The sequence below is a fragment of the Streptopelia decaocto genome, assembly GCF_964273445.1.
Source record: "Streptopelia decaocto genome assembly, chromosome: 1".
NCBI lineage: Eukaryota > Metazoa > Chordata > Aves > Columbiformes > Columbidae > Streptopelia > Streptopelia decaocto.
This window is the reverse complement of record NC_138663.1, coordinates 114409171-114465971: the sequence shown is the minus strand read 5'-3', so window position 1 is coordinate 114465971 and position 56801 is coordinate 114409171. Positions and strand designations below refer to the sequence as shown.

General features: G+C 45.0%; 2 protein-coding genes across 3 annotated transcripts; both read right to left on the bottom strand.

The window, feature by feature from the left end:
• Window positions 1-1633: 1633 nt before the first annotated feature.
• Window positions 1634-9512, bottom strand: NYX (nyctalopin). 2 transcript variants are annotated; one of them, XM_082046540.1, is made up of 2 exons: window positions 4886-9512; window positions 1634-3770 (listed from the first exon to the last, which is right to left on the bottom strand). In XM_082046540.1, exon 1 carries the CDS (start codon window positions 6690-6692, stop codon window positions 5268-5270), a length of 1425 nt encoding a protein of 474 aa, XP_081902666.1. In that variant the 5' UTR covers window positions 6693-9512; the 3' UTR covers window positions 1634-3770; window positions 4886-5267. The 2 variants fall into 2 exon arrangements, with proteins under 2 accessions (XP_081902666.1, XP_081902665.1); XM_082046539.1 differs by having other exon boundaries at window positions 1955-1976; window positions 2100-9512.
• A 27575-nt stretch (window positions 9513-37087) lies between these two features.
• Window positions 37088-55689, bottom strand: DDX3X (DEAD-box helicase 3 X-linked). Its single transcript, XM_082046598.1, has 17 exons — window positions 55515-55689; window positions 52867-52924; window positions 51753-51803; window positions 46537-46660; window positions 45205-45345; window positions 45021-45120; window positions 44303-44438; window positions 43782-43867; window positions 43066-43164; window positions 42830-42990; window positions 42486-42630; window positions 42228-42372; window positions 41726-41907; window positions 41518-41635; window positions 40918-41074; window positions 39969-40096; window positions 37088-39616 (listed from the first exon to the last, which is right to left on the bottom strand). Exons 1-17 carry the CDS (start codon window positions 55557-55559, stop codon window positions 39534-39536), a joined length of 1959 nt encoding a protein of 652 aa, XP_081902724.1. The 5' UTR covers window positions 55560-55689; the 3' UTR covers window positions 37088-39533.
• Window positions 55690-56801: the final 1112 nt, after the last annotated feature.

The following is a 56801-nucleotide window of genomic DNA, read 5'->3' as shown; positions in this document are numbered from 1 at the left end:
TATGACCCCCAGGAATGCAACACGGGGGCAGAATTCTGAGACCAAAAGATAGTATCTAAAATCAAGTCATTTATTTTTTCCTATTTACTTTAACCACTTCTCCTTTCTAATTTAATAGCTATGGTCGGAGAGTGCCGAATAGAGTTGCACCAATGAGGTGAGGAGCACTGTGTTAACAGGTACCACATGTTAAAACAAGTTGCCTTGTCCCAGGACCTCAGATGCTTCGGTCTAGGAACACCAGCTCTCTGAATGAACTTCAGTCAGGAGGTACATCCTAACACCAGGCAATTCATGAACCTCCCTCCACACCGTTTTAAGTAAACACCCAGCACCACAGGCTGAGGGCCGGACTGAAGAGTGCCTGTATCACCCTCCCAGATGAGGCTTTGCTGAAAATGTTCATAATTAGTCCAAACAGACACCAGTTTGGCAGAGGTTTTAGCCATTTTCCATGTCTTCTGGATTACAGGCAATCAATACAATCAAAACCAACCAACCAGTCAAAAAAAAAAAAAAAAAAAAAAAAATTTGAAGGTTTCCTACCAGCTCCTACCACAGCTGCTGCCTGATGTGGGATAGGGGTACAGAGTCTGTGCCAGGCAATGATTTGTGACCTAGGACCCTACTGAAAAATATAATGGGTGAGAGCTAGAACAATGTCCTCCCCTATGCATGGAATCACACCACTTCAACTGAAGGCCGTCCATATGAATACCAATGAGATGCTCACCCCATCGCTGTTGGGCCATTAGGGGTTTGCCTTCACCAGTGCAAGAAGAGCAAGGTGATGGAGGATGGAGTGCAACTGCATCATGGAGCTTTCATGCCTGTGTGCTCCTATGGGAGTAGCATCAGGGTGCATGGCAAGTGATATGGCCCTGAGCAGTGATGAAGCACTCCTTGTACTTGCAATTTCTCCCTTCTGCTGCCCTCTTGCCCCAGGGCAGCCTCAGGCCCTGCAGCACTGCACCCTCCTGGAGCTGCTTTAGGAGCACCTCAGCTCATGACACAGTGACATGGACATCCCGAATCCGGTGTAAGTTGAGACCGGCATCTCAGCTGGGCTTGACCTGCAGAGTTGTGACATCTTTGGAGGTGTCTCAGTCACAAAATATCATTGATTTGTGACGTGACTCTGAGCCATGGACTTGTAACAAACAGCAGCAGGTTTACCAGCTGAAACACGGTTGTGGAGAAGAAGTCTAGTCCAAGAAAACAAAAAGACAAACTTCTCATACAAAAGGCAAATGCCTAATTGAACTTGGTTTCTATTAAAGAGATTCAAAGCAAAAGAAAAAAAAAAAACCACATAGTTATGAGTTGGCATCATCTGTGTAATCAGTGAACCAAGCCCTTTGCTAAGACCTTAGAAACAACGGTTGTGGAAGAATGAACTAGTCTAATCCAAGCTTTCATGGCACTAGAAGTCCCGTCTGGGCTTTTGAGCAGCCATACATCGCTGTCCTTACCAGAAGGCTGCTGCTCTTCCAGGTAAGCTTGTCTTTAGCACATGCTTAAGACAATGCCCAAGCTAAGCAGAGAGTTACACGGAAAGAACGACAGACCGTTGTCCCAAAACCAGGGTTCTTTCTCCCTGATGTGCACACAAATGAGCCAAATTTAGCACACAGAGAAGAAATATCGTTTATTACAGAGCTGTACAAGTTTGGATGCTGGAACAAAGCCAGCATACCAGAAAGAAAAGTAACAGCCATTATACACAAAACCTGATCCCTACTCAGGGCAGTCCTGAAGAGCCAGTTGGTTACACATTCGCATATTGGTTACATAATCATTTCAGCATATAATGAGCGATGTTCCGCTAAAGGACGCTTTATCCAACAGTCTCGAGAGTCAACTAATTGTGCAGGCTCCAGAATGTCTTCACTGCAAGGTCAGTAATCTCTCTAGTTTCTGATCAGTTGTTTTGCAAGTCGCTCTTATCTTTGTTAGAGGAGCAGACTGACCTAAAACTAAGAGGATTTACACATCTTTAGTCAGCAACTGCCAACAGGATTCATTCTTTCAAGTGGTGATGACTAAAACAGAGGAGAGAGGAGCAAAGTCAGACCAATGCACAGACTCACAGCTCTCACCTGCCAGGTGCTCTATACCGCTGGAAATGCACATTGCTGATCTCCTGGCTGAGCGCTAAGAGCAGGATCTCGGAGCAGGAGACCACGAGGTCTGTCCCCGTTACTGCAGGGAAGCTGGAGGCCCATTACGTGCAGCACAATGCCAGCCACAGCTCTTTAGAGCAGCACAGGGAAAGTCTTCTGGGGCAAGCAGTTAGTTTGACTATAAGAGACATTTAAATCATCGATCCCCAAGGTCACTGGCCCTGTTGTCACACAGTCAAGTATGATATACAGTCTCCTTCTCCATCACCTGACAGCTCAATCTCTGCTAAAACCTGCATTTTAAGATGCTTCACATTCAGATCTGCCATTCTTGCAGATAAAACAGAGGCATCTCTGAAGCACTAATTAACTTGAAAGCCATACTCAACAACTGAACAGTAAGATGATCTTCAGCTTTAATGTATTTCAGCACAGAAAATGAAAATGTGGGTTAGAAAAACAATTCACTCATGAGGCATCCATACTTACAGGAAGTGAAATACAACCATTTGTGCCCAATGTCCTACCATCTGTGTCGAGCCTATCGATAAACCTCTCCTGACAGGAAGAAATACTGCTCCTGTAAACGCATCCTTAACATAATATGCCTCTACAGCATTGGGCTAGACGAGGTTTGAAAAACAGCCTTTTATAACACACAGATGAATTTAGCACTTAAGAAGATTAATGGATTCGTAAATAGCCGGGGAATCCAAAGTCATTGAATTTAGTTCACGGAACAGGTCAAATAGGCATTTATCAAACCATCTGGCATCTTTCTTCCCTGGGGAAAAATGTGGTCGAGCTACGGAGAGCTGAGGAGCAATCACAACATGGAGAGTTTGCTTTTTCCTGTACTCAGCTTTCCTCTAGAAATTGCTGGTGCTAATTAGAAAGTAGTTGATCTTCCTGGACAGGGTGCTGCAGACCAAAGCAGACTGCCCCAAGGCATGTCTCTTGACACCGCCGGGGATGCCACCTTTTTGCTGCTAAAATATGCAGGCAAAAAAGCATCTTCCCTGTTTCACACAGCAGCTGCTCAGGTAGCTCAGGAGCACAGAGTCATTTTGCACATGGGCTGATATTGGTTTTCTCCAGAGCTGGTCACCCTACAGGCTATGGGACCGCCTGTGGGGTTGTTCACAGATGTTCTATTGTTTAAGTGATGGTGGAGGCCAAGGGCATTAACTCTTGCTCACATCTGGGCTGCTCCAGACAGTGTGAACAGACCCAACCCAAGGTACCTTTGCTGAAGTGTTGAGCCCTTTTGGAAAAAGGTTATTTATTTCCCCAGTTCTCCCAGGAAATCACACATGTAAGACGGCACAGGAGCTGCTAAGACAAGGTCTTGTGCATTAATTTGTACATTACCCACCATTTTTCAGCTGCTCTGTGCCCAAAGTCCATCTTCAGCTGGCCTGTCCTTTGTGTATGTTTTTGATTGCTCACCGATGTGTGACTGGAGGAGGGGGCAGAGGCAGGGACAGCTGCTCTCAGCTGTTTTTAGCCAATGTGTTGTCCATACGGAATCCCCATCTTAGCAAAGCATGAGCCAGAGGGGCTCCCCCTCTGCTGCTGCTGCTGCTCCTGCTCCAGAACCTGAGGAGACCCAGCTGAGGCAGAGGTGTGGTTCATGTTTGTGTTGAACTGCTCATGAAAAAGCAAGGGTTGGGGAAAAAGAAATGGTTTAGGTAAATGTTTGAGAGGGGTTTTTTAAATTAATTTCCATTTTTATTCCTATTTCATCACATTTTAGCAGTAATACAGGATTGCATATGTTGTATGATTTCATATGAACAGGTACATCATAGTACCATAAGCCACGTATAATGATTTAATATAGTTAAATTATCGCAGAAATGAATTTCTATATAGTCGCTTATTTTTTAAAGCATTGTTACTTAACACAAATGTAAGCACGGTCACGTTCTAGGTTAAAATATCTGGTCTTTATGCTGCAATAATTAGCTTGCCATTTGCTCTAGCCTATAAAAAGGACATTCATATGCACACATTTGAGTAGCCTACAAAAAACCCATCAGAGTAATTCAAGGTTCTCAAAAAAAATATGGGTTTTGAGAAGTTAGTTTATTTCTGTGAGGAAAATATCAAATTATTTTATTAATGTGCTCTGATGATACATAAAACATGATAATTCTTTCTGGTTATATTAGCAGCTTTCATTGGAGATTCCAAAGATAAAACATGTAAGATACCGTATAAAGGAAAATGATGCAATAGTTGCTTAGTAGAGCGTAAGATGACATGCTACGTGGTACGCATTAGTGGTGGAAATATAAAACATTTAGTAGGGCCTGGTTGCATTTGTCATCACCATGTTCTGCCCCTGCTGTCATGCCATGAAATAATCTACAAATAAAAACAATATCTTCCTTGAAACAGTATATTCATTGAAAATACAAACACATTGAAATGACACTAATAAGTAAGCTCTTAAGTTTCAGTAGCTTTGTCTCAGGGAAGAATGTTTCGACAAACACGGATCCATCTGGTTCTCCTGCATCTGTGCCAGGATGGCAGGGGGAGAAAGGATCGAAACCTGTCTGTAGTCATGGCCAAAACATTGTCCCCAACCCAGACCCATCTGGGGCAGGTGCCTTCCCCGGGTGCTGCTCTCCTGTCCACAAGGTCTAGAGCCGCATCTCTGGATGATGCCCAGGACAGACCTGCTCCCCACACACCCACTGTGGGTGTGGGTGTCTGTCAGGGTATGAAGAGTGGGTCTGGTTTTGCTGCCTCACCTTGCTCTCATAAATTCAATGGTTGGTTCAACTGGAGTTGGCCCGTCCGCACAGATCCCTCTTCCCCTCACTCCCAGCAAAGGACATCACGTCTCTAAGAGAAACTCAACCCGACGGCTTTTCCTTCATTGCTCATCTTCCACACAACTCTGGGAAGTGTCTGGAAGCTCTGCCACACCTCAAGGCAGATTTCTCACCTGGAGTGGTGAACCAGATCCCACCAGCTCCCAGCTAAATCTGGAGTCAGATCCAACCAACCTGCCCAGGAGAATTTGGAGCCAAGTAAGTATCCAATGCCCGCAACATGAACTTTTCCCTAATGACCAGGAAGGTACAGGGACTAAATGCGCAAGCAGGACCCATGCTCCAGGCAGCCTTCAGACTATTTAACTTGCAAAACAATCACTGTGAAAAGTGCTGGGAGGTAAAAAGAGGAGGCAGCTTCAATACTGTCTTCCCCCACCCCAGAAGAAACCTCATCAGTCAGTCCATCCGGCTGTGTGGTGTTACTGAAGACTTCAGTGGTGTTTGCCACCTCTTCGGGAAGGCCCATCTGGAGCAAGAGTTTAGTAATAAGGCTGTTGAACTTGCTTTCTGTGGTAGACCAAGGCTCCTCACTTGGAGTTGGGCCTTCAGACGTGAAATTTAGCTCCACTGGGTCAAGACAGTAACCTTCTGGTGATCTCTCATAGAGCACATCTATGAGGTCAATCCCAGCTACTGAGGAGGGGGAGGCACAGGGGATATCCCTGACGAGCCTGTAATTCTCCATCCACTCCTTCAGCCACTCGATGCGGCAGTCGCACTCCCAGGGGTTGCGGAAGAGGTACAGCCGCCCCAAGAAATACACGGGCTGGAAAACAGAAAAGGGCAGGGTCGTGAGGTTGTTGCTGTTCAAGTGCAACGCGACCAGGCTGGTGAGGTTTTCAAAAGCCCCTTCCTCAATGTAGTTGATCCTGTTGCGGTCCAGGTAGAGGACCTCCAGCTCCCCTAGGTCCCTGAACCACGTGTTGGAAATGTTTCTGAGGAAATTTCCTCCCAGGTTGAGCATCTTCAGGCACCTCAGGCCATCAAAGGAGTTTTCTGGAAGCTCGCTGATCAAATTGTCATTCAGGTACAGGTACTCCATCTTCTGGCAGCCCTGAAAAGCTCGTTCATGAATGACGTTTATCCTGTTGTCCTGCAGATTCAGGTATTTCAGCTTGGTCAGGCCCTGCAAGGAGTTATAGGCTACCGCTTCAATCCTGTTTCTCTCCAGGTAAACATGGGTCAGGTTCTCCATGCCCCTGATGGCACCTGGGATCCTCCGGAAGTTGTTCTGGAAGCAGAAGAGCTCCTGCAGAGCATGCAGCTCGATGAAGATCCTGTCTGGGATGTTGAAAAGGTTGCAGTCTGCTAGGTCCAGCTTGACCAGCCGTCTGAGAGCCGTGAAAGTCCGTGTGTGGAGATACCGAATGTACTCATTGTGGGCCATCTTCAGCTCCACCAAACTAGGCAGACCCTTGAAAGCCCCTGGGGTGATGAAGGAAATATTGTTGTGGTTGAGTGACAGGGATTTGAGGGAAGGCAAGGTCCCAAAGGCTCTCTCAGAGAGGAACTTGATGCTGTTTTTGTCCAGGTTGATAGAGGAGGCTTCACAAGGGAACTGGCTAGGGATCTGCCCCAGACCGGCACGATCGCAGAGGACGGAGCAGCTCCGCTCCTGGGTGCACACACAGTTGGCAGGGCAGGACCGCACGCAGGCCCACACCGTGTGGACATGGGGGACCCAAAGGAGCACTGTCAGGAAAGAACACCCCCTCCCCATGGAGGCATGGGAGGAGAGAATCAGGATGCATTGTTAGCAAATACATTAGCCACAACAGGAAAAAGAGATTATGCTGTCTTTGCCTCCCTTATAGCCAGGCTAATTGTCCCTGGCTACCTGAACACCAGTGCTGACTGGGGAGGTGTCGTGAAAGATTCCTAAAAAATCTTGTGCTAGGATTTTTAAACCCTCCAAGAAGGTATCTATATAATATAATCTAGAATGTCATCTCTGATTAATTTCTTTCCCCAACAGGCGGAGTCACCTAGACTAGAGTATTGCTCAGTGTCTCTGTGACTGGTCTCTCTGAAAGCTGATGGGGACACGGTTTGGCCGGGGAGCAAGCAGAGATGCTTGGAAGCCCAGCAGCTGTGGATGGGCTGCAGTATTTTTGCGGGGAAGGGCAGTGTATGCTGGTCCAGCAGTGGGCAGGGGAGATCAGTTAATTCCCTGGGACATATTGAATCTGTTCTTTTTGCTTCCTTCTTTTCTTTGTTCATTTAACCTAATGTTTCGCTACTAGAGCATGAGCTGGTGCAAGGGGACCTATCAGCTGCTAAGGATGCAGTACAGTGCTTCAAAACATGTTCCCACTGTGTTTTGGTAGAACAGCATGAGGAAAAACAAATTAAGGGATATGGTTCAACTGCTTTTTTCGTTATCTCATTGTAAATGAGATACTTTGCACCTTCAGCACAATTTTTACTGTTTTGCCCATTCTCAGGACAGTCACCATAGTGCCTTATGCTTGATGGGAGCAGCCACTCTGTCCTTTTATTAAGCTGACATGGGAGGTGTGTGATTATTGTGGTTTCTTTTCAAGTTAGTCCCATGCAGGTGGATGTATAACAAGGAAGATAAGGAGAAAGTTCTTGCGGAGAAATCAGAGAAGAATGAAAGGGAGATATCAGCCTCCAGAGACAGGCATTTTTGGGGGGGAAAAAACATCCAGTCAACAAGCCATCTGCAAAATAAACTCATTAGAGAGGAAGAACTGAAGGCAGATCTCATTGTGCAATTGCTGTCACAGGCACATCCCACCTGCCACTCAACAAAATGAGCAGCCGCACCAACAACCTCTCCACGTAGTCACTAGCAGGAAACACTGGGATTGCTACTGACTGTTTTTTCTGCTGCAGTTTATTGACTCGCACACAAGCATCATCCTTTTATATCGTTTTATAACGAGGCATGAGACACCAACAGCTTTGCCAACAGTCACCTTTCTTAGAGCATTGCTGGAACCATGTGGTTGCTGCTCTGTGCATGTCGAGTCTCAAGGGCCAAGGAACAGACTTTTCCCCACACTCCTGCTGACCATCTGGAGACAGAAGCTCCCAGCAGCTGGGCTGCCTCTCCCCACCAGTTTGCAGCACAGCAACTGCCCACTGCAGCTGCATTCCCGATGGACATTTTTATTGACAGACTTGTGAGATGACATGCCAGCAGGTGTCAAGCTTTTGTTTTTGCAGCATCTAAGGTTTTAATGTACAGACCAAATGACAAGTCGAACTGAAATTGCTCTGCCCTTTCTCTGTCTTTTTTAAAGGCAACATGCGCGGTACTGTAAGTACTGTATTGAGTTCACGCTGCCTGTGCCTTATTCAAGCACAAGACTTGCAAAACCAGTTGCTGGGCAGGTCTCCATTGACAGAACATCAACCCATGAGCTGCCCAGCCTGGCTCTGTTCGACCCAATCTGGTCATTCTGTGTAGAAGATGGATTTAGGTATTTGGAGGGAGCACCTCAGAGGACTTTAACTGTAGCCTCTTTATTGAAATTCAGGTCCCACCAAACCTGGCCACATTATTGTGATTAGAGAATTAGCAAAGCGGCAGCACTTCAAGGATAAATGATGGTGAACGACTCTGAGAGGTGAAAAGGATTTAGACAGATTGTCTTTTTGTTTGTTTGTATGTTGTCCTTTTTCCTGAGCCCTTAGCCCACGGCTAAAGGAAAGTCCCCTATGATCGGGGCCTCTGGTAGACAACAGGTGAGAAGTTTAAGGACAACAGGGGCAACAACCTGCCGGCCTCAGTTTGCTCTTTGTTCATGCAGGATGCTCGGGGACTGCCTGGTTTGCTACCCTTTGCACAAGTTCACACTACTGCTTGCGAACAGGGGCATATGTTGTTTTTGTTACACAGTTACATAAACTGAGGGCCAGACAGATTAAGGATTTGCCAGTTCCCAAATGTCTGATGGCAGGTGGCTGTCTAGAAATGATGGATGCAGTTGTTGCTGCTGGAACGAGAGCCTTGCATAGGCTCATGGTGACATCCAGAAGAGCATATATGCACAGGTTGTCCTATACATGGGACTGTCCCAAGCAAGTTCAATGTTTCGTTACAGCTGCCCCAACCTCAGTCCCATCTCTGGCCTTCAGAGTAGACCTCCCTCAGCATGTGTACACTGTCTGCAGCGTAGGAATGAGCAGGCTGATAACCAAATCCCCTCCTTCCCCTCCCTGCTTGTTCTCTAATCACTTGATAAAGGAAATGTCTGTACCCAAGACATATCCAGCCTGTTCTCCTTATTCTCAAAGGTTTTTTAGTGCCAAATCTGGGTCTTTTGCTAGTGGCATTTCACAGCACACTTCCAAGATCTCTATTCATGAGTGTATCTCTTTGCATTGAGCAGTACATAGAAAGCAAACACTTGAGGACCATCCAACTAGCAAACAAACCCCTGACATTAGGAGCTCAGAGGAACCCCCTCAGCCACCACAATCTTTGTGGCGTCTTCTCTTTCTCTTGCAAAGGAAATTGACCAAAATCCTTCATCGGAACCCCACCAAACCCTCAGAACTGCTGCTCAGAGCACAGATCAGATCTCCTCTGTTGGTCAGCTCTCCTCTGACCAATATAATACAAAACATTCCCACTTCCCCTTCCTTGCTCCTTGCCCTTGCCCAAAAAGAATGTTCTTTTTGCTTTTAACGCTGTGGCAGCAGAGGCAGCAGACAGGGCAGCAACTGGAAGGTGCCTCCAGCTCGTTGACACAGAGGGTGCTCCAGTGAGGTGTGTGTTAAAGGGTGAAATACAGCAGTAAGGTCAGAAAAAATTCTGAGATTAAGGAATAAACAAAATTCCACCCAGGGATGATCTCTTTTGCTCTTTTAAATACTATGGTTATTCAGTATTTGAAAGGAAGAGTGAGAGACCAAAAACATGTTTGCAGAGCTTTTGGAAGGGTAAAAAGACAATCATGGCAATAATTGAATATTTAACCTACACTTTTCCAAACGATCTGTCTAATGCACTACTGGGTAATGCAGAGTAAGAGCATACTCACCATTTAAAATGATGGCAAACATTACCTTGAATATTCACTAGTGGCATTTCAGGTCTGGCAAGCAAACTTGAGGGATCTAAAAGCACACAGGAAGAGCAGAGACTGGTTTCATCCTCTGTCATTTCCCTGCATCATTTTCCCAAAATAAGCTCTATGTTCAGAAAGGAGGAAGGAAAAAGTTCTTCTCCCACACACTTTCAAACTGAAGAAGTTCCCAGCACCTTCCTAATGAGCGTCTTTCTTCCACCACTGACCTTCTCAGGGAATCTTGCAGCTTTCTGCTACTCCTTTTCATGAGCTCATCTACATCCTTCCCACCAGCTGCACCAAGGACACGTTTCCATCATCTGAGGTGAGAAAAGATCACCAACAGCAAGAGACTGGCCATCTCCCCAAGATATAGGTGCTGGTGTAGAGGAGCGTAACCAGCTTAGTGTCAAACAGTCAAAACTAAAATTCCCAACAGAAATCACCTAGATGCATTGCTTACCCAGCCGGGCAGTGGCTGTGTCCTCCCTCCTGCTCCTGAGGCTGCCATTAGCCATACGAGTCAGTTTCTGAAAAATTGGCATTTTTTCTCGCAAGCTATCATTTAATGGCAGGAAAATCCTCTGTATCAGAGCAGGATTAGCGGAGATGGAAGAATGTGTTTGCCCTCTAAAGCTCCCAGAGCAAAACAGGGATTGCAGACAAACCAAGCTGATGCTTTCTCCCCTCTGCCAAGCTACTCTCCCCCCAGCATTAAAAAAAAAGTAATAATACAGTCCAGAATTGGACCACTGCCATTCAAACAGCATTGCTGAATGTCATTATTCTACTCCTCCTTATGTAATGGCAGAGGAGGTGGGAGTGAAGGGTGCAGCCTAAATGGGATTATATTTTGGGGCAAGCACAGGTTTATGGTTTCTGTTTGTTGAGCTCTCCAGACTCAGCTTGGGACTTTCTCCCCCCATGCACATTTTCCCAACAGCACAAGGAGAAGGGTCAACAAACACAGGGAGCTTACATGGTGTGTATGACCTTGATAAGAACGAATTCTGCCCTGCCTGTGAGTGTGTTTTGCTTGAGATGCTGCAGTTGGTGCGTGGAAATCATAAGGACAGGTTCTGTATGTGGCGATGTTTTTTTGCATTCAGGATGTGAACTGGTTTTTAAAGCCTTTTCTGACAGAATGATGATGCCTTCTTTGGAGAATGGGGGCTGAATAAGTGAGTTATCTCAGCCTCCCATGCCTTAGGTAATTGCATTCACCATGTCAGAGGGAAAAAATAGCACTACTCTTTATTTCTATGTGTATTATTCTTTTTTTTTTTTTTTTTTCAGGAAATGGAATACGTGATGAATTTATGCTTGATACAGCAAGAAAGATTCAGCTGGGAACTAGCCTGCTACTGCTTGGGTCTTCCTGAAAACTGCAGCACCCAGCTACATCGCATTTATTTTGTTTTGGCTTTCCTTCAGTCTTAAGGCATCTGGCTGGCACTTCAGGAAATTTGTGTCTGTCCGAAGAGCATGTAAGCAGGCTGGTGCTGGGGGACAGGCTGGAGGGAAGGGAGTGACCCATATACCACTGATTTTATCTGAAGGATACCTTTTCCCACCAGCTTGCTGTACCAGCCCCCCAGCTTTGCACTGCTGTGCTTTGCACCACACTGCTTTGCACAGAGGAGAAAAGAGATTTGCAAAGCCACACACAGGGGTGTTGTGGCCTCTGTCACGCAGCTGAGGCTGCTGGAGACCTTGTGGGAACAGAAGTGGCGCTGTCTGGGTGCTCACCAGTACTGGGGCAGCTGGCGTTTCCACCAAAGATCCCGGAACACCTGGAAATCACAACCTGTCTGATCGCAGAAAGCAGATAACTGCCCTTTTGGCCATAAAGAAAACTGGCAGGGAGGAGGAGGGGGAAGCACTGTTCCCATCTGCATTTTCCCCAACATTTACCGGAGTCCTAAAGGTGACACCAGAAAGGTTGTCTCTCCCCTGATGCACACATGATGTAGATGAGGGGTGGAAGCAGTGGGCAATGACGGGATGTGGGACACTCGGACAATTTGGCGTGGCATCAGTTGACAGCTCCCAAGGGACCAGACCTGCTGCTTGGTTTGCACAGCAACACTGAATCTGCTGACCAGAAACAAGCAGGGGCTGATCTGCACCAAGGCACCAGGTTTCTGTGGAAATTCTGGGGCTCTCCTGTGCCTCACTGCTCTTCTTCCAGGTGCACAGTAAGAGACCAGTGGGGATGGGACATGAAGGACCACTGAGCCCCAGAAAGTGCTTATGTGATCTGCAGAGCCACCTCCCCGAGAAGGGCAGCTCGAGGGACCTGGCAAAACACATCCCTTTAAGGAGGACCCTGGGAGACTCCTCTATGTACAACGGTGGGTGGGGACTGGTAGGCTGGGGACTGGGGGAGGCTTGTTAAACTGGGAGCTGTATGTACCTCAGCAGTCACTTTCGGGGGTGAGGGGAGGGTGGCTGTAGGTGCCTGTTGCAAAACAGCAGCTGTGGTGTCATGGGCGATGCTGCTGAAGCGGGCTGCAGCAGAAGCGGGAGGAAGGCTGGCCGGGAACACCTCAGAGAGCTGCTGCAACAGGCAGCCCTGCCATAGCCCAGCATAGACATGATTAGCTCCCACAGGAGCTTCTGACAGCAGCTCTGCCCTCAGTGTCCCACATACAGACCTCTGTGGGTGTGGCTGGCCTGGTGATATAGAGCCCAGCCCTGCTCTGGCCTTTTCTGCTGCGTCTGGAAATAAGAACGGATGAAACAGACCATGTCCTGCCCCAGTATGAGCCCACCTCCCACCCACAGCCTCGCCAGCCACCCTGCACTGGCACACCTGGAGCTCCTCCCTGGCCAGCAGCAGCGGCTCCAAGGCTCGCAGCTGTATATTCCTGGGCTTCGCTTATGGGCAGGAGCCTTGTGCACCTCCAGACCACAGCACAGTGAAGACATGAACATCTCAGCATATGCACGGGGGGTGAGCTGGGGGTGGGAAACACACTGAGGTCACCATTTCTAGGAAAGTCTCCTGCTGCTGGCAGCCAGCTGCTCGGGGAGCATCAACCTGCAAGCAGCTTCAGCAGAGCACCACAGGAGCATGAAGCCCACTATCTCCTGTGAACTTTGGCTGGCTTTTGCAACTCCTAATTTATTTCCTGATAACCCTAGGTCCTGAAAGGGCATGGCAGTGTGAGAAAGAGGCCAGGTGAGGAGGAGCTTCTAGTCTTCTTAGTTAGAAAAACTTAGAGGGTACATAAAGGAGACCAGCACTGATTCTTAAAATAAACAAACTTAGTCTTTAAAACGACACCTCAGCATTTTCCAGAGCATGACTCACGGGTGGTTAATGCTGAGGGGTGAGCACACTGCAGATGCTCAGTTCTGGGAAGCTGCTGTGGCTGCTGGGCTGGAAGTTAACTCGGAAGCTACAGATCTTGCTGCTGTGGCTCTGCACTGGTAATTTTTTTGCCACTGAGGGCTCTTACTCATGACCTGTCCTGCCCTTTTTTATCTTTGGGAAATCAGAGAAGCCAGAGGTCAACATAGCAGTGTAGTCAAGCCTAGAAAGCAGCAGAGCTAAGATGCCACTGAAAAAACAAATATATAAATATATATGTAAATTATATTTTATATATAAATACATATGTGATCTTCCATTAAAAGAATTTAGCCCTGACTGGAGGACCCTGCTCTGCTTTGGTGCTATGTTTCTTGAGCTGGCAGCAAGGACAAGCCCACCGTGCAGGGCAGACCTGTGCAGACTCGATGCAAGATTGCTTCTTCATGGCCAGGGGCATTTCGTGTGATGGTGGGTTAAGGATCTGATTGTAGCTCCTATGTGTGATACAGACTGATATGATTTTAAATGATCACTAGGGGCCACTTCTTGTAGTGGTTCTAGCTTCAGGTTAAAATATTCCCATATTTTCAAAGGGTGGCTAAAAACAGCTGGTGGGCATCATCTCACCTAGCTGCAGATGAGAGGTCTCATCTCACCCACTACAACCGCCTACCTGTGGACACCAATCACAGGCCTCAGCAGGGCCCATTGTCACTGACGGAGGATGACAGCCAGCCAAGGACATGCAGCTTTGTGGACACCTCCATGCCATTAGACACCAGCGCTGGGATAGGTGGATTCCAAGCATCGCACATCCAGATGCTTCCAGCCAAGTGCTGCTGTCCTTAGAGCAGTGAAGAGGCAGAGCTGCTTGCCTGACTCCAACAGCTGAACATCTTCACTCTCCTGTTTTTTTCATCTCTAAGAGCCACTTTCGTTCGTGGGACCAGTGCAGGGGGTTGAGGTCCCTGTGCCACAGAGAGCCTGAGCGCCTCTGCCTGCCCCGGGGTTTTGGTTTCCTGAGGTTCTGTAATAGCAGCCACAGCTCAGCGCATACTTCCCCTCTTCTCACAGCAGCAGCTGCGCTGCACATCTGAGCCTTCCCTGCGCACGTAATCGCTGCTGGGGTGACCTTTGAAGTAGCTGCCTCAGCGTTTCTCGCCAGGGCTCCTTTTTTTGTCTCTGTCCCGTGAGACCCAGGCTGCATGTAGAATGGTCACCCAGCTGGCCACCCTGCTGCACGCACAGCTCCAGACAGTGTAGGTCTGGGACAGGGAGAAGCTGTCCTCTGTGGCAGGGACTGCTGTACTGCCAGCAGACAGGACGCACCAGCATATGCAACTTCAGCACAGCCTGCACCACCACCAGAAACAGTGCTTGGGTCACAAGCAGTGTTGCTGCTCACAGGAGACACAGCAGCAGCTGAGAAGCCCACCAAGTCTTCAAAAGCGAAGAGTAAAAAGCCTTTCCCTTACTCAGAAGAGAGGACAGCTTTTCTTCTGCAGGTGGGGGTTTCATTTTTGTCTGGACTGAGGCCCTCAGGCTTTGCTCAGGCATTAAGGTCCAGGGCCATGAGGGCACCTGTAGGTGTTATATGGAGAGTTTCTCCCAGGGCGTCCCCCCACCCTGCCCACGGGGCCAGGGGTCCCATGTCATCCCAGCCCAGGGCCATCAGTCCCTACCCAGCTGGGGTGGTGCAGGTTGCATGTTGTCACTGGCCTCCTGCCCCATGTTCCAGCCCCCTCGCAGCCTGCCCAGCCCCCTCAGGCTGCAGTGCCGTGATCTCGTTGGGCTGCCTTCTGTTGGTCCCACCCCTGAGGGAGAAGATTGATACCACCTCAAGAAATCCCTTGGGAGGGAGAGTTACTGTGCTGTCCCACTTAATGTTCTCCCCTTGTATCCTCAGCAAGGAGGGTTGCCATCAGCAACACTGCCTGCAAGCTGTCCAAATGGCTCCTGCCCTTCAAAAATAAACCCATCTCACCCCAAAGACAAATTTTGGCCCCTAATTCCCCTCAGCAGCCTCTGACGAGTGTCCAGGTGTGTTCCTCTGGGTGTCCATAAAACTGTCCAAGCCTTGACCAGCTTCCCTGGCACGACACAGCAGGCCGAAGAACAGCCCATCACCTGGTTTTACATTCACCATGCTGGCCTGGGTTTGTGTGTGACACGTGGTAGCCCCGTAGCCACTTCACACCAGCGGCAGCTGCCACCCTGGCCCATGTCCCCACGGCGGTGCAGGCACACTGCCCAGCAGCGCGCTGCCATTGCAGAGCTGATATAGGTGAGAACCACATTTTTTTTTCGCTGCTGGGTTGGTCTGAGCAGGGATGCTTTGCCCAGCCCAACCTGTTGCACAGCCGTATGTGTGCTTAGGTAGAGATGCTGTATCTACAGTCCTTCTCCAAGGACTCCTCAACAGCCTGTCCCCTATCCCTTGACTTTACACGAGCTCTGAAGCATCTCACCCCATCCGTATGCCATAAGCTCTCAGAAAAACCTGGGCACTGCCAGAAAAACAGATTTTCCTGCTGAAGCCTGGGCCCCAGTGCAGGCACAGCCCTCAGCAGACACCTACCCAGGGTCTGAGAGCATGGGCAGTGGCTAGGCACATCGTGGTGCCCAGACCCAGCCCAAGGGTGAAGCATCCCAGCAGCTGCCTCACAGCAGGGCTCAGTGGGCTGCTTACAGCAGTAACTCTGGGGGGACTCTACACCATCTGGTCTGTGGCAGGTGGAAGCAGGGACAAGACAAGGCAACCAGCAGCAGCACTTGGCAAGAAATGGCCACCAAAAAGCCACTTAACCGCAGGGAGGGTAAGGAAGCAAAGCCAATGGAGCAGCAGAAAGAGCAGATAGTCAAGGTGGGCACCAGATCTGAAGCCCCAGCCCTGTTACTGCACCATGGCCAAGCCCTTCAGAAGGAGTGGAGGCCCAGGAGCCCACAGCTGCAGCAGGAACCTCTTCAGAAAGGAAACAGCACACTCTAGGGTAGGGAGACAGAAGCAGATGCAATGCACAGCAAACCACAGGCTATTGTATTTGCCTGTCAGGCCAAACCTCTGTGGATAGCCCCATCAGACATCACACAGACTCCATACAAAGGGGACAAGGGGCCTGGGGGATAGACTGTAGCTCCATCAAGGTCAAATCATCCCACTGCCTGGTGAGGGCAGGACAGAGAGCCTCTCCAACACTGGCTTTTACTGGCTCATGGGGTCTCTCCTGGCCCATCCTGAAGATGTGGTGTGCTGGTTTGACTGAAAGTGAATTAATTTCCTTCATGCAGTTAGAAATCTTTCCTTTTTATAGTCATTGTTTAGATTCAGGTTGAAAACAAGAAGATAACACCCTGGGACAGAGTTAATGTTTTTAATTGCTCAGGTCTGAGAGCCAAGGCTTCTGAGCTCTGCCCACAGGTGTGAGGCAGCGAGGAAGGGGGGCACATAGATGGGGCAGAGCTTGACTGACATCCAGACTGATCAGTAAGAGTATTCCGTGCCATTAGTGTCATGCTTCATATTTAAGGAGAGTCAGGATCATCTGGCTAGCTCTTTGTCAGAGCCAGGACAGAGACCTGTTCTGGGGAATTCTGTTCAGGAATGTCTTTATTTCAGCCTTTTGCCATCCTGCTGTTTGCAGAGGCCTCTGGGCCTTTCTGCCTTTTCCTTTCCTCTCTTCTCTCTCTGGGATCAGCTGTTCGGGACCAGGTGCTGCTGCTTGGGACTGACTGCTTGATGTGGACAGAGTTCATGAGGAATTGCATTCAGTATCTTTTATTTTATATTCCATTTTCCATTTTATACCTATTATTAGTGGTATGTTAGTGTTATTTTGTTATTTTATTAAACCGTGTTTATCTCAATCCAAGTTTCTCCCTTCCCTTATGATTCTCTTCCCTATTCAGGCAAGTGAGTGAGCAGCTATCATGCTTATATTGCTAGCTCAGGTTAAACCATGACATCTGGTTTCAGGTCTCACTCGTGCTAATCAAACAGTAACATTTCCAGCAAGAAAGGAGCAGCACAGGCTGCTCTGCAGCAAGGGGCTGGGCACTCACCTGAGAAGCAAGTTCTCACTTTCTGTTGCAATACAAGTGTATGGATGCAATGCTGAAAAACAACATCATTGGGGTTACCAGTTGACTCCCCACAATATCCCCAGAAGCGTTTGGGCTCATGTCACTTTTTCTAGCACTATGGGAGCTGCTCTGCCCCAGCCCTTTGGCATCGGCAGGGTCTTTTCTATCCTGTGTAATAAAAAGAGAGCTGCTTGTCTCCACCTTAAGTCCTCGCGCTGTGCTTTCCGCAGACTGCTGCCCAAGGCAGTGACTACTTGCAGTTCCTTGTTATCTAATGGGAAAGCTGCGCAGTACACACACAAAGGCAAGGATGCATCGCACTGAGCTCCACTTAATTTCCCCTTAGTGTCTAGTGAGGTCATTAATCTTAATAAAGCTGCCTCCACAGCCACGTATGGGCAATGCACAATGAACTTAAAACACAGCACTGCAAACACCTTTAGAAACAGTCTTTCTGCACTAAACACACAACAGCCAGTATGTTATCCGAGCCAACAGCCCTCCCAGGCCTTGCCAGAAGGTTTATTTACCTCCTGGTGATTCATCTCTTTCACATCCATGATAGGATCAGTGCCACCTTTTCCCCACTGTATAGTGTCAACATTCAGGGCAGGTTCATCGCTTACCTGTCTCTACTTAACTCGGGCACCTCTGTCAGGAGCCTACTCCGTAGCCAGGTCAGGTACTGGGGAGAATGAGCCAGAAGCCCTGGGGCTCTTGAATCGAGGGATCTGGGGGGCTATAACAGTGCTGCAATGTGATTTTTTTTCTCTACCTGTCATGGCACTTTCCCTTGCCTAACCATTCTGAACGTCAAGTAACAAGGAGCACTCCATCATGCCAAGCAGCTGTAATTACCTGGTAATAGATCTAAAAGGATAATTCTGTTGTCTGTCAAAGACATCGGTAGATAGGAAAGGAGCCAATCATCAAATGAGAAATAAACTTCAATAACATAATAACCAGCACACTAAGCAGAAGTTTAGAGTAGTATACAATTACAGATGATCTAGAAGATTTGTTAAATGAACTTGTCATGCCTTCCTGAGCATGTACCAGCAAAGCATTCAGTGTATAATCAAGCCCAGAGCAGTTAAAATACTGGGCTGAAAACACAGCAAGAGAACTTATTAAAAACTGTTCATTATGGCTGAGACCTCCTTACAGCTAATGTTACAGTACGAATAGCCACATCCATACCTTTCACCCATGGCCCCTCCTACCAAAGGAAAGGGGAGTAAGAAAGCTCTTCCCTGCATGGAGGAGCTCTTCCCCACATGGTACAGCGCACCCGAATGGCATGCATTGGACCACTAAGAAAGGATGTATCATGGCTAAAGGACAAAGAAACTCAGGGAATCCAAACACAGCGTGCATGAAACTCTGGTAATAAGCCATGCATCTCTCCAGGGCACACCAGAGTGGAGGAGCAGTCGCTGGGCCGGGAGCTTCCCTGGGAGCAGCCGAGAGCAGCTGTCTGCCATGCTGCCTTCTCCAAGCCTCTACCAGTTCATCTGCAAGGGGGCTAGTTTCTCCAGCTACAGCAGCGTAGCTACTCAAACATCCACCACTGATATATGAAGAGTTTTTACATGGGTCTAAGATGATTTAAAAAGCTTGCAGAGCATGTGGGAGGGAGGGGAACAGCCACCGTGGTAGATAAGCACACATTTACATCTGCAGACTCTGCTTCCCACTCATTCCCTGCCTGTGATTTTATGGGCTGCTGATGCCCCCTCCTTGCCAACCCTGGACATCACCAAAAAAGCCCCTGTGGCTGTGTTACAGGCAAACATGGCAAATCCCCCACACTGGGGCACATTTATGGACCACGGAAGTACAGCACTTCTGTTCATGCAAAAGGCTTTGTTTCCTGGCAGCTGCAGGCAACCATGGTACCCAAGGGACAAGGGGCACATCAGCTTTCTCTGAGACATCAAACTGACAGTGACAGAGCAAACAGCTTCTCTGCGGTAGGGTAAATACTATGCTCTTGGATAGGACTGGCACCAAGTCTCAAGCCTAGCAACTGGACACGTGAAGAGAAAGCTCTATTCTTGCTAGTTCAATAGCAGCAAAGCTGCAGCCTGCAAATCCCTTAACGATTTCTAGGCTGCATCTAGGGATGCTTTGCAGGTTGCATCAGGTCTGCAGGAGCCTGCAGAAGGTGGGGGGGAACCCTCTTTGCACTTGTCAGAAAAGCCGTGTTAGCGACAGCTGCGCTTTAGCAACAAGTGCATGGCAACAAGTTGTTCGGGCTACCAAGCCTGATTTGAGTTATAACAGAGAGTCAGGAACATCTGCTCTGCATGTATGGTGGGAAACAGAAAATAAATGAGGAAGTAAAACACCATGTGTATGAGGCAGGGGGAAGGAGATGCTGCAGAAACGCATTGATCAAGCTGAGCTGTAGGAACTGTGAATGAGGGCTTCAGCATTAAAAAGAAATCACACCAGGGCTCTGCAAGACACTGCAGCCCTCAAAGAAACTCTGTTCTACCCAGAATTTGTCACTATAGTTATTATTTTCCTTTGATTTAGGCAGAGCTTTCACATTTCTCCGAGACTTACCATGTTGTGCTGGGGTCACACATTTGGCACGTGAGGGTGTGGGACAGGGAAGGGGGCAGCATGCCCAGCCATGCAGGGCTGCATCTCCCTTCACCCTGCTGCCTGTCAGCACCTCCGGGGCATCCAAAACATCCTCTCCCTCCTTGGTGCTTGGTGAGTGTTTGCAGCTGCTGCTCAGGCATGCTTGGTGACAGCCTGTCCACAATCTCTCCAACCAGAGCAATGGTCTCACTGGTGTAACAGAAATGCTTGCCTAGCCCTTAACTGGGACAGGGAAACTTCACTGCCTGGGGCTACTGCTATGATTTTTAGCAGTGCAATTTTAAAATAGCAAAGAGAAGAGCAGACTGTGGAAGTGGTGAATTAAAGCACCAAGCTGGGGCACTCTCAGTCCATTATTTCGGGTAGATGCTTGGTAGGTGCCTTTGACAGAGCATCCCATCGGGTCTGAGGGACCCTACCAGTGCTGCAGTTTGGCTGCTTGTTGCCCAAGGGTCTCCAGCTGAAGGGCTATGGCATTGGGCATTGGCACAGGGTACAGCAAAGGGCAAAACATGGGTCCTTCCCCACTCAAGGGGCAGCAGCATCCACAGGGGAACAGGACGGGCAACATGGTACAGCAAGGTTGGCTTATACCAGCAAGGCCCAGATCTGAACACACCTTCTCTGAGACCCTCCCTCCCCAGCTTTGGGGCTGTGCCAGGCAGTACTACCTGTGTTTAGGTGGCTCTGTTAACACTTCGGAGACCTAAAAAAGATTAGGTGTTAGCCAGGGGATGTCAGCAGCACAGATACTGAAATACCCTTGAGGCTCCAGGCCTGAATGTTTGATCCACCCAGGAACAGAAGGACATTGGGAGTACTGAGGTTTAGGCACTAACTGAGAGAGGTCTAAACATTGCATTTATTTAAGCATCAGACATGCCGACCTGTCTATAAAAGCCAGCTGGGTGCTTGCCTTTCATAGAATCATAGAATCATTTTGGTTGGAAAAGGCCCTCAAGATCATGGAGTCCAGCCATTAACCTACCACTGCCACTGAACCACGTACTTAAGAACCTCATCTATGTGTCTTTTAAACACCTCCAGGGATGGTGACTCCACCACTTCCCTGGGCAACCTGTTCCAATGCCTGACAATCCCTTCCATGAAGAAATTTTTTCTAATATCTAAATAATAATTCCCTCCACCATGCTTATGCATGACCAGCCAGCCAGGCCTCTGTCAGGTGTCGCTGGGACATTGCTCACAGACCTCAAGCTCCCCCACCTCACCTCTCACATGAAGCCAGCCCTGCAGCCCCTCAAGTATCGCCCCGACCTCCATCCCATGCAAGGCTGAAGGAGCATTTGCCACCACTCCTCTGGGAGCGTGCATGCACTAACTCAGCTCCGCAGCAATAGTTAACACAAGCAACATCACCCCAGGTTCGTACAACCAGCAGGTTTCTGAGCGCTCCCCTGACGAATGGCAGATCTGAACTCTCTACTTTACAGCATATGGGGAGAGCCGAACCTGCAGCACCCTCTCCCCTCAAGAAGTGCCCTACCAACAGAAGTGACAGGCTAGCATAGATCAAAAGGGGACTATCCCCCCCTCCTGTCGAAACTGTGACACTGTGCAGCAAAATCAATACAGAATGCCAGCAGGCTTCTGCCTAGAAGAAACATGCTGAAAGAGGAGACTGGGATTTGCAAACACATCCGGGGGCGGGGGTGGCAGGGGGAAGCGCTGCCTTCCATTTCCTGGACAGCTTCTGCATTTTGCACTGAACCAATCTGTAGGTAAAATGCAGAAGCAGCCTCAGGAGCAGAGACCAGACCCCAAGAAAATTTTCCTGTCCATCCTGTAAGCCCTCACAGCCAGTCCTCGCTGCTGCAACCCCTCTCAAGGACACTGTGCCCCTGGCCCTGTGCCTAACAAACATGCTGATAAACAAAATCAAGGCTCAGAGGCTTTGGGTACCAGAAGAGCAGAAGCTGCAAAGGTCACAGTTTTGCACTGTAATTAATTTTGTGTTCCTTTTTTTTTTGTGCGTGTGTATTTCATCTCTCCCAGGCACATGGGAAGTCCACAGCAGAGGTGGGGAGGGAACCACCTCTCCAGGAGCCCCCTTTGGCATTACCAGACCCCTGCCATGACTACAAGGCAGCCTGTCTTCCCACACGTAAAATGTGAAATGGCAAGATCGACAGAAACCCAAATCAAAAGACTTAAGCATCTGCTTTTGAACAGCTCTGATGTAAGGCAAGAAAGCTTAACCAGGGTCTAGAAGAACACTAATTATCAAATGGAAGATTAACAGGCAATTTGTCTCTTATGTGAGCTAATCATTTCTAGCGAAGGAATTAATTAAATGGCGGAATTAAATCACCCAGAATTTGCAGAGTGACCAGTTCTGATGGGATTCAGTTAATGAGCTGTCCGATAATCATTGTCAGCTTCATTTTCTTCTCCTCTGGACACAAGAGGAGAGACAGAGAGCAGATTAGTGCAGTGCCTCCCCCTCCCAGGCTGCAGCCTGAGATGACCGCACCGTACTCAGCCTTGGCCTTTTTTCTTGGCAAAACCTGAGCTAATGAAAAGCCAGGAGTAGACCACAGGAAAAATGCAGCTGTTAAAAAAAAATAACAACAACAACAAAAAACACAGTAGGTGAGAGAGAAGGAAGTTTTATTTACATAAATAAATGGCTCACAGGGTAATGACGCACCCTCCTGCCCGAGCTCAGTGCCAAAGGAACAAGGGAGTGAACTGGAGTCAAAGTCTGATGCCAGCACCCCCCAGCAAAGGTGGGGAAAGGTGAGTGTCCCTCCCTCAGACACATGTGAGGCACTTGGAACACGAAAAAATTCATTTTGCTTGGGATTTCAGTTATATCCAAGCTGTTAGTGCTGAGCAACGGGTGGGAGGTTGAGGCTCTTCCACGGCTCTTAATACAACCCAGCCCGCAGGTGACACCGACGCAACGGGCTGGGTGCGGGCACACAACCTTATCTCTGCCTAATTAGCCAGAGCCGTGTTTATGTCAGCGTCATACTTTTATGACAGCTCCGTGCCAGCTGCAGGAAGAGAAATGGATCTCCAGCCTTGTAGCAACGCAGAGCCACATGGGCAGATACCACCTGATCTCTCATAAAGCCTGCCAGCACAAAAATAACTTCTCAGAAACACTTGAACAGGTCTGAACAAGCAGCGAGCCAACACTGGATCAGCACTTTGCACCACAGGGCTGTAGCATTTGCAATCCAGCCTTCACAGCCCTAAATTTACTTGGATTTGCTGCCTCTTCAAGCCAATGCCAGAGCTCACCTATTTTCAGTTCTGCCATCTCCTTACAGCATTACGTGCCAAATCCTCTGACAGCCCTTCTGGATGGAAAAACACAAACATTTACAGTTCAGGGCAATGACTAATTTGTGGCATCTATAATGGGTGAGGCTCAGCAAGTGAAATAAGATGGACAGATCCGGGTAGAACTGAGAGGGAGGGTTAAATTACCTAATTCATTCACAGGCTGTTTTTTTCCACATGTGAACAGAGGCCAAAGGAGGCAAACTAAAAGCTCACAGCTCCCTCAAGAAATGAGATTGCTGATTTGTAAAATGATTCTCCAAGTGTTAGGATTTTCCCTGATACTGCATGTACTTGCTGTGGTAACACAACCTGATAGCTCTGAGACATTTTGCAGTTTATGCCTGAATGACAATAATAATAAAAAAAGCAAACACATGAAAGCAGTGTGTGTTAGTGAGTTCATATTACAGAACAAAATATTCTCTCCTGGAACATGCTGGGTCTTATGCAGATTCAACTTTTCAGGGTGACGCAAATGCTGTAAAAACAACTCTGAGTCATAGAATAAAATCACATAATTCCCCAAAGCCAAATAAGGACAGAACTCAGCCCACACAGCTCTGACTTCCCACTTTCCTGGTAGTAGCAATTTCATCTTCCCTTCTGAATGCTACCATTTGCCTTGCTCTCAATGCAAATCTTCCATTTCCTATCACTCAAGCCCATAGTTGGTGTAAATACTGGTACCGTAAGAAACAAAATCTTCTCCCAGCACCTGCAAGGTCTAGCGTGAAGCCTGTTAAGCACTCTGGGACTAGTTTTGCTAATTGGTATGAAGTCTTTATGAGGAACCTGGAAGGCATTCTTCCAGACTGCCTGTAGTTTTATTTTGATACATTTTTCACCAAGAGTTCATTTACAGCCCATTAGAGCCAGGCTTGGGTATTTTATGAATGTAATACACCAGCACGTATAGAGCACTTAATGCCTTAAGTCTTTAAAATGCTTTTTAATTTCATAATGCAACAAAATTGTTTCACCACCAGATTTCCCATGCACCAAACTGGAAAAAGTCTTGTGCAAACAGTCTTCTTGCAGCATGTAAATAAATCTTTCAGACTTGATCTGCGGGTGGTATAAATCATCATCACTATTGCTGTCATTCTGCATCAGCAACTGCTGAGCTTTCTACTTTGAAACCTTAAGGACACTTTATTAACTGGGTGAGAAGAGTTGCAGAAGAGTTGCAAGTAATAAACAATATCTGATTTATTTACAGTGCATGTAAGTGCATTGTTTTATTTATTTTCAGCATCATGGATTTTCTTTCTCTTTGGTTTGACAATATCTGTGCACATGAGCTGAGTGACTATGCTGGAAATACAGGTTGTAATGTTTGCATGGTAATGCACCATAAGCTTGATCTAACCATAAAGTAATTTGCATCCTTACTAGTTATCAACAAGTCTCTTTAAGGTTTGGAAGATGCAGTGACATACCTTTGGCTTTACATTTTGCAAAGCAAAAGCCTCTTCAAGCAGGTCTGAATGAAGCAGTGTGTTTGCATATTGTTGCTGCCTGGTGATTGACATATATGATATACTGGTGTCCAATTAAGGTATGCACACGCTTCTGGGTACTAAAGCTATTAACACAGCAAAGCAAAGACATCCTCAAAGCGTGGGTTTCATAAATCAGAAAGAACGAACTGTGCCGTGACCTCCCCGAGCTTCAAGTCACCCCTCAGTTGCTGCACCGTGGCTCCAGCCAGCCAACACATGCTTGCACAGCTGCACCTGTTGTCAGCCTCCTCTTCAGCTCTCCCTCCTCCTCCTCCCCACGCTCCAGCATCTTCCAAGTTACCACTAGTAATTGAATATATTTACCGAATATAGTCGAGGTGTCCGAGAACAGAAGAGATTTGGCATTTTTGTGTTTAATAGTAACATTTATGTATTTGAGGCATCTTTCTCCGCTGCTGTTTTTAAACAGAGTAAATTCAGTCTGTTTTTAATGCTGTTTTTTTTCCTGAAAGGTCTATCAGATCTCCAGCAGAGGCTATATCACTAACGTGTCACTTGATGAAAAACAAAAGAAGTGATTTATTCAGCCCCTTTAAAACTCCTGTATCATTAAATCCAATGTAGCGCAAACATTTGAGAACTGTTGAGAAGAAAATATGTCTCTATTAAAGCTCCAAGACTCTTGACTTTTTGATTAAGGAAAAGCAATTTTATACTTCTGAGGCCTCCCAGTCATATTCTCAATAGAGAAACGGCAGGAAATAGCCTATCTGACATTCCTCATTTGGGGAGAAAAACACTTCAGATTTCCTTTATGTATCATAATCTAGCTAAAAATAAATGACTGGGTTTTTACCTTCTTGCCGAGTTTAATCCACTGATATGCCTGTTACACTCAAAGCTTTCACCTGGGACTTACATGTACACATGAAAGGATAAGTGAAAATTGCAGATAAGCATCTCTAAAGAAGAGGAGGGGCATCATTATTACCCAGCCATCCCAGCATAACATCTGTAGTGCTGTATATAAGCTTAAACTGGGGGCACAGCAGTGACTTCCACACTTCCACTTGGTCAAATGATATATCTAATTCTATAGTGCAATACTGTCTATGGTAACCACCAAGAAGCTTATAGAAATTTCCTCCAAATATTGTTATTCATCTGTCTAACTTGTACTGTCATAAATGCACTATCATGAGGTTTGTTGTAAACACTGGCCTTTCTCTTCCACCAAAAGGAATGAGATTCATACAAATGGGCTGCATGGCAAATTGGTAGCAAGCCTTTGCAGCCCAAATATTTGGTTCTTTACCTGTAAATAGACACCATGACCAAATCTGAAGTTTCCAGCCTAGGAAGGTCACTGAAGCACTCCCCCCCTATAAAGCTACACATAGACATTGCCTGTTTTAGGCTTTCATTTAGAAGACTGCAATGCAAACACCAATGCATTCCTCCCAGGCTGATGATGGATTCTATGACCTCTGCTTTTTGTCTTGCATCTCCCACTTCTCTAACTCGTGGCAAAAGCTGCACCTCCATCTCTCAGCTACCAAAGATGAGAGGTGTTATGCTCACAAACCAGCATGTCTGGAGCTGTCAGAACTGACACCAGCGTTGACTATGTCATTCTGCAGAGGGCACTTGTTACTCCTCTGGTCAGTCACCAGACCATGGTGTGCACAGTTTCACAGCTGTCACACTGAATATTTTAAACTACTAGGTTTTTTTGCCAAGTCAGAACACATTTACAATCCAAGAGATCATCTCAGGACAAAGCCTGTCCAGGAAAAAGCCTGTTTCTATTTTGGCACTGCAGCTTGGAGCAAGAGGGTACAGATCCCAGGACTGTCACAGCTGGAGCTTGTTTATGGAGGAGGTTTAAAACACAGATTTAGCTAATCTCTGAGTTTCCTAAAGCAAAACATAAACACCACTTGTTCATTCTCCCCCTAGAGAGGCATTTCATCAGATAAGGTCTGCAGCACCTCAGACTGCAGTTTGCTAGCCACACTCTCATAAGCCCTTTGGGGAGATCAGAGGAAAAGCAGACCTGAGAGAGCGCTACGAAGCATCCTCCCTAAGAAGCTCTCATTAGCATCAATCTGTATGAATTATGGCGCTAATCCTCCCTGCTCTCATGAGTAATGCCATGTATTTGCACAGCAATTCAGGTAAAACACTATTCCCATAGATGCTATACAAACATGGAACAAAAGGTTCCAGGACATGACCTACATTCCTGAACAGGTGTCCTGTTGTTATCCCACAAGTCCACTGCTGGAGGTGGCTGGCACATGCACCACCACACCGCAACGCCCTTGGCAGGGGCAATCCCATTTGGGTAAAGGAAATAAATAATAGAAAGGAGACATATCTCACAACTGGCAAGGTGGGACGAGGTATAAAAAATGGTCCAAAAAGAGTTGCAGGAGCAACAGGAGTCCAGTGGGTTTTAAAATGTAAGTACCTGGGTGAAGTTTGGAGCCCAGGGCCTGCACAGTCCTGTGCCTTACACCCCCCTGTGTGCCCAGGGGCCTGAGATTTCCTCTGAACTTGCTTTAGTCCATCAAAATACACAGGAGCACATGATAAGCTGTAATCCACAACACACAACCATACATCAAAACACAAAAGCTGGAACAGAAGAATGAAAGGTTACATCTGAACATGCAAAGTCCTTGTCCGAGGCAAACTGAATGACCAGTTAAAAGAGAAAGACTCCTACACTGTTTAAGTGTCCGGTTCCAAAACTAATAGCATATGCACTCTCCCATCTGCAAGCAGTCAAGACTGAGCAGGCTGAGCACTCAGGCAGTGAGCTGAACAGAAATACCCGAGGGCTGCAGCCCGGCTGCGGGTGCTGCCCAAGGGACCAGATATGGGAGCCAAGTGCCTAAAAGGAAGGGTAGGTAAATGCCCCGCAACCCTTCCACACACCTGCCATGCCTTTAAAAGGAAGAAGGGCTTCTTACAGCAAATATCTTTACTAGCAAGCCTCTGCATGCAAATAAGTGCAGGTCTGTATCCAGGGGGGCTACGTTGGGTTGCAGGGTAGGAGGGTTACAGCTCTCGAAGAACAGCATCTTTGATCAAAACAGCATAGTCAGGAGCTATTGAGCTCCCTCAGCTAGATGAAGAGACATTGAGCTAAATTAATGTTAGAACTTGAAGTGTAAATTAATCTCACTATTGACTCTTCTGGGTTAGAAATTGAATTAATTACTCATCACACAAAAGGGGCTTTAGCACCATCTCTGGGATTTTTTTAGTGTTCCCCACTAAAGGACAGTAGTGTACATTATTTAGGTTAGTTAGGATAAGCCTGGCTCCTCTCTAGTCTGGTTTACTGGCACTTCACAATGCAAATGGACATCCTGTACCAGTTGGGCTATGGAGATCTGAAGCAACGTGGGATGGAAATGTTCTGACACTAATGCACTCTGCTCTTAATGGCTCTTGCCCATCAGCAATCACCCCACTAAACCCGACAGCCTTCTCTACTGCACTGAAAATCACCATTTCCTTACTCCCTATCTGCTTCTTTTCCAGTTTGACCTGGAAAAATCTGGACATTTTTCCTCCTGTCTGCTCCACTAATACTGTAATATTATCCAACAGGCAAGCTGCCCAAACATAACGCATGCTCTGAAAGTCACTGGTGACACAACATAGAAGAATAACAGAAATCAAACCCATCAACACCTTCATCTTAGCTGCTGCTTTGCTTGCTCTCCCATGCTCAGCACTATTCCAGGCCAGCACTCCGAGGACCTCTCAGTGATCCCAGTGGAACAGTGACATGGTGGGAACTTTCTGCTGGGAGGAAGTGGCAGCATCACAGGTTATATCAAATGGGGTGAGAGGTGTCACCCGACAGCCCAAGCCTCCCAGTGGGAGGTAACACGAATCTGACATGCACGAGGGACAACAGGAAGGAAGGGTAGCACCGGATACCCGCAAATTAAATAGCTAAATAACCCCTGTATTGGGAAGGAAATCAAGACATTTCTGTAGTGAGAAAGGATCAATTCAGTGATATATAAAGATGTCCAAAGGAAAAATGCAGTATGGATCTTCAGAGCATAGAGGTCTCTGGGAAGCTTTGCATGGAAAGTCCAGGAAAGCCTCACATCCGCCGCTCCAGTCTCTCACAGTATTTTTCTCACTTTGGCTCTTGGCAGCACTAGCTAATCCAGGACATTTTCTCTACCCACAAAGCTGATCGAGCACATCCTCCTGCCAGCCTGCGAGCATCAGCAGCCAGCCTGCACCAGCGCCAACACACACAGCTGCCACCTCTCCTGCCTCCCCAACAAGGCAGTCCCTCCGCCCTTCCCAGTCTCTCTGCTGTTCCCACAGCCTTGCAGATTGGGGTGCAGACTGTGATCTGTTACACTCTTCCCACGTCTTTAAAGCAGGAAGATCCAAAGCTTTGATCCCATTCCCGCTTTGCTACTGATGTCGGAGGGCAAAGCCTACACCACAGCTTACTGCAGCAAGGCTGAGTTGCCCTGTTACTCAGGCAATAAAACATATCTTTCCCCAGCTGGCGGTAGACCCACTAGAAGCCTAATTTACAGTAGCAAGCAATAACACTACTACTAGCCACCTGCTGCCCTCAAGGCTTAAAAAAGACCCATCCCTCAACTAAGCCCCATGAAGCAGTAGAGGAAGGACTGTCCTCAGCTGCCCAACAGGAAGACCAGATCAGAACTGGTGAGAGCTGCTAAACTAACTTTCTTCCCACTCAGCATCAGCAGGAAACTTTCCTTCCAAGGAAACAGCAGTGAAGGCACACCAAGAGCCAGGATGCTTTGGAAACAGTGCCCTCGACTTTCTCCTCTGTGCTTGGAAAAGTGCTTTGCAAGAGCATTGATAGAGATGAAGTAACTCTAGCGAAGGCCTCAGCAAAATCAGCCCTGTATAGTACAGAAAATGAGACAAATTAACCTGGAGTTTAAAGCTGCGCTTCTGTTCTCCAAAATCCAATAGACATTTTCTCTACATCTCTGAAAGCAGGACGGGGCTATAAATCAGATATACTCTACAGTACATATACTGAACACGTAGGCTGCTGAGGCCGTACTTTTGTAAACTAGTGCCAACTTTGTAAAATGAACATACAAAACAACACAGTGAATAACAAGGCAAAACCACTGGTGGCCCAGATGCCCCTGCTGCTCACAGGAGAAAAGCAGGTTACATCTAGGTTTTTAGTGTCAGATGGCATCCATGCATGAGCCCTGAGCCCAGAGTGCTGAAGGCTGAATTGGTGACACGTAGTGAGAATTCTGAGTCACACAGCAACAAAGAAAATGGTGTCACACACTGATACGGAGTGGCAGTAGAGCCAGTCAGGAACTCTTCAACAAAACTGTTTTGTGGACGTTAGAAAATGCTGATATTTAAAAAAATGTTTGTAAGGTGGGCTTATTGTGAAAAGTGGTTCAGAATTGTGAAAACGTCAATCTTGGGCGTTCTTTTAAAAAAAGTATATTTTGAGAATTTGGTTTAGAAGCTAAAGCCATTTTAGTGTAATTTGTACCAAAGAGAGCAGTACAACAGATGGCCTGAAGTTATGAAACAACCCAAAGTTAATGTTACATTAAAGACTGCTATTTTGATCCTATGCTGTCTGTTGGTAGGGAGGAAAACAAAAAAGAAGTTGAAAGATTCCACGGAAAAAGAAAAAAATCATCCCATCCAGGTCTAATTTTAATTATACAGCATGCTCCAGTAAACAAAATTTAACATAGCATGCAAATATAAACTAGCTTCTTCCTCATTTTGGACGTTATCCAGTCACTGCATTCTGGTATTTTTACATTACTGAAAAAGATAGTTTAAAAAAACCCTTCTCAAGATACAGCTATAGCTTCTGAACTGATGGGAACTCAAGATACTGAGTGATTCATAAAGCAAATTTTGAGGACTACAGGCAAATTTGACAGCCATATCCATTTGCAGTTCTGCCAGCTACTGCTCTGGGTTATAGGAGTTCAGTGACCTGGAGGAGGTATGTTGAAATAACCTACAGTAATAATTCTGCTGAGAAAAAGCCTTGGAAAGCCACTTTCCTGCAGCCCACACAGAACCTATTACTCACAAGAACCTGCCTGAGCAGCTCTGCAAACTCTTCATCTAGAGGAATGGATTTGCCATCCTGAATGGCACTGCAGCTGGAGTTGCACCCGCCCCAAAAAGGAGACCTTCACACTATGAAGTGTCTAGTCCAGGCAAAATATTGTACAGTAAAAATAGGTCTCTGGGAGCAGGAACATCATGGGAAACAATAGCAGGATGTTTCTGGCTTTTTGACAAAGCAGGTGGATCTCTGGAAGTACCCGAACGAAGTAAAGGTTGCAGATTGGTAGCTGAAGAGCTTAGGAAAAAAAGGGTTAGCTGGTTCAGATGGATGAGGGCAGACCTTTGGGACTCAATAGAAGATACAGGTTTCTGAGCTTTGTAGAAAGAGTAAGGGAAGATAGAAGGAAAACAAAATGGTTTTAAGCCAGTGGGGCAACTGGCACAAACACTTGGCAATAAATGGCTGCTGGTCCCCGACTTTGTGGCTGGCAATTTAACACCCCACCTAAAGACTGACATGGGCAATGCCTTGCACACAAGTAATCCCTAATCACAAAGCAGCTGATGATTGCAGAAAGAAAACCACTCAACAGCCAAGGTAACTAGGAAACTACGCACCACAAAAAAAATTTGGGTTTCCAGTTCAACCATCCATGTCAAAACTCATCCCTTGTCCCTGAACACAACCTACAATATTCATGTAACTCTTGAAAAGTCTTTATCTAGGCTGCTTTTAAAGGTTTCCATTGCTGCAAGTTCCACCTCCAATCTAACGCCTTCTGCTGAAGAACTAAAACTGAGGTAGGGGCAAACCTGTATGTGGTGTCCCTGTGGGCTTGAATTAAGAAAGATTATCAAATTTCTAAACCAAAGCTGTACCTTTTTAATATTAAAATAATTGGTCAAAGTGGTATGATCGTTTCCCTATATGGGAGTGAGATTCCGGTATTGGAACTAAAAAACATGTTATTTGATATCTAGCGCATCCTTGGGAGAGTCTCCACGGAGCAGCAAAAGCCCTAGAGAAGTGACCGGTGGTGTGGTTATTGGGTAGACATTCTTTGAGCACACTTGCTCAAGGAGACATCAGCAAAGACCTAGAGGTGTCCTGATGCTTCCATCTTGTTAAGGTGTTCATAATGCTGCAGCATAGCCCCCGCCAGAAAATTTGGCAGCACGCTGCAGGGTTCAACTCTCTATTTGCTACTAGTTATGGGGATGCTGTCTTGTACTGCAGTATACACTGAAACCTGCCTCCATTTCATTTCACTTCCCACCAAGTGTATTTCAAAGCCTTTAAGTCCTTTAAGAATCCCTCAGCTTTACAGCAAGGGAAGAAAGGGTGCATCACCTCTGGTGCTAAACTGAAGACCAGACCAGCAGGAGTGGAAAACACCTCTTAAAAACCTGATGACCACCATAGACTTACCTCACATGGGGAATTCAGATTCCCAGGGAGCTACTGAAAGAGTAATGACTTCCAAGGCAAGTGCAACAGCTGCAGTCTGAGTGTGAGTGTCTATCTTAACAAAGCGTGCCTCACGCTGCCAGTTCCCTGGCAAGGATGACCTCCTTCTTAAAGCATGCTGAGACTTACTCATGAGAAGTAATGCAAGAAGCACTTGTGGTTGCAGTGGGCTGATTATTTTTATTTATCCACACAAAATAGGCGAGTACTTGAGTCCCTGTGGGAATTAATCCATTTTGTCTATAAAGTACATCAATTTGACAGTGGTCTAATTATCAGATTCCTCAGCTGTTTAAAGGATGAGTGAGGAAAGGATGTATCCTTCTTTGGACCAGCTGATGTTAGAAAATTCAGGCCAGCTTTCAAGTACATGATCCCATTATATTCTTAGACCCACACAACTTACATAACATAATTGAGTACATAAGAGCCTTTTCAGCCAGGAGTCCCTAGAGTGCCTTCTCCATACACAGACAAAGAGAGCTGGAGACAATCAACAAGGTACTCAGTTTCCATATGCCAACCCTCAGCTTTTAAGTGGTTCTACATTTCTTCAGAGAATACTTTCCATAACCTGAATCTAATCCCTGACTAAGTCCAACGCACAAGTGGTATTTAACAAACAACTTCAATTATGACTCCTGGTCCACTTAATTTCTGGCTGTTCCTTCTTTGTAAATAGCCCTAAGCGTCTGTTTTCCCTTGCTTCACAAGAAATGCTTTAAATCACATCAACCTCTGAGATCTCAAGCACCAGGAGAAGCAATGTTTGTTTCAACTGCAAGAAGAAACAGATGTTTACCAAAAAAAAAAAAAAGTAAACAATGGAAGTTGGATTAGAAAGAACAACAAAATTCTCTAAGAAATGCTATCAGAAAATCTTTCCCTGTCTTGCTATAGTAGAATAATCACGGAATATGCTAAGGCATCACATGCTTTTGTTGGGCAGTGATATTATTTTTTAAGCTGGATCTACCTGCAAATTATTGAGTAGAAACTAGAAGTCCCAAGTAAGATGACAGAAAAAATAGGACAGAGCACCTCAGTCCTTTCTTTAAAAAGTTGACATCACACTGACAGGATGAGCAAGACACAAGGATAACAGTAGCAGCATGATGATGTGACTGGCCCCAAGTAACCCAGATCAGCAACACAGCTGGGAGCAGACGCTTCATGTCTTTGCCTAACCCTTTATTCTGTTTACTCTTCAAATTTATCACTACTGCTTCTTTCCCACTGAGTCAGCAACTAAAGATTAGATAAATTCCTGAGCCTCTGAAAAAACTCTGGTACTGAAGCAACACTCTTGTATTTTCTGCACTGAATATTGAAGTACATAATGTCAACAGATTTCTATCCATTTACTCCAGCTTGTACTTCAGCTTTCCCTGCAAAGCCTATAGCCCTCACCTATCAAGAGTATGCGCCTTGATAATGAACACCTCAGCTGAGAAACCTGGTTTGTACAGAACATCAGGAGGAACAAAGTTTTCATCACACCAAGTATGTAATCTGACACAGTCACTGTACTGAAACCTATACATATCATTAATCAGATTCAGCAGTGTGTAATCCATGCTCTGAACATCTATTTGAACAACATAATTCCTTCAGCAGCAATATTTTTTGCTAACAAATCAGATGATATGCATGGTAAATTTCCCCTGAAGTGGCAGGACTAAGAGTGAACCTATTCTTGATAAAATGCAAACAGTTTAAAGCAGGATTTCAATTGCTCATAAACACCCTGAAAGATGCAGTGCCCCTAACAATTAAACAACAGAATTTCTTTCTACCCTTAGCCTAACTGGACAGCCAAGAGATCCATAGCACCGACAGCTTTTTCAGGCCTTCCCTAAATAATGCCAAGAAAGAACTCAGAGTAACAGTAGAGAACCACATCATGGTAGATCAAGGAGTACACACACACAGGCCCTCCCACCACTTGTACTTTTCCTAGTCTTGGCTCTGGTCCAGGCCTGCTTTGTTAACCATCAGCAAGTTGGTTCAACTTGGTAAGTAATATTTCTGTGAATGGGGGACAGTTAAACAGATCACTTTCTGGGGATTACTTACGTGAGTGCTACATATGAGCAATGTGATGTATAAAGTAAATGATTCAATGAAGCAACCAATCAACTAGAAGGCCAGCAGAACCACACATGGAATCTGTACAGGTATGTTTTCTGACACAAAGTGGTAACCAAAATTGTTTCATGCAGTACGTCACTTATATAGCCTTAGCAATTTTCCTCTCAAAAATAATCCAGTTATGACTGTCCTGTGAGGCTTGTGTGCTAGTGCATCAGAGCTAGCCAGATTCACTCAAGAGGAAGAGCTCACAACAAAGTAGGAGCAAAACTACAGACCTCTCCTTTGCTCCCCTCCTCCAAAGAATGAGAGCTAACACTTAAGATGTATAACTCTACGTAGACTACAGTAACTGTGGGCTATTTTTATGAACGCATTGATCAATATGAGTGACAGCAAACACTGCACTTGATGAGGATTCACAAACTCAGAAAATACAGACAGTTTTAATGAGGTGTGCAACTTTTGTTTGATTGCCATGGTGAATGACTCAGCAGCATCCTGCTTGCACAAGCTGTCTTTCCTGTACTCAATCACTGCCTAGATTTCGTGCTTGCACCTAACACAACAGTAATCAAATCCCTCTAGCAACCCCACAGCTCTCTCAACTTTCATCAAAATCCAGAATATGACATTAATCTAAATAAATCCCTCCCACCCCTTGTCACCAGAGTTAAATGGTAATCTCACCAGCAGAAACAAGAGTAGGTTTTTCACTGTAACCTCTGCCACTATTGGCATGCACAGCCATTCATTGCACAAGGACTGACTTTACCCCACATTTCAAAGACCAGCTTCACAAAGACAAATCAGTAATCAAGTCCACCATTTCACTTCACAGGCCTTTACCATACAATTTATGTTTTCCCAACCCATTCCTAAGCCTTTTCCAGTTTATCATGGGAAAAGTTATGCTGCCCAGTATGCCAAGAACTACTGAAGCACAAACACCCACCTCTGTGGGAACATGCCCTGTGCTTCTCCAGCCACAGTACCTTAAGTGTCCAAACAATCCTCAGACCTGTGATTTCCCCAGTAGCCTGGTTTCAACCTCGTACCACCAGAGGTAAATTGCTTCCTCTGGCCTCAATGAGGAGCATCTTCCCAAGCATTAGCTCTAGACTTCCTCCTTCGGTTTTCACTCACTTTGTACTCTGAGCTCCCTTTGCTTTACACTAACCATTCCATACCTTTACAGTTCCTGGTCCTGAGTACATTGCTCACAGGTCAGGCCTAGAGCTGCTTCACTGTGTTTCTTGGTTTCAGCTGCCCAATGACTTCCACCAAGCCTGCACATTCTGCAACAGCCTTCGCCAGGAACAAACCTCACGCTCGAGCATTGCATGCAAACCTTTACACTTAAGGCTTGACTTCCACATCCCACAGGCCACCTCCACAGCACACAACACTTAACTTGGTGTATCTCCTAGCTGTAATTCTGCATTTCTACAACTTTAATTACATTATATACTGTGGAGATGCAGATGGGGAGCTGCCAGGCCAGAGCTTTTGGAAGATACTTGAGTGCATGTTGCACATCCAGGGACATAGCATGACAACACAAAGCCCTGCAGGATGAAGTTGATAATTAGTGCAACTCTAAAGCAGGTAAATTTAGTGTGGTCCACACTCAGTGTGCTCAAAGCAGATCCTCCAGCATGCTATCCTGGTAAGCATGCTGATCATCTCTTCCTTTCCATGGTTCTTCAAAACCCATACACATTACTCATCAGTGGTATATAAAGCAGAAGAGATTCCACTGAGCACTACATATGGATCCCGGACTGCAATTCCACATCACACCTTTACTGGTGCTTGCAGCACACTTCCGTGCATCACAAGTTCCCAGGCATTCCTTTCTCCCCTCTCCCTTACTCACCAGAATTCACCAGTTTCTACAGCCGTCTCAGCACAGAACTTCAAATCTAGGTTCCTTCTAAATCACAAGGCTTCTGCCTAGTTTCAGGTAAGACTGGAAACATCTTAACATACTCTTTTCACTGTACCCCCTTGGATATTCCCAGTACTTAACCTCAATTCTAGTCTAATCAGAGCTCAATACCATAGCGTACATTTTAGAAGACAGTCAAAACTGGAATGGAGGTATGCATTTGCTAACTGAAGGGGAGAAGGTGCATGCTTTTTTTTGGAGGAGAGGGAAGAGGGTATTGTACTGCACTTTTCCCACAGAATTGCATACTTGTTTTCAGTGAAGCTGCCTAGGAACACATCAAGTAACACATCAAAATTAAAGCTGTTTACTGCACAGCATCTTTGCTAAATCCAGAGGCACAACTGTGAGATGAGGTCCCTGACATTAAATGGCTGAGGAATCAAGCCCAAGTGTGAGCTCAATATATTTTAATTATGTTGTTACAGTGAAACTTGGCACCTATAAGAAAAAAAGCAAATGAGATTGTCTCCCTATCTGTCCCACATCTGCTTTGTTAGCTTCTCTAGTAAACTCATAGAGGTTGCTACAGCTATTGCCCTGAGCCCAGCTGGCATTTATAAGCACACTGATGTGTCCCATACTAGATTCACCTGCTTCCAGAATTGCACGTGAATGAGACTACTTGGGCCACAGATCTCATAAACCAGAGGAGTGACGCTTCACAAACAAAAAGACTGTGCAGTTCAACTTTTTTATTTTAATAAAATCAAGAATATGCACAGCACATGCAGTGCTAGCATCTAAACTAATACAATAAGCAATTCTAAACCTACAGTGACTTGAAGTTCAATTTTCACATTCAGCAAGTTTAAATCCATTCTTGCATAATGTTTTGAATCCGTGTATCTGAACTGAAAATATTGCTGGCTGAGAAAACTTGCTAAAATGCACAAGTCACTGATTATGCCAATACAACAAAGATAACCACATGTTTGAGGATTGCAATGTGCCAGACATTCACTGAAAAAAAAAAAAAAATAACCACACAACTAAACAAAACTCACGCAACAAACATCTGAGAATCTGGACACTTCACATCAGTGTTTAGAAGTGTTTCATTAATATCTTAAGACAAGTGTATCAAAACCTTGGCATGTTTAATTTTAAGTTGCCAATTTTTGTTTTACTATCATAAAGTTATGGCTACACTGCCAATGCCGGGTCTGCTTAATTTGACTTAAGAGTTTAATATGACTTAAACATTAAAAGCTCACACTACCCCGAAATATATAATTTCACGCATACGGTGACATTCAACATTCAAGTGCCAGTGTTTTTGTACTGTCTTTTGGTCAAGTTTCTTTAAACTTTCAAAGAATCACTTTTAGGCTTACAAAAATAAATATTTGTCAAAAATGTTCAATAAATATTACACAAAACTAGCAGCAAAAAGTATCTAGAAATCTGTCGTGTGCAAATAGTTTTCTTCCCAGCTATCATTCCCATGGTCCCAAATAAGTTTTAGAATCTATTTCCTTCTCCTTAAACAAGCTGCGTTCAATCTCCAAGAGACAAAATAAGATTGGAAGTTAAGGACACGCACACAAGACATATATAAAATTCTCTGAATGTGCAATAAAAGAAGTATTTTGTAAAAAGTTATGGGCAAAATGTACAAGGGCCTAAACCTAGACTTGAAATAGCACCATAACAAATGACCTCAATACTGTCAAGTGCACCTACTTAATAAAAGTTTTAGAACAAGGCACAATACACTTGAAAAAATCTATTGCACTTTAGGAGATTTTTGCCTTTTTCCTATGCCACTGTAGATTAGTTGTTAACTGGTCTGGCCACAAAGTTAGCACAGAAATTCCAAGTGGCAGAGGCATTTTTCTGGTGGACAATACTTATCTTTGGCCAGATTTAGCATAAACAGACTATAAATACAATGGAAACCTATGCAACTAAAACTGACTAAAACTGCACTTTAATAGCAGAATTGAAACCTTGTGCAGTTTATGTACATTTCCAACCTCTGTGATCTCACGTTTGTTTGTTACTCTTCTGGAGCCGTTTTACGAAGTCTACAGTAAGCCAGTTTAACATCTCCACGCAGCTTGAACAGAGTAATGTGAATCTGCATTAAAATAAAGCCTGCTGCATAATTCTTCCCGTTCATACCCTCTTGACCAAAAAACATCAACACTAGCATGCGTTATTAGACCAAAAATTCAGTCAGGCCCTTAAGGAGGACCAATCACTGCCATGGTCAGCCATTCTACCATTTCAATTTCATATGGCAGGCATTTTTAAAAAGTCTAAATAGATGAATTCTCCTAGAAACTATTTCAAGTTATCAGACCTTTAAACGTTCCCTGTAATGTTCTGCCCACATTTGGCTAGCTCACATTAATGATCTGCCTAAATATTGAAAAAGGAATTGCTGTATTTACTTGCATTAACTTCAAAAACAGTGCTTTTAATGTATGCATGTATCCATACATCATCTCATCATGACTGGAATGGCTTATTAAAGGCTATCAGGTTCTAAGTACCTATCCAGGATAGAGTGAGCAAATCAGAACTTTAACTTAGTACAGTTTTGCCACATTAGAAACTAATTGCATTGATATGCTTCAAGATGTTTTATTTTTCAAATCTGCAAATACCAAAAGCCCTAATGCAGGCTACCGCATAAGTTTCTTTGTAATATTATGGATGAATCAGTGATTCCTGTTTAAGTTGTATCACACCTGTGTGCCAAGGTTTGATTTTAGCCCAAGTTCAGTAATTTTTATTTTGTCAAAACAATTGATATCTTGAGCATTACTGAGCCAACAGGACATCAAAATAAAAGTTGTCTAAAGTTAAAGGCACAGTACATTAACAAACAAATGATCCTCAGTCACAAAATTATAAATGCAGTTTCTGGGTGGGGATGGGTGGGAGGGGAGTTAATCCTGACTACAGCAATAGAGTCTTCAAAACCACCTTCAAGATAGGGCTACTTGTTCCTTTGTTTCCATCTTGTGACCTTGAGCTCCCTTAAAAAAAATTTCAGTGGAGAATCACAGCTGGTAATGTACTGCGAGTTCTTGAAGCTACACAAGGTATAGTCTGGCTAAGTTACATGTGGTTTCCATATTAGCTTTTTTGGTAGGATATCTGCCACAAGCAGATTCAGTTGCCCCACCAGTCAACCCCCTGGGAGTTATAGTTTCCTCCATAGCCATCACTGTTGTAGAAGCCTCCATAACCACCACCTACAAAAGGCAAAAGAAAGTCATGATTAATTAACCCACTGAAGACTTGAACCTGCACAACAAGAAAATAGCCCCAGGCACATACAAGACATCCACCTACTGTCTACTAAAGGAAACCCATCCAAAAGCACTCTCAAACGCACACACAGATTAAACTGAAATTCTGGAAAAGATAAATAGCAACAAACTAATCCACAAGAGAGGTAGCCTAGACTCAAGAAGGATGCTGAGACTTTCCATAACAAGCACCAGCTGACCTCACAATTAAACATTACCTCAAGAAGTTTTATTATAGCAAGCATTTTAGATCTGGATTTGTATTTGCCAGCACTGCCTGCCCAGTTTTTCTTACCTCCAAATCCTCTGCTGCCACTTCCTCCACTGCGGCTGCTGGTTGATCGACTGCTACTAAAGCTACTGCTGCCAGAACCACTACTTGTTCGGTAGTCTCTGGCACCAAATCCTCCACTGAATCTACTGCTGTATAGAGAAAGAAAACAAACAGTTCAGTCAGTGGTTTTAAACACTGCAGACATTGAGATTCAAGCACCAAATTTCTTCTGAACAACTAGTAAAAGTGTTGAGTGCAGCACACTTTACAAGCATCCCAATGCTATTTGGAAAGGGCATTCAAGATAGCAAAGGAGAATTTAGTATTCAATGAAATTTACTATTCAAGCAGTATAGCATGTCAAGTTCAACATCACCCTAAGAATTACTTTATCTAGCATACTTCTGAAGAAAAAAAAAAACCCACACACTAAAACAACTACAATTAATGTGGCCGTATCATGTTAATCACAGTACAAGAAAGGCTTTTTTCTCCTCCCACCCCTTTAAGCCATTAAACATCACTTTGTATTACCAGTTTATACAGTATTTTAGGTTTCCATAGCAAAACCATTTTACAAGTGGCCTCACACCTGCAGTCGAAGTCTCATACCTTTCCTATTTTGTCAGCAGCCATGTGTTACCTTCTCCTAAACACCAGAACAGTTGCTTAAGGTACATCTCTGGCACACACAGGTATGAGTTTCTAGCATTTAAGTGCTTTCACAGAGTTCTAAAGTAATTTTTGCTAGATGTCATTCTATTGTGACTGCATCTAGCTGTTTAAGAGTAGAAAAGTCTTATGGGTTAATTGCCTTATGACAAGCTAGAACAGACACTAAACTCACCCTCTGATGCACCTCACAGTTTATACTGCACTAGTTTGTCTATATTTATGGAGTGAAAGCAAGTCACAGAACTGCCTCTAACAATGGATTAAGTATACCTTTAACCAAAGCTGTGACCATTACCTCTTAGACCTCCCACGGCTGCCACCTCCTTTGTGATGCTGTTCGTAAGCCATGTTTTCCAGCCAAGATGGTACTTCTTGCTTAGCCTCAACAAGAAGATCAAGCAAGTCCTTGGTAATGTTCATGTTTCTCTCATTGAAGAATGAAGTGGCAAGACCTAGAGTAAATATTCAGTTTTAGCCCCACACAAAGCAAATACATTACAGTACTTAAACCCACTCCACTTGCAGCTGTGACAGACACAAGATCATTTTCCTTATAACCAAGCTTGAGAACACTAGAATTACCTCAATGAGAAAGCTGTTTAATATCATTACTCCACCACAGCTAGTAAGAAAAAAACTCTGGCTTTCTACTGACAGACAAAATCATACCAAGCTTACATGTGGTATGAGAGCTTTATAATAGCAACACAAGCACTAGCCAAAGAAATGGGTTACCTTCCACACTGACTAGACAGCAGTGAACAAGCTTCTGGTCACAGGGGGCACCACACAGGCTTCCCTCAAGTACTTAGTTGCAATTTGCTGGTTAGTCATTACTATATTTTGTATCAACTTGGGTACCAATTAACGTCCACGAAACATTCTAGATACTTACCAAGATTTCCTACACGGCCTGTACGACCAATACGGTGTACATACTCTTCAATATCACTTGGCAAGTCGAAGTTTATGACATGCTTTACATTTGAGATATCCAGTCCTCTTGCTGCTACCTAGGAGTTAAAGGATTGAACCAAATCTCAGTAGAATTCCACAGACCAAGTAATATGCTTAATGCCTCAAACTTTACAGATTTCACTTACTGCTGTGGCAACAAGAATTGGGCTCTTGCCCGAACGGAATTGGTGCAGCGCTTCTTCTCTGTCTCTTTGAGAGCGATCTCCATGTATACTTGTACAGGCATATCCTTCATGGTACAGGAAGTCCTCAAGAGCATCTGCACCCTTTTTAGTTTCCACGAACACCAGAGTCAAAGAATCCTTGCCTAGTAGTAATTAAAGCTTAGGTTAGCAGAAAAAAAAACTGCATTGACACTTACTACTTGGCTACAACACTTGGTGAAGGCAATTTCAGTCTTCTGCTCTTGCTTAGTCTAATCTGAAGACACTGGAAACTCCCCATTTTATATTACAAAAAGAACTTACATCAACTTAAACCTGACACTTCGTCAGTGGAATGCATTCACTGCACATGAAGGAAATACCATTTAATTCACCCACTCCATACAAGCACTTATTACTAGAATCATTAGATCTGCCTCATCTCACTTTTGCCTTATTTGCTTTATCTGAAACTGGTCTTTACCTGTGGCATTTAGCAGGTCAAGCAGAAATGATCGTTTGTCTAACTCTTCCACCCATACTACTTTCTGTGTGATATTCTCAGAAGTAGAACCTACTCTGCCAACAGCCAGAAAGATATATTCATCAAGGAAGTCACGAGCAAGCATCTAAAAAATGAAAGAAAATAAAAGAAATATCAGAACAGTACTTTTTTTTTTCTGTTCTGCAGATGCAATTTAGGCCTATAAACTGTTAAAATATTTGAACTTCTGTAAAGTACCTGGATTTCCTTGGGGAAAGTAGCACTGAACATCATGGTATGACGAACCCCCTTTGGTGGCATAGTATCTTGTTCAACAATTCGACGAATTTGAGGTTCAAACCCCATATCAAGCATTCTGTCAGCTTCATCAAGCACCAGGTACCTAAACAGCAATAAAGAAAGGTTATTCTTCAGAGCTCTTTTATTTAAGCTGTACACCAGCACAGACACTAGACTACAAGTTCTCAACTAGATGTTTACACAGTTTGAAAGCTAGAACTTAAGTGCCATTAACTCTAGATCTCACTTTAGAAGGCACAGCTCTCAAGTCATTACCATATTGATAAAAACACTTTACTTACTTGCAGAAATCCAGTCCAATCTTTCCCCTCTCCATCATATCAACCAGCCGTCCTGGAGTTGCTACAAGCAAGTGACATCCACGTTCCAAGTCACGAATCTGCTGACCAATGTCTGCACCACCATACACAACACAGGGACGAACTCTGGAACGGTATGCAAACTACAAAACAAAGTAAATTAGCTTCAAGAAAAAACATACCTAAGCTATTTTATAATTATGAACTCCTAGATATACCTTTCTGGCTTCCTCATAGATCTGCACAGCCAATTCTCTGGTGGGAGCCAAGACCAGTGAGATTGGGTATTGCTTACGGCGCCCATACCTTCCATTCTCCTGAAGAAAAACAGTATTTCGAATGAGTACATAAATACACGGAGGATTCTAACAGATACTTTATGCAATATTGAAAACAAGTCACTGAGTCTGTCTTAACAAGAAAGAAAACATGGCTGAGAGCCATTTTGTTTTAAGCACTGCATCTCAAGACTCTACTGCACCACAGTACCCAAGATTCAGCTGTTGGTTAATACGTTAACAGCTGTACAACCTCAGTCTATAACCTACACTGTCATCCAAAACTTACGCAGCAAAGAAATAAGTCATAAGAACTGTTACTTCCTAACATCACTACAACATACACACATGTAACCAAGTAGCTTTTTTGTAGCAAGGGATGTGTCTTTAAAGCTTATACAACAACAAGCCACTTGAAATCTCTTCTCTAGACAGTTATGTGTATCAATTCTTTCGATAGGAAAAAAATGTCCTACAGCCTGTATTTTTCAAGGGAAATAGCTGAACTCTTCCAGAAGTTGAGAAGCTTGTCTGTCATACCCAAAATAACAATAACATTTAAGCCCAACTATTATGTTCAATAACAGAAATCAGCATACAGTGCAAGAACACACACTGGTCATTGCTTTCCCAGGACAGGGTATTTGAATACTTGCCCTCATAGCTCTCAATGCATCACCAGGGCCATCTGCGTAGATCTGGCTCAGTATTGGCAGAAGAAACGCAGCCGTTTTCCCAGACCCTATTAGGACACAATACAGTATTATTAACAGTTATTTTCAAAAGTACCGTACTGTCAACTACAGCACTAATCCTGTATCACCAGCATACTCCCAGTAACATCTGCACTAGTATATACACATACTACTTATGCCATTGGAGTGCACCCCTTGGCCAGTAGAGGTTATCTATGGAAGACTTATCACTAAGCACCACAAAACCCTGAAGTGAATATAATTTAAGCCCTGAATATTTCTGAGGACACATTAAATCCAGTAAAGCCACATCTAAAGTGGTGGCAAGACTCTAATGTTCATTAATTTTCAAAATTGCAGGTATTTCAGTATACTCTGAACAGGAAGTTGTACTACCTTACAGACCTCTTAGCAGCAGCTTGAGGAATACAAGACCCTACTCCTATTGAGACGGACTAAGCAGTAAACATTTACTAACTTACCTGTCTGAGCACAGGCCATCAAGTCTCTCTTTTCTTTAATAATAGGTATTGCATGCTTCTGGACTGGAGTAGGACGGGTGTAACGTGTGAGCTCAATGTTTCCCATAATAATTTCTCCCATGTCAACATCACTGAACTGCAAGAAATTTAAATTTCAAGAGAGTCAGAAGGGGATCCTTCCCTTCAGCCACCATGGAACATACCATTCAGTCTAAGAAGTCACAGGTAAAATAGCTTTTGTTTCATCTCTTCCTATATAACTAGCCTATTAACTCTACAGATACTCAGGAGCTAGGTACCAGGAGTCTGATATCTACTCAGTCCAGTCACACAAGTGATTCTTAAAAAGCCAGTCAAGCCTGAAGCACAGACTACACACTAGCATACTATGCTTAGCATGACACAATGCCTATGCTTAAGCAGTTGCTCCAACAAACCAGGACCTCCAAGCACTTCTACTTCTTTCCAAGTTTAAAGACGAGCCACATAGTTAAAAGAGCTACAGGTGTTAACTGAACAAGCTCACACAACTTCTCCCATGTCTTAGTTCATCATATGCAACCCTCCTCTGCAAAACAGCTCAGCTGTAGAGAGGCAAGAGTGTTTCCTTTCCTCCCTAAACTCAAGACAGCATGACACCAAGTTTCACAGACAAAACAGTTCACTATTAGATACATCATCAAAACAGATTTAAAACAAACACACACAAACAACTTACACTTTCAATATGTGGAGGACAGTTGCTGCCTGTTGCTTCAACAGGAATGTCATCGTATTTCTCAAAGTTAATGCCAGTATTGCTTCCTGAAAAGAGCTCCCTAAAAATGGAAAAAAAATGCATTTTACTTGCTGGATTTATCAACTGACCCCATCATGTGAATTTATGCTATGCCATTACTTACTGTTCCAGGCGTTCACTTGGGGGAAGAGGCTTTGACCAGTCATCTTCATCTGATTTGTCAGACCAGCGGCTATTCCCACCACGGTCAAATCTACCAAAGCCACTCCTATCATAGTCGCCACCTCTTCCACGCTCTTCATATCTAAATAGAGCAAAAATATCAGGCCGCCACTCCTGGGCAACAGGATTCTTTTTACATGCAACAGTAAAGCTGTAATAATCTAGCAGCATGCGTGCTGTGTATTACACATACAACTGTAGAAGAATTCAAGACATCAGATTATCTGCACTTGCTTATTGACCTACCAACTGAAGTGAGTTTAGTCCCAGCCATCACACTAGATCATGTTCTTCCACAGTATAGACAGGAGAGTTTGTCACAATTTAGCAGCTTGGTTCAGCTTAACACACTGAACCTTGCATCAATATTTTATTTGGTCGAGTGTAACGAATGTAAAGAGCCAGTCATCTTCCAGCAGAGCTACAATTTAAGTTGCTCAGTCTTTGACATTTTTTCCAAGGAGCTCCACTTAAACCTCCTAGGCAAATTGTTTAGTACTCCCCAATTTCTCTGCGCCTCATTTTACACAGATCTCCAAGTCCAAACAAAACCCTCAAGTGCTGTCATTTGTTCCCCTACTCCCCCACTACACATGTGACCAAACTGAATACCTCAATTATATGTCACATTATTATTATTTATAAAGAGGGAGCTCACCTGTATTACTGACTTGGAAAGAAGGTGGAAGAAGTCCTTACCTCAACTGTTTAGTTTTTGGTCTGGTAAATCATGTTTGAGAAAAGTCTGGACACAGGACTAGCGTCAGCTTTACTAGTCGATAAAGGTCACTCTCACCACACTTGTGCATACAACGCATGATGTGTGTAAGACTGATCAAGTAAGGCAGAGAACCTGCAAGAGTCTCACCCAGTTTTATTAACTACACTTTTTAAACAAGAAAAAATATTGAAATTTAAAAAAAATAAATCCGATTTGACATATTTAATGTGCTCCCAACAGTTCTTCATGATTTTTCTGAAAGCAGCCACCCACCTAGGACTTTTTCAGTGAAATATTTAAGTCAGCAAGTCATTACAGCTGCAGTGAGCAGCTGGTGGCAGACTACAGGGCACATTTTTCAACACATGCACGTCTCCCATCCTTGAACTTGTGTAGCTTTAGAAGTAAGGTTCTCTCACTCCTCCCCTCCCAGGTTCCTCCTATCCTCTCCTGTTGTTCACACCTAGAACTCCAATTTTAACATGGATTACAGGTGCACTACTAGAACTGAGACATACTTTGTACATACCACCCAGACAAATAAGTACTTGCCTTCCTCCTCGGGATCCATTTCCACGGTCAAAGAAACTTGGTTTTGGTCCACGGTCAGATCGTGCACCAAAGCTGCTGTATGCATCCTTGTCTCTGCTAGAACTCCAGCCACCACTATCAAAACCTAGAAGAGAACAATATTTTAGCCATACACTGCATGGTCTAGGCTTTTACAAGAAAAACCTAAGTGCTGTCCAGGAAGTCTTCCCTGGAAGGTCTACAGGATTGAAAAGCAGGCAGTTCATCAAGAATGGAAGATGTAGGGATGCAAGACTCACTCAAACAGGGACTAAACATTTCCCATTGCCCATCAAACTTGCTGAAACCCCTGAACTAATGTACAAGCACATTCTTTTTTAAAAACGCTGCACTTGCCTTGGTGCTAATATTTACCTGGCCTACTCTGGAAAGACCAGTACCAGAAGAAACATTAAGACACTTAGTGTTGTCAACTCCAGTTTACATTATCCCTTTAATTTCACACAAATCCTTGATGATGCATTGAATTTTTTTTTAAGTTTAATGAAGCCTCCAGTGCAGTTTAATAAATGGTATTAGCTGTTGCATTAGAAATCCACGTGGAAGTAAAAATGTCTTCTCATACTGCAAGTAAATAGAACAATCTGATTGACACAACTAAAACAAATTAACAGCACCATGCAGAAATAAGGCATATGAAATTCTTCAGAATCAGTTACATTTTTCAACAGCCCTTTTACACCTACATACACGTATGTGCCTACTTAGGTATGTTAAATACAAGAAAAAGGACCAAGTAGAATAGGAAGTAAATAATCTTGCCAACACTATAAAATAAAAAGCCTTATTTTTGTTCAGCTACCAGGGCCTGGGAGGTAGGCAGAAACACAGAGCAATAAACAGTGCCTTGGTACAACACTGCTTTGGTACTAGCCTATGAACTTTAAAGTTTTCGTTTAGTTCCAACCTTTACAAGCTTAAAGTATGACCCAACCAGAGTCTCAGCCATGGGATTCTGGCAGAGAACAAGTGAAACAACTACATAAATAATGTCACTCCTATTGGTGAGCATGTTTTTGCCAGCTCCACAGCACAAACTCAGTCAAGATCTATGCACTTGGAAGAGAGAAAAAAAAAAAAAGGCAACTGAGAAACAAAATTGTTGTTATAGGCCCTATCACTCTGAAAATGCTTTGCTACAACAATCAGCCTCCCCTGTTAGATGTTCTCTGGAGAGCACCATTCCCCTCCTCTCAAACCCTTTTTTAAAGTAAGAAATTCTACTCCCCAGAATCCAAAATCTAAACATGTGCAAGTCATGAGGGAACTTTAAAAGCTAGTATGGTAACTAGAACTCATTTGGTCTGGCTAACCGAAACAAACAATAAAATAATACATGAAGTTTATTAGCACACAGAATTATGGTTTGCTGCAAGACCTCCCAAATGCTTTAACTAACTTTAGTCCTTAAGGATAAATTAACTTCACACAGACAGATGACAAAAGATCAGGAATATCATAACCACTTCATTAATTAATGAGAAAGTTATTTGTAGCTTGTTTAGAAGTCATCTAACCCCACTAAAGATACTGGGTTATGTCATCCTGCCAAGTTCTAACAGCAGTGGTACTGACAGAGCCATCTTCAGATAGATACTGTCCCTCATTAGTGAAAAAAAGTGGGCTGACTCTGCACTAGATTAAGATCTTCTACCCATTCTGAAAAGTTCCAGAAAGGAGTAAAAATTTTATACTTCAAATAGCTTACTCATCTAGCTTGTCACTACAGTAGTTTCTGAAGCTGGTACCCTGCCATGTTTTTTTTAAGGTAGTACAACTTCTAAACCAAGTTTTTAACAAATGCATAGCCCATAAAAGTCAATTATAAGTAACCAGCTAGCAGAAGACATCATGATGATTTAGAACACAAGGCAAATGAAAATCAAAGCCAGTGACACAACCCATAGAGGATCGCATTGACTTATCTGAAGTGAATAATCATGGGACAATGCAATAGTTATTAGGAAATCCCTTAAAACACCAAAGCTTTTTTTTGTAAAAATGTGTATAGATTCCATCCAGCACATATTTCTCAAAGGCTGATGTCTGAACTTCCAGAACAATTTTGTACTTCTTGCACCTATGAAGAGTGGTAGAACTGTCAATGCTTCTCCTCAATCAGCATTTTAATTTACATTTTATAATGCTCTAACACCAATCCTTGTCAGCTTCCTTGAAAAGCTCCCACATGCAGCAGTAATCATCAGATTTTTAAATACAGGGAAAATAGTTAAAAACCACAGAATCCTTTAGGTTTGAAAAGACCCTTAAGTTCTAAAATCTACTCTTTGGTCTAGTATACATCAGACTAGCCTTTAAATATCCAAGAGCAGCTTCCAGGACATGACAACAAGCTTTGGCGTTATTAGGTCAAGCACACTTCAGACCAGGCAGCCCTACATACTCAGCTCCATTTACTGCAGCTTGAAAAGATGAAAAACAGAATTGCCATTAAGTAACCTAAGGACATATTTTTACGCATTTTCTTATTTCCTGCAGTTCTGTACTGTTTTGTTCCCACATGCAAAACAAACACATTAGTATTATAATAAGGACACATCTACAGGTGTATGGAATGAGTAAGCTGAAGAAAACACTGCAGGAGTTTTAAACATTACTGTTCCAGATCCCTTAGCATGCTTCCTCTGTTGATATTAAGATGCTCAGTTCTTCATGAACAAAAAGAACAGCTATTTTTAAATTAAGTCCACTGCCTTAAGCAATTTCTTACTTAGCTGTCAGTAAGTCCATTGCACAACTTTAATAGTGTCTATGAATTACTATACGATCATGAACTGGAAGGAGAGAAACCCAAGTTAAAAACTATACACTACTTTTTTCTAGATGATACCTAATGGAAAAACACACAGGAGAAAAAAATATTTTTTCTTTTTGAAAGTTTCTGAATGCAGTAAGCTAATTAATGCTTTCACAGAAGTCCACAAGGTCCTGGTACATGAGCAAGACAACTGCACTGGATTACTGAAATACAGTCCTACCACATAATCTGATTTTTACATCAGTAGAAATTTTATCAGGTTACTACACTTGTAAAGCTGCTCAAGAGTTTTGTTATATGGTCAAACACCACTGTCATCCAAGGTCTCTTTTGTCTGTTGCTTGCTAACATGTACACTTTGAAAAAAATCTGTTGCTAAAGATTCCAAGGAACAGACAATATACAGAATAGCTTTAATACAGCCAAAGAAGCAAACATTAATCTAGTTGTAAATAACAGAAACAAACATTACTTTTATCAAAGCACAACTGTGTTAACAGACTTCAAATAATCCTATAAAATAGCTCAGCTTTACATCGCCGTACTGACAATATCCACTTTCTCAGTTGGGGGCCTGACCTGCAACAGTAGCTTTTTCATTCAGCAGTTATAAACTTTGTCACAGGGAGCCATGAGTCTGGTGATACAGGACTCAACCAAGCTAAAAGGAAGTTCTGAAAGCTTAGGTTTACCAAGAGAAGTTGGCAGCCTATGTTCTATTAACTGAACAAGTCATGTGTCAGGCTTAAGTTTCATGACTTGTTCACCTTTTTGCAAGGTGACGCTTGAAGCCTCCAGAAAGTCATACATCATTGCATGCACATTTTCATGTTTGAATTCTACCTTGCAGACAGTGACAGTCCTATACGCAACAGGTCATAATATGAACCCAACATTAAGACTAAGTATCTCTTCATATCAAATATCCCCAAAGATTGCACTGTAGTTTGTTATAAATTACTATATAGAGAAAGGAAATCTACAAACAGCAAATGTCCACAAGCCAAGTTCTTTCCTGCTTTTGTGAAACCTGCACACTTCTCCCAGGTTTGGCTAGTCGATTTCTTGAAAGATTGCTCAACATTTGAGGCTAAGGAGACTCTGTCAAGAGCACTGAGCTGCCCACCAGTTGCTCTGCTTTCCCCAAAACATTTAGCTCTCCTAACAGGCTGTTCATCATTTGGTGCTTTACACCATGCTTTCTTTAGGGGAGGGAAAAAAAAAAGCGCAGCAAACAGATACACCACAATAGTTTGGACACATGAAAAGACAAGACAAATCAGACTCATTTGTTTGTTCAAATGACACAGAACTAGGGTGGAGCACTTTTATCTAGTCATATTTAGAAGTACATAACACAAAAGCACTATGACATATCAGCAACAATTTTAATATTCTCCTCCTCCTCCCACTCCTAATGGAGTCTTCTTAAAGTATTGAAAATAGAATCTGTGAAAGTCACTGCTTTAGAAAGAAATGAGATTTAAGTCCTCCAATAGTATGACACTTCAACTCCTTAAGTTGTAGCATAGCATTTTAGTTCCTCCATTCCAGTATGTGTTAGAAGAAATGTTTTCCCTTTTTAAGTAAAGAAGCCATTAGACATGATAAAACATACTGCAGCATCTGCAATCTCCATCTTACAAATAAAGGTCATGATTCACTTCACTGAAAAACTCCAGAAAGGTTTTTATCACATTTTGTTTAGAAAAACAGGTGCGGGATATAAAGGCCATTTCTCAGCACAAAACCCCTGTGTAGCCCTATGATTTATATCATATATTTTATGTTTCATGCACCAGGATCATGCATTTCCTTCTGCAAATACTCTTGTGGACTTCCATAAAAACTACAAAAAACTAAACAACGACAATCTGTTTTGTTTCTCATGCTCCCTACTTAAGAGCCAGTTGTGGAAAACATTCATCTACAAAGTGAAACTGTGCTATTTGCTCATATTAAAAAACTGGTTACTGTAAGTTCAGTTGGACTCAATCTTGAGGGTCTCTTCCAAACAAATGATTGTCAAATTCTAAGTTCCACATCACAGTCACTAACAAAAACAGTACTCCCAAAATCCATGAAAACTGATTCTCAAGATTACAGTGCTATTCAAATTAAGATGGGAGACTTCATCTTGCTTCAGTCACAGTTAACTGCTTAATGAGACATGGAAGGTATTTTGTCAGTCAGATGCTGAACTTGAGCTTAGAATATCACCTGGTAAAGGAACAAAGAATAGCACACTAGAAGTTGCAGTGTTTTGCACAGAATAGTCAAGGGGTCTGTACAACCACCTCTAACAGTACTATGAAAGCCTTTAAGAGTCTGTTCCTTGAGATTCAGAAGGAGGCCAAGAACCAGTTACAACCGTTGCCACTGTATTTCTGATACATACCCTGTTTTGAAGCTTCCCTGTTGCGCAAGTGAGGAGGAATGTATCTGCCTTCTAAAGGACAAAAAAAAAAAAAAAAAAAGGTAGTGAGGTAGTGTTAGCAGATTGCAGCATTAGCACCTTTTGAGATACCAGTCCTTCCAACAACAGCTTTCGCTTAGAAAAAAATTTTCTTCACAAGCTTTGAGACCTCTTACAATGTCTTTAAACAAAAGTCCTTTAATACAGCTCTTAAATCCTTCTCTCAGAGGACTGAGGCAGTGAAGATTAAGTTCTTGTATACTTATTTAAACAGGTGCCTTTTTTTCATCCCCAAAGGCACAGATGTCTTGCTATTTCTTTGACCAAGTCATACATGCCATCTATGGATGTTACAGTGTCTGTGACGAATGCCGGTCTTCCTAGAACTCACTAAGGCTTAACCTGGTGCCAGATATTTGAGCCACTTAGGATTTTCAGGGTCTTTCAAGTACTAGCATTCACTGTATTATTACTGCCAGTATTTTTCCTTCTTAAATTCAACCACCCCATCAGTTCAGCTCAGATCAAACCAGAACCCACATGTAATTACCTCTGAATACAATTCTTCATTTACAATCCAGAAACACCTGTCTGCTAAGCAACATTAATCAGAACATACCAGGCACAAGCTGAATGTGAATTCCTGAAAGATTCCCCTTTTCCTAATGTATTTAGGCCTTGCACGTCAAGAGAATGCAGTTTCCATTCAATGAATTAGAATTAGTACAGTTAACTGTTAAAAGTTTTACCTCCAAACATTTCAACTCTAGCTGGATGTTTAGAGAAAACAGATCATCATACTGCTACTACAATCAGTGGCCTAAGTTGCCTGACTACAGGCAACAGAAAATCTAGACACAAAATTAGAACACTAAGTTCTCTCAAGTTAGTTAAGTACTTAAATTTATGCATGCCATGCTACTTCTAAATTAAGTGCTCCTATCTAAAGTATATGGCATTTTCAAAGTAGGCATAACTAGTAACCTCCTCAACTTCCCCATCAACCTCTGCAAGTCTCTGCTTCAGAAATTAATTTTCACAGCTATGAAACCCCTATTTCTGAACTCTGTAAGATTGAGAACTTGCATGTACTTACTGCTTGAAGAGCTTCCTTCACTTTGAGAGTCTGAGGAATTCAAGTCTAGACCAGAAAACTAGGAAAAAAAAATAAAGCAAGTATCAACATGTTATATTATTAATTTATTCTAAGATACAAAAAAGCCCTTTTGCCAATCAAGATCAAGCACTATCCTGGCAAGCTATTGCTGGAGTGATGTTTGCTTATAGCAAGAACATTTGTTTACAGGAGAACCACCAAAACTCTAGTACTCAAGGCCATACCATCTTAAAGTGTCTTCCTATTCACCAATAAACATGCATCATACAGGCAGCAGGGCCAGAAGAGTACTTTACACCCACCAAATCAAATACCACAGATTTCTGCTTCACACACTATATGCAGGCTTAACAACTATTTTTAATAGTCTTTCAGCCAATTCAAATGCATTCCCAGTCAGATCAATGGCAATTTTTTGTTAAGGTCTACAAAGACTACAACCCAAATAATTCCAATTCAGCGGGGCACTTCACTTGCAGCGACCAAGCTGTTTCTTTAGACTGCATTAACACCACTGACACATTATATTCTTCATGCTTGAGGCAGCTACTGTTCACACAACATCAGGTAACTTCTTCCTACAATTACTTGGTCAAATAGATTTTTGTTTGTTTGTTTGCTTTTCTAAAACTTCATTTGCAGCCTTCAGTCTCACACTAATATCTACCAAAAGGTGTTTCAGTTTGGGCACTACTAGCACATAACCCAAATGTTTTAAAGGTCAACTTATCATATGGACTCATTTCAGCAGAAGACAGTAGACAACACACTAAGCTGAAGCACCAGCTTATTATAGTTGTTTGTCTACAGGACAAGATTAAGAACTTTTATTGGGAAAATAAGATGTGTTTAAATACAATTAAATTATATGCAAGACCAACTGCACAAAAATGTTTTTCAATATGACCCAAATCAATTCAAAAGATCTCAATGCATTGTCCTTTCAGATGTTCAGTTGTGCACACTGCCATTTAAGACATGTAGATTTCTGAAATACTTTCCCATATCAGGCCTCGTATCTTTTCCTTTAAAGCTACTACTTAAAATCTGATCTCTTCAGTTGATACAAGCATCAACATAAGACTTGTTTTTATTTGAACAGCAAACAACAAAGACTTATCTACTCGGTAAAAGTGCCTCTCCATGGGCAGTCAAGGTAAGTGCTGCATAAATCTCCTCACGCTGGATACCCACTGTCTCTACCGTGGGGGCAACACTTGCCCAAATCCGGAGATGGCGCAGCGACGAAGGCCGGCGCGGCCGCCATCTCAGTGCGGCGGTGCAGCCGGCACTGCGGGTTGGGATTTTCGGCGCAGCAGGGAGCAGCCGCAGCCGCCCAGCTAATCCGGCAGCCGGCACCCGTCACGTGCTATCTTTTGCGGGGGGGCGGGGGGGGGGGAGAAGCGGTGGTGGGTGGGGGAGGGGAGCGGTTCCCTGACCTACTTCGCCGGAGCCTGGCAAAGCATCGGGCCGGCCGAAGTCTACGGGCCGCCGAGGACGCGGGCTGCCACGCCAGCTGCCCGCCCTGGACCTCGCTACAACCTTAGAGGTCCCTTCCCGCAATCTCCTTCCCCCAGGATTAGATAACTATCCCCTGCAGGGACCTGCGCCTTGACTCCGCCCAGCGGGGGGGGGAGTGGGGGGGGTGAAGACGCAGGAGGAAAAGGGGGGGGGGGGAGGGAATAAAGGAGCGGGGGGGAGGGGGGGGGGGGGGGGGTGAAGGAAGAACAACAAGAACGCGAGCCCGGGAGCCGTCCGGACACACGCCGGCTGAAGCGCTCCTCGTCCAGGCCCAACTGCGTCACCGGGGGCCAGCGGCACCGCAGCCAAGAGCGGGAAACGCTGCTGCCGGGCTCCGCTGACGCAGCTCGAACAAAGGCGGCAGCCGCCAGCGCCCCCTCCCCCAGCCTCTTCCCCGGGGAAGGGGGCGCCAACACAAAGCGTCGGCCTCCCCCATTCCCCGCCTCGCCCCCTCAGAGGCACAATGGCTGCCATTTATCGTGCCTTTCTCCCTCCTCCCCCCACCCACCCCCGGCTCCCTCCGCCTCCTCTCCCCCTCCTCCGCGCGCGGCCGTTCCCCGCCGCCGCCGCCAGGGGTCCCAGCACCCAACGTTACCATCGTCGCCACACAAAAGCCGGGCCTGGAGCGTGGCGAGGAGGCCGGAGGAGCAGGCGCAGATCCCGGCTCGGCCGCCCGGGCGGCAGCGGTGGTCCCGTCCTTCCCGCGCTACCCCCCCCCACCCCCTCCCCGCCGCAGTGATGGCGCGCCCCCGCGGGAGGAAACCCGGCGCGGAGCCGCCGCACGGCGGAAACTGCGCAACAACCGATTACGCCACAAACCGGCGGAGTTGGAACGGAGGGGAAACGGAGAGGGGGAAGGGCGGGTTTGCCGGCGAAAAAAACGCGACGGGGATAAAGGGGGAAATCACGACGCAGCCGCCGGGGGCCGGAGAGCCAAACAAGTCCCAGGTTGGGAATCTCAACCGGCCCTCTCCCCATCCTTGCCCCACGCAGTCGCAGCCGCCCCCGCACATCTCCTCCCACCCCGTCCGCCGCCACCCTCCGGTTAACGGAGCGGCCTCCCGCACCGTCTCCCCTCCGCCCGCATTCCGGGACCCATCCCTCACCTGCTGGTCTAGACTGAGGGCATTTTCCACCGCCACATGACTCATAACGAGAGATCGTCTCGGGGTGTCCCGCTCCGCCTCGAGAAATTCAGATTCGCCCGGCTGGGAACTCGCCGCGACTGCCGTTCGTCCAGCACGAATAGCTTTCCTGACTGAGCCCCCCCCACGCCTCGGCCCCGGCCTTTATATAGTCCCCGCCCCCCCGCCTGCCCGCCGGCGCGCGCTGACTTCAGTGCGCAAGCTACCGCCCCTGCCCGGGCGCTCCCTTCCCCCTCCTCCCGCCCAGCGCTATCGCGAGAGGAACTGACCGCGCTGCGCCAGAGCGGGGGGGGGAGGGGGGGAAGAGAGCGAGCTATCGCGAGATCTGTGCCGGCCTTCGCAGCTCAGCCCTCAGCGAAGGCAGGTTCGGAACTGTCGCGAGACTTCGGGCGTCGGGCCCGCGCGGCACCCGCTGGGTCTCCCGAGCTCCACTAGCGATACCGCGAGGCTCTCCCCCCCCCGCCCCACAAGGCGGCCCTCTCCGCTCCCGGGGGAGCACGACCACAAGGTCTCGCGAGATCATGGCATCCCCCACCTCACGGTCTCCTTTTGTTCGGCGTGCTCGCGAGAGCGCCCCGGCGCGCGCGCGCGGCCGAGATGTCTCTAGAAGGAGTCGGATTCTGGGTCACGTGGGCGGCCCAGCCGGCGCCCGCCGCCATCTTGTGCGCTTCCCCCTTACAGTGGCGTAGGTCTTAATGGAGGCGCGGTGAGCTCGCTGCCAGGGGTTCGAGCGCGGTGAGAGAAGGAGGAAGGCGCTAGTAGTGGCGTGCTGCGGGGCTGGCCCGGCTTGAGTGTCACCTTAAGCAGGAGCTGGAACCATGGTTGGCGGGGGAGGGGTTGCTTCAGCTGTGGATTCAGCAGCCTCCTGCTTTTGCCTTCCCCCCACTCCGTGCATCGTGTCTTTGTGGGGCTGGAGTTCAGGTTCCTTCCCTTTGTGGGCACTAAGGTGCAGCCCGGCACAAGCAACTCTGTGGTTCTCGAGGGGCCATGTCACTTCACCCTTGCCAAGCCAGCCCTTTTCACCTGCTCCAGACTTAACAGCTCAGCTGCTCTCAACACAGAGGGGGACACACTCGTGGCACTGGCTGTGCCCACGGGGCTATTCAGTGCTCACCCCAACACACTTGCATTAGTGGTCAACACTGTTACAGACGTTCATCTTTCCCAAAAACCTTCTTCAGCCATCAAATCTATTGAGATGCCAGGTGTCACCCCTTTTTTCCCCTGTAGTGACAGTTTTACTAAGCC

What these genes read in the sequence shown, in the direction of transcription:
- NYX (XM_082046540.1), bottom strand. Translation starts at nt 6,692, where the DNA reads ATGGGGAGGGGGTGTTCTTTCCTGACAGTGCTCCTTTGGGTCCCCCAT.
- DDX3X (XM_082046598.1), bottom strand. Translation starts at nt 55,559, where the DNA reads ATGAGTCATGTGGCGGTGGAAAATGCCCTCAGTCTAGACCAGCAG. An exon ending in TGAAGGAAGCTCTTCAAGCA is followed by an intron (nt 51,804 to 52,866) that starts GTAAGTACATGC and finishes TTTGTCCTTTAG; the next exon opens with AAGGCAGATACATTCCTCCT. An exon ending in GTCCTCCACATATTGAAAGT is followed by an intron (nt 44,439 to 45,020) that starts GTAAGTTGTTTG and finishes AATTTCTTGCAG; the next exon opens with TTCAGTGATGTTGACATGGG.